Below are 72,089 nucleotides of genomic sequence, written 5' to 3'. Positions count from 1 at the left end.
AGTTAAGATTTGTCTAGAGGACATCTATTCCACAAGACTTCTCTTAACACTCTCCAATTAATTTGAAGCTTACAGGAGAAAACTCAATATCATCCCGAACAATATGCCATAAGGAGAAAGGAGACCAAATTAAGGGTGATGCTCTTGCCCTCGGGACAGTATGTATCAAGAAATATATATGAATACTGAAAAATTACTTTCTGCATCAATTTTAAAATGTATCTATGGACTAGTCACTGTGCACGTACATATGCACACACAGACAGTGAGACCAAGATGCGCTTACCTCCATAATTTATCAGTGATTTCACCTACAACAGTGTTTTCCTGTAATTCTGAGGATCAAATCTGGGCCATTTCTCCCAGGCCACCAATTTTTCTCATTCCTTAACAAGCAGACCATTAAACCATTTCCCTTCCACACTCGGTTTCATTGAAAGTGGCAATAAATGTAACCAACTAGGCAAGAAGCTTCATGAAAGCAGATTAAAACTCTCAAAGTTATTGAGGAACAACTATGGGAATCTGTTGAGGTCTTATCTGACTCTTGTGTTAACAGTTGTTGCCACTATTCTACCAGCTGCATTCATCTTTTCCACTTATGTACGTGGTTTGGGAAGGCTCTGTTGAAAGGAAAGGTGATTTTGTGAGAATGGTTCTTAGATGCATGATTGAATTCTTGAAAAGCGTTTTGTCTCGCCTTTGGCTGCCTTAATTTCTCTCAGAGCTCTCAGTAGGATTCCTATATTGCTATCCAAGAATCTCAGACAGTACTAAGAGTTTTCTGTTGTTTAATTATTCTGTGCACGTGCAATAAGTTTTTTCCTTTGGGGCCACATTAGACTACCTGTGCTTGAGTAGCTTCAGGTGTTACAGTAAAACTGGTTATTCTCATTCTAATAAATGGTAACAGAAAATAGATCCTCAAGGCCACAGAATTTCAGCTGCTATCCAGTTCCTTACATTCAAGGATGGATAACTTCAGCTTTGTTAAAAAGTACTGTTGCGATCATTTTTCTGAGGTTGCATTGTGAGAGGTGGTGAATTGAAGAAATGGAAACATTCTCATTTAAGATGAGAGAATGGCATATATTTTACAACATAAAATCAATTCTGTGATGCAGCTTCATATTAACAACTAATCAACTATTACAAGGTCAGAAAATAAAAAGAAAGTTACTCTTTATATTCAGTAAGTGTAAGTAAGGCTTAGCAATATTGCTGAGAGACACTCTCATGGTTATCTGTACTCAAACATCGAGATGTAAAAGCAATCAGATGTCATATGTGAATTGACTGTGGATACACTGTTGCCTGGAACGTGATATCACAGTTTCCAATTGTAGAAACTGGAAAATGATTAGATGATCTCTTGTTCAGACATTAGTTGAAACACAAAAACCTGTGTTTGGTTTTTTTCTGCCTTCTGGGCAGGAGGAGGTAGATCCAATTCAGCAGTAATCACTTACAATTGGGCTGGTCAAGTTTATCAAAAGTCCCTGGGTGACGGAGCTTGTGGGATGACTATATTTTGCTGCTTGCATTTTGTTTAAGTTTGTATTTTTTATGTGGTTCGGGGGGTTGGTGCAAGTCTGTAACTTAGGTGAGGGGATGTTTCTGGAGGCAGAGTCCTGGCAATCTTGTATGGCTTTGTTTATGCGAGATGCAAGATCACTGGAGTTTCTGCATAAGTGCATATTGGTGGGGATAAGAATTTTTATTTCAGTACACTCTGCCTTCTTATTTGAGAAGCAGGATAAGTTAGCGTTGTTTCTGAGGAAGAAAAAGACCTTATAAAGATGCTTTCTCTCTTATGAAAGATCACAGAAAATGTGAGAGTTCTTATGACTTCAACTGGAAATTCAACCTCACTACTGCTCTTCTTTCTCTGTTTTCACTTTCTCCTGTCTTCATCTCCTGAAGTCCTTGAATGAATAGATACAAGATAAGAAAGGGGGAAGAAAAGGCAGTGTTCTCTTTCTGTTACTTTAAGGAGTATTGATAACTGCCACCAGCCCAAAGGTCAAATGCTCTTATAAGCACAGGAAAATTAAATGCTGGAGTTGGTGTGGGAAAGGAGGTAAAAGTGCAGGAGCAGTGGAACCGTAGCTCTAGGCTAGTAGGCTCTAACATTGGTGAGTTCTGAAACACTTAAACATTTCGTATCACTGGAATAATTCCTTAGAAGAGGAGATTGAACACACCTATTGAATTGTTTTTGCATGAATAACCCTCTCTTAGAGGAGACACTGAGTTTGAGGCACAAACTGTGCCTTCATGCAGAAAAATTGAGCGATAAGTGATTGGTATTGCTTGGAAGAGTTTTTACTCCCACTAGAACTAAATCGTAAAACATTTTGCCACAGCCCTCTATGTAGGAACTGACCTAAGCAAATGGATGTCTACTGAGAGTAGCATATATCTGCTGCTCTCATTGCAGAGAGCTTAATATTTTAAGTTTTCCATAACCTGGAAAAGTCTTCTCAGGCTGCACAGCTCCAAACTCCTTTTGAAGAAACTGTTCGCTGTTGTGTTTGTTGTATTCTGTGGCATGCCTTAAGCTCAGAGATCCCATTAGAGTGAGCTTGTGCCGTGGTTGAGAGTTAAGCTTTGTGTGGCAGCCTTTGATTGAGAAATATTTCACCTCATTCATCTGTGCTAAGGTTGGCAAAAAATCAAACCCTCCCACACACCCTTTATAAATCAACCTGCCTAACACACTAGTAAATGTGCTATCAAAAATGCAACGCCTATTACTGTGAATTTCAAACAGCCAACACTGAAAGTCAGATTTGAACCTGTGGGGAAGGTATACATTGATTAGACTTTTTGAGAAGCTATAAATTACAAGAAAGCAGGAGGAGCGTCTTTAAAGGGTTGACAACAAAGAGAAGAAAGATGATTGAACACAGAAATGCTGGGCCAAATCACAAATAGCTTGTTCCTAGGAGAACAAAAGTAATGAAAACTTTGCTAGCTTTGAAAAAGGAAGGAAGAGAAAAAGATCTTATTGGATTAGAAATATAGGCAAAGAAGGAAGATAAAACCCTTGACAATATAAGGCTCTTAATGTAGCATATAAGAAAAATAATCAGGCAAAATGACTCATTATCATTAGAGAACACTTATTTGGTATAGAATGACAATTAATATCACTATGTGATGTTATTACTGTGCTGTCTGCAGCACCTCAGCATCCCCATCTTCTATATAAATTGAAATATAAATTTAATTTAAAATCTCCAAATGGAAGGTTGAAAAAAAAATCCATCTGGCTATGAGATCCACAGATATGTTTGCAATAGTTTCTATTTTAATGTCCTGATATTGTCACCTTTTATCATCTCTGCAAGCCTGTAGAACCAAGGAATGATCATGTACTATGCAATAAAAATATAAGAGAATTTGCTAAGTGTGAAAAGGTTCCAGATGGAGTGATGAAATGAGAGAGTTATAGAGGTGTGTGTACTTTACATGCTGACCCACCTTGGCTGGAAGCCCCAGGTCTCGGGGTCTCAGAGGGCATAGCTAGTTCAGAAATGATATAAAAGAGGAGGTAGACAGAGGAGGAGCTCTAGGACTGTACTAAAGGGGTGTTAGATTAACACTGACCGTACAAGCTAGAATGAAGCATGTTTTTGTACACATCCTTGTCCAGCCAACCTTGGTTTTCTTGGTACAGTACTTTGAGGATATTGGTACTATTTCTCATTTTATCTTGCAAAGAGAGAACTTTTAGCCTTTCAGAGATACTACCATTTGCCATCTTCTCTTATTTCTTTCGGGGGAGTAACTGAACACTGGGATAACCTTGACAGATCATCTAAACAAAGAGTTGCAGGGAGACATATTGTTTTATCCATGCTTTGAGCTGACCAGAAATCACCCAGAACTGGTGATTTCTGTGTGCAACAAGCCATGTTTGTGCTTGTCCTTTAAGTGTGACAGTTTGTACTCCTTCTAAAATTGATGGCAGCCTTAACTATAAATTTAATATAATGAAGTATAATACACTAGGGATCTTAAGTAAAAATGTGATTTTCTTTACCCATCCCATTTATTCCTTTGAGATCCTTTATTTATATACATTTTTGTTCTTTCCTGCATCTTTTCAATTTAAGACTCGTCCTTATTCCCAAAAGACAAGGATAATTAACCAAAAATGAAAAAATAAAAACCTTTGCTTCTGCTTCAAATATTTTTGATAAAATTTATTGGGTATTCATTAAAAAGTCTATGTTAGCATCTTGGGGAAAGAAAGACCTTTGTTTAATATACGAATGTGCTGATACAATATGTCTGAATCAACATAACCATTACTTTAAAGGATAATTTGAGAGAAATTAACTCTGTGAGCCCTTCAAGCTTGATTTTGTGCTACTATAAACATAATTGAGAAATCAAAAAGAGGCAAGAATATCTAAAAACTATGATACAAAATAACTTTTTAAATGTAGTCTTCTACTTCTACACAATTTCTGAACTAAATATGGGATTTTTTGTAAAATTGGCACTGGAATAAATGTTTCTAATCACATCCCAATACAATTTTTTTCTAAAAAAATGATGTTGCAATACAAGTGGTGTGAGAGGACAGTAAAAACAATCTAATGGTATGAAGTAGCCAAGCACCCACTTAAGAATGGAAATGAAGGATATAAATCAGCATCTTTACTGTAATCCAATTACTTAATTAAGGTCATCATCATCTTCTTGTAGCTTTAACAATCTCTGTGTGTATCTCCGTTCCATTTTAAAGAAAGTCAGAGTGTTGTGTGTAAGATAGTTACTTATTTTTTTGCAAAATCACATATCAAACCTAAATGACATAAAGAGGTAAGACTGAGAATTTGTAAGATGCAGTCCAAAGTGGAAAATGAGACATTTTACATCACTATATGGCCTTGATAGTTAAGTAGTGGTTGTGATGATCCAATATATATAGTTCAGCATTAAATATTTCATTTCTGAAATGACGCTTCAACTTTCATTTATTTGCATTTTAAATTTTTAAAGCTTACAATACAAATTAAATGTAATTAAAATAAATTTCTGTATTTTTCCCCATGTTCACTGTTTCATAAAGATTTTTGATTTCTTTTGTTCTTAACTGGACTGTTCTGTCAGGAAGGCTAGTCTCTGCATCCCATGACCCCTCTCCTGTCTCTGGATCTAGGCAATATTGATGAAATGTCTTCTAGGACTCCTTAAACTTCACCCATTAATGCATAAATCCCAAAAGATAGCCTGAAGCAGACACTAAATATCTGATCTGAATTCCAACTCTCCCTAGACATCTTCAGCCCGGCAGAACTTCATCTTTAAGCCTGGACTGAATGGTAGGCAGCATAATGGACAATTGATTTGGAAGACATCACCAGAAGGCATATTCTCTATATCCACTCTCAAAGCCAGAGAAACTACATCTAAATTATTTCTGATAGAAGCTCATTTATCTCCTAAAAAATATCCAGAGTTGAGGACTCAAGACCTTCCTCATGCAATCTGTTCCTCTGCTTCCATTTCCTTCTCATCAGAGTCCTCCTGTAACTTCACCTGGACGCTTCCTACTCCAACTGGATCTATGTTTGGGTTGAGTACAGATTCCTCAACTCACTTTAAATCTAATTCATTGAAAGCCAGCAAATGTAAATAAACTGGTGTCACCTCATACAGCTCCTTGTTCCTTCATAATATCAATTCCAGTTGCTTGTTTCAGTGATTGAAGAGCAAGACAGTGTCAGGGGAGGTAGTAGAAATAGCAGGAACCCATCTCTGCACGTAGGATGAGACTGTAATGAAAATGTTATTGAGGTAAGTCAGGCTTTAGGCTGAGACAGAGTGATCCTCTCTTGGTTGCGCTGGTGATTCTTTCAAGCACTCTGCAGGAATGTGGCACGTGTGTGCTTTAAGGTGGTGTTGCTATTTGAGCTGTCAGGAGGGGAAGGTTAATGGATCAGTATGTGGTAACTTAACTAAGCAATAAGAATTATGCTTTGCTATTTGGTATGTGGTAGCACTTAAGGACCCCTCCGGAATGTTTGTCAGGAGAAAGTCTAAAAAGACTTTCTAAATAGCAACTAAGTACATGTCATAGGCTAGAGGCTTTTTTTTAATCTCTCCTAGAAAAGTCTAGAACTTGCAGTTGTCTTTCATCTTGTCAAGCAGACAGTCCATAGGAGAGAGAGTGACAGAGTACAAGGTGAGTGGCTGCTCCTTTTGCACATATCTTTCCTTCTTGAAACAATGGAGCTAGATATTTTTCTCAATTATAGAACAGACAAGTAACAGGATAAGAAGAGTTGTATTAATCTGGTTTAAACACAGTGTGAGAAATGGAAAAAAATGGTAATTACCTCATAATTCTGAACATGATGAACCAGGAAAAATGGTCTAAGAATTTGCTTCCCATGAAGTAATTAATCTCTTAATTTTCTTTTTCATCCATCATGACTTCTTAGTGTGTCCTTCATTCTCATCTAATACCATAGGAAGGGTAAGCAGTATACCCTTCAATACGTGTATCAGTTTGGAAGTCTTTATTTGTTTATATGTTCTGCTTCTGTAAACTGCACTGCCCAATGGGTTAAAGATCTTTATTGGAGTAGAAATGCACACTACGGTTCTGAATCTGGGCAGACAGATCCAGTTTAAGGGGCTATTCTTCATTCTTCCCCTCCCAGATCATCTATTATCCTTAATTGTGTCAAATGCTAGCTTCTGCAGAATTCAAACTCAATTATGAGCATTCAAACAATCTTTCACATGTCCCTTTATCTTAGTTTCATCCATGTAGAATTGAACTTTGTGAGCCATATAGAGTTCATGGCTCTTTTCAATGCAAAAGAGGAATGAATCCACAGAGTTTTCATACTGTTTCAGAAGACACAAGAAGTTGACACATTTTATTTGGCTTCAGTCTCTTCTCAGAGAGAGTATACATTGGAAACATAGGTTACAGGTCTGAAGGACAGGTTAGGAGGCCAGATAGTTTTGCAATACAGTGGTGGCTGAAGGTTCTGCATTGCAGGTCAAGTCCTGGGTCCTTAGCAGTCCCTCTGCTTGACCCAAGGCAATTCCTTTGATCTGTCATCTTTATCTTCTGCATTAAAACACGAATAAGATCCCCTTTAACTGCGTTGTTATATCAAGTAATAAAGTCTTTGAGACAAACAAGTTGCATTTCGTTTGCATGGCTCCTTGCTCAGTTAAGAAGCCTGAACAGAAAGTAACTCCAACCTCTTTCAGGCTCTTTACCGAAATTTTGTATACGACAGATATAACTGATCAGTATCTCCATGACTTTTATTACAGACCTGACAAATAGACATATTACATCATATCTGCAATACAACTGCAGAAAAGTTTAGGGGAAGAGAGTGCTCTCCACATAAATGATATCATGAATTTGACTTTTAAGTACTTATATTCTAATGATCAACTTCACACCATGCAAATATTAGATGTGAAAAGGTGAGAAGGCTTACAGAATTTTACTCTCTATAAGCTTATGAAAATATGGCAAGAGGTATCAGTGAAGGAAATATGAAATGGAAATGAGAATAAGGGAAGAACTATCTTCCTAAAATGACCTCATTAAAAAGCTAGTTATATGTTTGCTAAACCGCCACTGAGACGACATTAAACAAAGGATCCTTTACAACTGGAAGATATTAAAGGATACAAAATAGTAATTCCACATGCCCTTTTCAACATCAGCTCAAACAAATACAATATATTCCTTTGTAAATACTGTACTTCATGGTATTAATTTCAATGACTGTTTCATACATGCCCATCTTTCACTTTGATAATGTAATTGTAGATGTACAAGGCATTTCACACAGATGCTGAGATACAATTTAATGGTCTCCATGTTTCCTGGTCAGATTGTAATTTGTATTTGACCCAAGTATTCTGCATAGTTATCCTATGGAAGTTTCAGTGATATATTAACTATGATCACATTGTCCCTATCCTGATGGTAAGGGAGAGGGAAAACCCCGTAACTTCATTGATGATACAATAAAACAGACTACAGAAACTAAAATTTTGTGCATTATCAGTGTAAATCCTTAAAGCGATGTCTATTTCTGTCACTAAAGCATTTATTTCCTTATGTCTTTCTTGACTGCAGGTGTATGTTTATGCAGGTTTCCCAGCAGGATGTAGTGGACTGGCGCTTTGCCTGGTGACAGGAATAATTAAACAGGTTTAACAGGATGCAGTCCTCCTCTGGCCAGAACAATTGGATTCAAACTTCTGTTTCAATGCATTGAGTACCATGCAATTCCAGATGCACTTAATATGCTCTATAATAAATTAAGAAAAATGACAGACTGTCCTCCCAAAAAAAAACTCAAACAAAGAAGACACACCTGAGAAGAAGGAAATTAAATTCAGTGGAAATATGCCAGAAATCAGATGGGTGGTAGTACTTTTATCTATATATTCCTCTATGCTAGTTTCTCTCATTAATGGTTTAAATTCTACCTCATGAAAAAGAGCAAATCTTGTTTAAGTGGTTCCACTGAGCAAGGGCAATTTGCATGAGCTTAGAGTTTGCAGAATGCAATGCTGAGCCTGTGGTTCAATTTTTTCTAATTAGAGATGGACAGAAATTTCTGGAAGAAATATTTTTCTGTTGAAAAATGTTGAGTCACCATGTATTGCTTCCTATCAGCTTCATATAATATTGTGGGATTTTTATACGTGTTAGGAACAATTTCTCACGTCCTGAAAATAGAAGCAGCCTATCCTAGAACAAATAGTGCTTTAGTGATTTAAAGGATGGATCTGATCACCAGCATTTCACTCACCCTCTCTCACATACATGGAAATTACCAGGTGTAGCATTAATATTCTAAGTTTAATACTACTCTTGAAGAATCCATACTATCTAACCTTCACTTTCTCTAAATTGTACTTATAGAGAATATAAGAAAACAAGATAAAAATAAAAAATAGTCTCTAGGCAGGGTTATCTTCAATTCTAGGCTGGCCTCTACTTTTCGTTTGAGGATTGATGTTTTGATTGAAAAATTGTGTCAGCCACTGTCATAAGCATTCACTAATGTAATGAGATTAAACTAGTCAAATATTGGTATTTTTAAAGAACAATAATGCAGTTGGTTCCTTCACTTCTATAGAATCTTTTGAGTACCTTAGCCTCATCCATTCCGGTTTACATTGAAGCTTTTTCTATTATTGCATTTCAGTCAACAGCACAACACTTTTCTTTTTCACTGCTGAACTCTTGATCTACTGTCTTTATTCTGTTTCCCTTTATAAATAATTTTATGGTCAAATACCCAGCTGAAATTTAAATAAAATGAAATCATGACTTCTTTCCACCATTAGCCCAAGATAACATAATAGCATTATGACAGGTGAAGGGTAACATTTCTAGTGGCAACTTTCATTTAAACCATCTCAAGCATAATTGCTTTGCACCAATAGAGGAAATAACTCCCATTAATCCAGTAGTGAAGGTCATAGAAACATTGCATGGGCTCAGAACAATCACAGAATGAAGACAGAAGAGAACGACTGGGTCCATTAATTCAGGGACCCTTAGCTACTAGCACAGACTCAGACAACTATTTACTGAGCCAATACAGGGCTTTTTTTCAGTTATAACCCACTAGCAAATGAGAATCAATTCAGAAGAAATAAAAGTGATGCAATTATTTGTCAAGAGTTGAAAAAGTCTTCCAGCAACACAGTGAACAAAATTCTGACACATGGAGAATTGGGCCTTCTATTTTTAATTATTTTTCATTTTTGCTATTATTAACATGCTCTTGTTCCTTGCAGAAATACCAAGAGACAATCTATTCTTATGGTACTTCTGGCCCAGTTTTTCAAGCCCAAGAGAATGTGTTAGTTCAGAATTCAGTGATTAAATGAACCAAATCAGGACTCCATCATTACTTTTTACTTTGCCATCACAGGTGAAGAACCTGAACTTGCACACTATGGAATTTTTAGTAATTATTACCAGGAGATTTCCTTCAGTTTTAAGGATCTTAAATTAATGCCCCACTCCTAAACCAAAAGATTTTCATACAAAACTTAGAGTTATTATGGTAAGTTAGAATTCATAGAAAGAATGCAGTATTACAGGAGGATTAATAGACACTCCGCTCATCTGTATTTTTCAAGTATTCCTCTAGGTCAGAGAATTAATCAGAGATGATTCAACTTCATCCACATCAGGGAATACAAACTGAAGTGACACACTGTGTCATTTGAGTAATAATAGCAATTGTGGGAAGCATCAGTCCCTTGGATACACAAAGCCATGGATTGTGCTTGAAAACTGCCTCATTAGGTGCTGCTGAAGGAAGGAAGGAAAAAATTCCTCTCGTATAAGCGCATATTTTTCCAGAGGAATAAGTTTGGACTTAATGATGAATTGACTAATGTCGACTTTCCATCTTCTACACACCACTTCCCCTACTTCTCAACATCCACCTTCCACTCTCTCGTTTCCACACTCACTTCCTTATCTTTTCTGAGAACTAATCCTGTCCTAGCCATATTCCATGCTGAAATGTTAGAAAAGTCTTCCTTTTCTGTGCCATTTGCCAGCCACCATTCCCTTTATTTTATTTCTGCTATTTACACATATTTATCATCTATTTAGACTGCAAGATACCCATAAAAAAAAAAAAAAAAAAAAAAAGGCTACTACTGCCTCTGTCCAGATTACTCCATCAGAAGAGTAATCTGATTGCTCTTTGTTATCACTGGCTGAGACTACTCTTACACGAGACTGTAAAACTCTCTGCAAGATCATTGATTATAAACTTTTTACATGGATAGTTTATTTTGTATATAATTTGAAGCTACATGACCAAATTGGGCACAAAAATGTACAATGGCTAAATGAGTCACCACAGGTCATTTAATCATCAGAAAACAGTGATGTGCATGGTTTTGGTCAGCCCCATTGAAAAGTAAAATGCACAAGATTAATTCAGTCCTGTTTTGCAATTATGATCCTCCAAGAACACACAGCTATCAGTATGCCGTGGCTCCATCGGCAAGTGGTAGCCTAGAAAGCCATCATAGCACTGTCTTTTTTCCCAGATAGCAACTCCTTTAAATATCTTCCCATGACCTACTTGCCATTTCTCTCACTGGGTCTTTCCCAGTATAGTTGTTATTTCATTAATGTAATGCAGAAAACAGATAGGTATGGGAAAGGCACAACCTTCATTGGTATGCCAAGCCACAAACAATATTGTGTGAAGGTCAATACCACATAAATAGAAGCTCAAGCACTTGTTTATATGTTGGGGCCGTGAAAACTGTAAATGCTATGTCAACAATTAGGGTTGATTCAATTATGTTCAGAGGCTTGTTTGTTTGTTTGTTTTCAGTTATTAAGAAATGCTGAAGTCTTTCAAAGCAAATATACACAACTTCTCAAGAAGTCTCAGCAGAAATGAAATTGCTGGATAACTTCTGATATATGATACCTATCTTTTACTAGAACTTAAGAGACTCTTTTCTGAATAAAAGTTGCTCTTTTCTCACCTGGCATGTAAAATGAAAGGGAAATTAAAGCATTTGTACCTACACAGATCAGTCCTGAAGTATTTAAAAAATGACAAGAACAACTTTATGACCACAGCTATAAATACAGGGTCATATTTCTCACTGAGTGTGTCACTGGGCATGGAATAAATAGGAATAAAGATATAACTGTACCAATAGATATCCTACCTAGCTCAGGGTAAGCATTCACATCAGTATGGCACATGGCCAAGGTAACTTCTGTCCCAAAAGTAGATGAATTGAATTGGACCGCAGAGAATCAGTCACAAAACTAGGTTGTTCCCAGTTCTTGTTGTTTATTCTTGCTCTTCCTGTGAAGACGCCAGCAACTGTAAAGTCATTCAGTGATTCAGAAAACTGATCCTGCTGCAAATTGACTTGTTGGAAACAAAGAAAGTTAAATTTCAGCCAAACCAGTGTTTGATCTGATCCACTGTGTGCCACAAAATCATTATGTCAGCATAAGCAAACCAGTAGAAATGCAGGCCCTTCACTGGAGAAGAAAAAATGTTTTCTGTTTCTGTAAGAACTGGTATTTATGTCATTTTAATTGATATAGCCATAGTACAGGACTTAACCAGGTTTCATTATTTCTACATGCTGCCACTCCACAACCATAGCTAAGACTCCTGTGCCCAGTTCTGATACTGACTCACCACAATTTGGTTTCTCCGAACTGAATTTATCTCCCTTTTGAACAGCTTTCTGTACTTCCACAGGTTCTCTTTGTCTCTGCAACAAAAACAGCTACTTCTTTCCTTGGAAGAGATTTCTGTCAATGAGAACATAATATTTCAATTGCCATGTTGGTCTTTCTACTAGAAGGGTCTACTTTTATTAACTCTGGGAACCTTCTACCAGTGAAAGTTGCAGCAGAGATGTGCTGGTGCAACACAATCTTTTAATACAACAGCAATATCATATCAGTTGAACACCATAGCTAACTACAGGACAGAAATTCCTCTCATGACCACCCACAACTTGGAAAATAATGTATGGCTTGACATGTATGTCATGACATTCTAGTGGGCTCCTCCCATGGCTAACCTTCCAGGTTTTCCTTTGGCTTTTGGTGATACAGCTACTATTTTCCTTCTGTAGTTGGGATATTGTGATATACTAGCATGAATTGCTGAAATACATGAGGAAGTATAAGCCCTGGGAATGCAAATCACTGGGGTGTTTAATCGGTGGTGTTTAACTCACATGGGACAAAATCAGAGAATTTTTACTCATGGAAGGTTAAACTGCCATAAAATAAGTAAATAATCTCTGAAGTACAAAGACCCAATTTATGTCTGGAGAGCTTTCAGAAAGAAATGGTGAAAGCAGTAGTTGAATTGAACTTGGTTCACTTCATTTATTTTCAATATTAAGGAAATCAGGCAAAATTGCAGGCCAGGCTGACATGTGGTGTATGGGATTCAGGTGAGCATCTGGCCATTCATACTCAGGATTCTGATAAACGGTTATGCTCAGAGCTGCATCAACGTAAACTAACAAATCTGAATCACATCTCACTCACCAAAATAGCTTGTTATGCAAAAATGGGATAAATATTTGGGGTTTTCTTCAACACAATTGGTTTAACACAGAGGATAAAATTGTCTCAGTTATAGTAATGCTCTGGGGAATATTTTTTTTTTACTAGATATTGCATCATTAATGTGGATATAAAATTCCAGCATGTGGAAGGCATTGTAAAAGATGATTGAAAACAGCCCCAGAATAAAAATGTACTGATGCTACCGCCTCAGACTGCCTGGATGTCTTTTCACTATTTTGATAAGTGGTGTAATAATCTGAGGTGGAATGTCCTTCAGATATGGTACTCTGAGCTTACCTTGATTATGGATTTTTTTAGGTAGAAAATCAAAATCAAAAATTATTCATCTGAAAATTTCACAAAAACTGATTTCAGGAGCCAGACTTGATACAATCAGAATTAGATTCTGTAGCAGTGGATCAAGGTCGTCATTGGCATTAATCAGGTTCCCAACAATTGTGTGTTGCAAAGAAGAGAATAAACCATTTACCTGGTCTATTCGATATTTTGTAATTGTAGCTCTTTTTTCTACAACATCCCTTGTGTTTAGCATGGTCCTATCTGCCCTGTCATTTAACAAAGATGAAAGTGGTGGTCAGCCCTTCATGTGTTTTCAGAATAGTGCCAGTGTCAAGGAGCTATTTTGGTACCTGCATTGTTACAGATATTGATAGTAATAAAGTTGGGTTTCACTGCATCACTTAGATTAGTCACATTAAAGCTGTGTTGTAGGGCAAAACATCCATATTTATGCTGTATTTAACTTTCTATTAATAATAAATTCAGGTGGAATAGTTTTGTTATTAATATTGATCACTGTTCCAATTGAAAACCCAGATGTCAAGGCTTCCTTTAGCATGCTCGGTTATATTTAATAGTCCTGTTGATGAGTGAGAGCCTAATGAAGGCTAACAGATGGTCTATTTAATATTGCTGCAGAATTTGAAGCACTTGCCAAAACAGATACACAAAAGAATTTGACAGCCGTGCAGCTGAAAACCTTTAATTACAGATACTTCAGAGGTAGTAGGGGTTTCTGTGAGGCTAACATAACAGCGCAGCCTTAGGATAGGTCAGCGTCGTGGGGAAAGGCTTTGTGGATCCAATGAATGCTGGAAAACTGTTTGCTGAAGATTAATAATCTGAGCTTGGTGTAGGATCTTTAGAAAGAGAAGCCCAGACAGAGAGAGGAAAATAAGTGATGGCACATTTTCTGCCTCTGAGAACAGTTTGCTCTTTGTCTGAAATACCATCTCTTGAAGATTGTCATCATCTGCTGAGCAGGTAGGTGGAAAGAGCGCATGTAGCCAAAGTGGAGCTTAATTATGCCTGAATTATAGCTGGCAATTCATCTTAAAATGATGTGAACTTCAGTTCACTTACTACTCTTAGTGACTGCACATTACAAGCTAAGGGGCTAAAATTCACTGAAGTTGTAAAATTCTGTCTTTGAAGGAGGGCACAGGATTATTGAGAAAAAAATAATACACACAATCCACAGAAATCTATGATTTCCAAAACCTCTGGATTTGCTGATTTGAGTTTGAGAGGAAAGAAGCTTTCTGAGTCTTTCTGTGACTTTTCTCTCACTCTACATGGAACAATTGCCCTGTGGGCTTTTTTTAGCATAAATTCACACCACTTCCAAAATGAAATAAAGCATAATTAGCAGTTGCATTCTGATTTGTCTGAATCGATTTCTAGACAATTGCTTAGAAATGGAATCAATTCCATCAGAAAGAATAGTCATTTTTACTGTCCTTCCTATCTATGGTAGATCTGTCTGTAACTAAAGGTATCGATTCTTTCTGGGTGCCAGAAGGAGTTAATCTATGGAGTTGTTCACACATAATTCCAGGTATCTGCTTAGGACTTGTTTTGTAAGGTATTTTCTAGAAACAAACAAACAAAAAAACAAACAAATATGAATACGTGCACAGACCGAAATGTAGGAAGATTTTGAGACTTCTTGATTAAGGAAGGATAATTCTGCCTCACCACCATGACCAATCACAGAGACCATCCCTGCATGCAGGAATAAATATTTTCATAGAAAAAAATGAAACAAATAAACAAAACCAAGCAGGAATTGAGATTCCCCAAACCAACCTGCAAACCAGATTGGGACAACAGAATAGGGAAGCAGATTTCCATGTGTGTAGAAGAGTAGTGCTACATGGCAAGTAAAATATTTTGCCAGTCCCCACAGCACTGGCAGCCACAGATTTCATGATTCAGTGTGGCGAGAAAATCTCTGAACCTTTCAGAAACCACGTGAACAAATGTCAAAGGTATGTGTGGAAAAGTCCACAGGGGACAATCCCTTTTTCCTCCACAGCTGGTTGGGATTGACCCCTTTTCCACATGTTGCCCTGTCTTTCGGTGGATCGTGAATTATCTTGAGTAAAATCAGCTGCTTCTCTTTATTCCATGTAATGCTGAAGCGTGACATTTTTACTGCCTTGTACATGAATCCACATTTTTGGCTTCAACAAAACAGTAACTAAAAATGAATAGACACCAAATACTAGTCTGGAGGAGAGAGCACACTGGCACCTAGCCCCAGATACACAAGAAAATGAAGGAAATGTAAAGAAACAGGCTAGAATTCACTGCAACCTTGTTCCAGCAGCTGTTGAAGTAACTAGAAAGATTCTAGCTGGATTCAAGAGACAAACCACCTCCCTAACAGGAATAGAAATGGAATGCCACAGTGGTGCAACGCTCTGGAGAGAGATACAGTCAGGATAATAGTAAGACAGGCTGCCAAATTTGAAGGTAATTGGTAGAGAATCACTAATTACAAGGGCTGTGAAATCAGACAACTCTTTCATCACTGTGTGCCGTTAAACTTGATAAGCAGTGGCTAGATGGTGGGGATGTTTAGAAGCTAAATATATTTTTAATGTGATATGCATCTTCTTTGATGTAGAAATTTTCATTAAATGTTTGTCTGCTTAATTATTATTTACTTTATACAGAACTTTGGGATTTACTAAGAAGAAAGAAACTATTGTTTCTTTATTATTTTGTGAGTGATGATGCCAGGGCTGACTCCTAGAGTAGTCCATCAGTTGTAACATAAGACCTTAAGCCATTCCAGTATAGACAATATCCTTGGAAAAATCAGCTTTGATGGTGATGCATGTACACAAAGGATATTCCATAATTAGAGAAGGTACAAAGGATTGAATTTGCCAGTAAAGTCAATTAAACACTAATTACTATTGGATTCAGATCCGCCATTGCATGATAAATTGCTCAAGTAAAAGTATATTCTCCACACAGAGCTGCCAAATTCACCCCTGCTGATGTTACAGATGTTTCCCCAACTACTCCTTTGATTCTGTTTGAGATAAAAATGCAAAACTTTTCCTCACTGTAGGCAACAGTGTGAAAAACTCATTATCTGATTTAATCTTTACAGGTAGGTTTCTTTGTGTGGTTGTACGGCAATCCCTCACTTTCCACATTTCTAGGCTGTGCTAATGATTTCACGCCCTCTTTTCTCAGAAGACAGAAGATCTTTCTGCAACTTGCCATTGACACATGGTTAGTGTCTAGCCCTTAGCTATCATTTAGGTGATGGAGAGCTTGGGAAGCCTCTTGGCTTCATATCAATCTCAATGTGTTCCATCAAGAATTCTGCAGGTGACTATGACTCAACTTTTTAAACATTTCCAGGAAGTTCATAATTCATTGCCAAATTTCTCCTTATATTTCCGTGTTAACAAGTTTCCACATGCCGTTCTCATATGCCACACGGCTTTACTAAAATCTCAGATACCTCAGATTCTCCAAAATCTCAGATACCTTTGTGGTGGTTTTGTTTAACAGCATATTCATTCAAAACATGATGACAAATTTAAAGGAATCCATTCCACTGGCTTCAATGCACCTTGGAAAGGTCTCTAATGGAGATCAATTTCACAGATTTTAAATGGGGAGACACCGGTATGTTCTCTTGGAATAATTTCTGCTTGAGCCACACAGTTTTCCTTCATACAGCATCGCTTCCTATAAAAATGATAAAAATATATTTTAGATAGAATGGAAAACTTCAGCTGATATTAGCACAAATTTCGTGTTCTTCATCTTTCAAACCTCAGCTACTTTATGCATGTTCATTCCTAATTTCAAACTTATTGACTTTTTGAAACTCCCTTAGAATTAAGACAATCTGATTACTGTATGTCTTACAGCCCTGGCACAAAATCCAGATGATGGTTCTATAGTGCAGATGTACAAAAGAAGATATTTAAATATCATTAGAGATAAAAGTCATGCGTAACTAGCCTCTCCAATCTGGTTTCGCACTGCTGTATCTGAGTACAGCAAATGAGCTCCCTTACCTCACAGAGACATCTGACTTTTTCAATCTCTTTACCTAATTTCCCCTCTTTTCCTGAAGTCATTCTTTCATTTCCCCTTTTCTTCCTTTTCAAAAGCGACTGAGATTTTTTTTTAACTGGTGATTATAGACTAAGGTAGCAAAATTTACATGTTCCTCTGCACCTTTTGCTGAGGTAAAATGCCTTCGTTTCTCCTAAGTACTCTCATTTGTAGCTGACAGTGCCCTTACCCCTCCAGTGCGTGCTGTCTCTGCTCAGTGCTGAGGTGAGGGCTGGAGAAAGTGACTGCTCAGGAGTCCTACAGAGGTAGCTTTTATTACTGCTTACCTTGAATGGCATAGAAACACATATTTTCCAACACTGCACTAAAGTGAGCACTCTCAGCCCAGCCACGAAAGCAGAATCACCTCATTTATTACATATTTAGAGAATTATCATGGCGGTGCAATGATAACTCCATGGGATGAGCAATTTAACTTCAGTTCAAGCTCATTAGTCACAGAGGAACCGTCTGCACACATTACACCCCACAGACATCTCCACCACTAACCGTTATGTAGTTCATGAGGAGACAGAACATGAATAAATAAGATTTTGTCTTCACCACACTTGTTTTTGCAAGATGGAGAGATTGAAATTTCTTCACTGTGAAGCACAGGTCTTCCGAACAACTACATGTGATACCAGCCTCTTGCTGTCCTGCTTGCTTCCACACCGTGTAAAGTGTAACCAGAACCATGCAGGCTTTCCCAGACGGGTGGGTAAAGCTGATGCTGCAGCTGCAGCTCTGGAGGAAGCCCTGGTTTGAAACATAATTCTGTGACATGTTATCAAAAGGTAGACATCCAGTTGTGCTCAAGTAGGTTTCTTTTCCTTTGCGTATTAAGAAATAAAATGTGCATAGAGCAAAGACGAGTGAGTCCTCTCCAGAAAAAGAAGCATAGTTGCATCATTTAAAATATGTGAAGGTGCTTGCTTTTTCATACCAGACCACACCAGCTAGACATCTTCGTTTGTATGGAGATAGCTTGGGTGTCTGTAGCTATGTCTACATCATCGGAGGTGAGACATGGTGGGCAAACCAGTTTGTGCTGCAGACTTGTCTCCACTATACTGCTTCTGGGATTCTATTTCACAGTAGCGCTAGTCTTGCCCTGTCCACTAATTGCTCTGTATTAGATGGATCACCTTAGGTACTCTTTTGGGATTCATCTTCCAACTTAACGGGTCATTTTGTTATGTCATCCAAGAGGAATCCAGACCATGCACTGCAAGAACACTCCAGAATGTGAATTAAAGCATAGAAATCTGGGACAATCAGGAGACTCACTTCAAAAATTTACTTATGATTTGCGATAAAACTGATGTGATATCTAACACAGAGGTCCAGTTGCAATGCACTGTATTGCGGCAGGAAGTTACGGCGTGCTTCTTTTAATGCTTGCTTACTATTTCTTCTCTAACTAGGAAAATTTGAGGTGTAGTGCTTTCGGATGAAGGTTTTTGATTATGTTAACATTAAAAGCACCAAGCAAATAGAAATGTTTTGGTCAAGATCTTACTGGAAAAGCTTTAAATGAGGACATTTATTGATACTTGTAATTTAGTTTATTATGTGTTTTCTTACTACAACTATTAATACTCCTACCTGGAAATCATCATTAGCGATTCTCAGGTATTTGGCCCTAATACCTTGGGTTTAGTCCCATTTAAGTAAATAAATACATAAATTATGCAAATTACACTCTTCCTCCTTGTTATCTCATCACAAGTAAGCAAAAGAATGGTCAATTAGCATCTATTTTACATCAATAACATCAGTTACATTGTTTTCTCATGTATGTGTTTTGCTACTTACTCTGTTCTGAGTCCAATTTGAAAGAAAATGTCAAAAAAATGACAGAATATACATATAATCCAAAATAAGTTATGGCTGAAATATGACCTTTTTTCCAACTTTCAGGTTCTTGAGGGGCTGAAGAGGAGAATGAGTAATCTATGGCTATTCTTGGTAGGGAGGAAACAGTGTCATAAAAAATCAGGAAAATAATTTACTTAAGAGCAGGAAAACAGCACCTGAAATCAAGAAAACAAAGCTTTAAAGCAAGAGCTCCAAACTGTCAACACTTTATGGAGCACTTCCCACGGTCACAGTCAAATGAATTAGTTGTTAACTCAAATTGTTTACACATTATAAACAATTTAAATTGCTTATAAATTAAAAGTGCTTGTGAAGTGCTTGCTGCACTTTTAATTTTAAGAGTATTTATAACATTTAACAAACACTGTAAGCTCAAATAGTCTATGTATTATTATATTGTTACTGTTCATATCTGCTAAATCCTTCACTAAATTTCCAAAAGCCACTAAAACAGGGACAGAAACACAAACACTTATAAAATTTAAAACCTTGTTAGCACAAAATTTATCAAAAGTCTTATACGAGGAGGAAACTCACTCATAAACCAGTCAATGCCATTTATATTAAAATAGTAAAATTTAAATTTAAAATAGTAAAATAAAAATAATAACAAAAAAATCTTGTTTTTTTCAAATGTTTACCTTACATTTCAGACCTATGAAAACCACTTTAAAGTCTTCCCAAAAATGTATTCAGAGGTCTCCAACCCATAAGACTGGTTATGTTTTTCTTCTTTTAAAAAATCTGATAACATTTTCTTAGCAAACCTGAAATTTTAAAAGTATTATTTAAAAATAAAAATTATGAATGACAGTGTATTTTCACTCTAAAAAAAACCCCAAAAATAAAAGGAATTTTCATTTTAAACACCTTTGATTTTATTTTCCTTTACACTAAATTAGTAATGTTGTGGTAACAAAATCCATTTAAAATGTAGGCTATCTAAGTGTACTTTATATGTGTTATCTGCAAAGGAAGACAGGAATTTCAGTTATGTATTAGTTAAATTACAAATGTTTTAGCCAAAGTACTTACCACCAGCTGCACAGTCCAGCTCCAGACCCTTTTCTAAGTGTGTATCCTTTGCCCAACTATTGAGAAAAAACCCTTGTTAAGTTGTTCTTGGGAATGAATGCAGTTATTTTTCTCTCCATCATTGCTGTGTCAGTAGGGCAAGACTAAGAGCAAACCTTTGTCTAAATTAGTCTTTAATCCCTCCAGGGTCATCCTCTGCCAAGTTCATTATGGTTTATTAACTGAACAAAGGAAAGTAAGTAAATAAAGCCAAATGGAAGCGTAAGAGGTTTGGTTCCATGTTCGTATTCAAACCTGTTTCAGGATTTCAGGAGATGCAAATTTATTAGAAACTGTAGGGAAAATAAATGTGCTCTACCACCTCATTTTGCCTGAAATTTATGCCCTTGCATTTGATGACTGTTTTCTATACCATCCAGGTTTATGACACATGATTAACATTCAGCTTTTCCCTGTGTGGCTGAACCATATCGAAATTCGGTCCCATTTTCCCCTGAACTGTCTCTAATCTCTGCCCTCTCCTTTCACCCTGGCAGAAGCATCCTCTGCCTTCATCTTTCCTGGTGTTACTACTGCAATCCACTCACCTCACAGCTTTTCACAGTCTAACCCCAGGCACCTTTCATCACCAGCTAGCTCAAAGTGCTCCTAACAAAACTGTCTTTTCTTAGTTTTGGCTCCTCCTCAATGCCCCTATTTGAGTGATTTATCTTTCTCACTTGCCACCTCAACCCAGTCACTGACAGACATGCGTGCTTACACACACACAAACATGCACACGCTCTCTTTGATAAATTTCTCAGACTCCCAATAGGCTTTACAGTAAATTCAGAACTGTTCCTTTGTAAAACTGACACCACCGATCACATGCAGGAGGGTAACACTTCCTCCAGGCCCAGTGGAGACACTGAGGAACAGTGAGCTCTCACACATGCACCGCCCAATTGCTGCAGTCTCTTCGACATCTCTCTAAAGTGAAAACCTCTCTCTGTTCTCTGTATCATTGTTGGAAAAGGAGGAGCGTCTAGATTGTTTTAATTTTCCCTCAAAACAGCAGCTCCTTCACTAAAGCCTTTAACTAAGCTGGGTTTTAAAAGTGAAAACCTATAGGACTCAGTCATGTGCCTCTTCAAGTAAATAGAAGAACATCTTTTGACTTTTGCTAACAGTAAAAGGACAGAATCCTGATATCCCTGGGTATATATCTCCGGTTTACCTGTGAAATACATTAGACGCCATCTGAGATATTTAGTCATTTGTGGTCTGTTTGGCTATCCGAATGTTTAATTCTCAAAAACAGGGTCAGATCCAAACACAACTTAAATCAGAGGAATATTTTTTATTACTATAATGGCTTTTGCATCAGGAGTCAGGGATAGAAATCGCATGGGAGATCATATTGCAGGAAGTTTCCAATACAATGATCACCATCTGAAAATCACTATTTAACATTAGTCACTATGAAACTGCATTTGACCTGCCGTTTACCCTAGGTCTTTATTAGAGAAATATATCTAAATTCAGAGTTTCAGAACTGCTCAATATTGGTTTAAACCTGCTGCCATTGAAACTGTTAGTAAGACTTGTTTATTTCAACAGAACAAAGTTAAACTTAATGTAAAAACTGTCATCCGTTATGTCAAAATGGCATTTCATTTCATGTTAACGATAATGGCTTAAAAAGTATTAAAAAGCAGTCATTTTACACTATTATGGAAATAAAGGAAGAAAGTACTGTGAGGTGCAGTGCAGAAGAAACGTACGAGTTTTTACCAGGGTTCAGCTAACCTTTGATCACCTTTACAAATTAAAGTGATTTTACAGCTGAAAACTGCTCATAATAAAAGGCTTAAAGAGCTCAATCTGTTAATCAAAAAAGATCAATAGTTACTTAACTGCAATGCAGAACCGCCTTCATGAAAAGAAAATACCATGTAGTAAAGGACGCTATCAAAGAAAAGCACAACAAGAACCATTGGTTTCGAGTTAAACCACATAAAATTTTCATAGACTGAAGGTTTCTTTTTTCTTCTTGTTTTTAATAAAATGTGCTGATTGATTTTTCCACATTTTAATGGCTTTGTACAAGGATTTAGCATCTTCCTAAAACTGGCATGATGGTTAAACACAAGCTATCAGTCTCAACAACATCTTAACTGAGAAAAGAAAGGCAAAAGTAAAAAAAAGAAAAATATTATTGTGCAGAACTCTGGGCATAATTACAATTTCTAATTTCATAGAATCATAGAATGATTTGGGTTGGAAGGGGCCTTAAAGATCATCTAGTTCCAACCCCCTTGTCATGGGCAGGAACACTTTCCACTGGATCAGGTTGATCAAAGCCTCAACCAGCCTGGACTTGAACACCTCCAGAGATGGGGCAGCCACGACTTCTTTGGGCAACCTGTTTCAGTGCCTTACCACGCACACAGTGAAAAATTTCTTCCTAGCATCTAATGTAAATCTCCCCTCTTTCAACTTAAAACCATTACCCTTGTCCTTCTTTGTGCCTGGGATTCCCCCAACCCAGGTGCAGGGCCTTGCCCTTGACCTTGCTGAACTTCGCAAGGTGCACACAGACTCGCTTCTCAAGCCTGTCAAGGTCTTTCTGGATGACATCCCTTCCCTCCAGTGTGTCAATCACACCACACAGTTTGGTGTCATTGGCAAATTTGCTGAGGGTGCTCTCAATCCCATTGTCCATGTCTGCAACAAAGATGTTAAAAAACACCAGCCCAAATACTGACTCCTGAGGAACACCACTTGTCACCAGTTTCCACTTGGGTATTAAGCAAACTCCAGCCAATTCCTTATCTAATTTCTGGAATTTCTTCCCAATTTTCCCACACTTCTTACAAGGAAAAAAGAGGAAAATGGAGGAGCAGGGGAAAGAGGGAAGACTACTCTCCCAGTGTGAATTAGTTGACCAACTGAGGTTCTAGGCAACAACCTGCAGGATTTGAGCAAAAGTTCAGGGTTTTATTTTATTTTGTTTTGTTTTCTGTTATTTCATTCAGAAAGACATGTTCCTTGGGACTAAGTAAAGACTCAGATCAAGTGGTACTTTAAAATGTAGATCACTGTTTACTTTGCAGAGAAAAAGTTTGTTTCATTTTCTGTTGTCCCGCTGTATTGTGTCACTGTTTCCTTAGTAGCTGTCATGTGACTTTTTTAAAACAATTTGAAAAAAATACTTGCATTATTTGTTATTCTCCAGCTTTAGTGATACTGCCAGCTGTACTTTCTACTTCATGTGAATTCGGGTCCATTCCAATTTTCCACTTCCCTGCCTTTAATCCCAGTGTTACAAATGGAATCCCATGCTACACTAATATCTCTTACTCACTGGCACAGAAGAGATCAATATTTCAAAATGCCATATGTTTTATAGATCAACTGCCTTGTGCATAAGAATCCAATGGCATCTGAACCATTACACAATATTCATAAGCTACACAAGCCAAGAATTGTGGAGTCTGTCTTTGCTCACCATATTAGATCCTAAAATGTCTGTTCCTGCCTGTGAAACGTTTTTATGTTTCTAAGAATTTTGACTAAATTACTCAAATTCTTCATCTCTTTCCTCCATGAACCACTCTCTGTGGCCTACGGGCATTGAAGAGACTGTAATAATGTGAGCATTTTGTCCTTCACAGACATGCAAATATTTCAGGAAACTTTCAGTAAGGTTTCACTGCAGTCCAGCAAAGCTCGGCTGAGCATTTGCACAAGCAGAGGTGAAGGCAACGGCTGGAAGATACACAGCTGGCACATGTTTAATTTTGCCAATCCTTCAGACAGATTCACCTGCAGGTACAGATTCAGAATTAGTCTAAGGATCAGCCACTGAACTCACATAGACCTTGGAGGAAACCACAGGGCATTTGCATTTCAAGGTGTTCTTACTACTGCTGCCTGTGTTCCAACTCAAATCCCTTGGCCGGGCAACGTATCTAAAGGTGACACCACGGTTTTGTGGAATCATTTTTATTTTCACAAGTATATCACACAATGGAGGCTCAGTTTGATTTCAAACCTGGAGCTATAGACTGGGCGCCTTGGGAATGACATTCTGTTCTACTCTTCGGGAATTTTTCCTTGCTTGCTACAAGATCATTTCTCAGGTCCCCAACAGTGCACCTGCTGATTTGCTTCATGGTTTACAACCCAATGACATTCAGAGACTAAAGTATGCCAAACCCTGTCTCTGATCCTTTCCCCAGAACATCGAGGTGTTAGGTCTCTACTCCAATAAGAAGAAAAATATAATTTTAAAAACGCCCCTCCTTTCCTCTAACTGCAATGACCTCTGTCTTTCTACGTCTGCTCCAAGCATGCGGGACACTGAGGATAGTGACAGGTCAGAAATTAAAGGAGAAAAACTTCCTTGTTTAAGACCATTTCTTGGCTTTGCCCTTCATTAATATAAAAGCACATCAGTATGTGTGAACTGCTTATTAAACAGTTGAAAACAAAAACACTTTGATTCCTTCCAAGTAATTTTAGCAAAAAGAAATAGTGAGCCAGTGAAAACTGAATTGGAAGTGAAACTCAGGTAGTAACTTCTACTCTACAGAAACATTTTTTTTCCACGTGTAGCACTGTATCTTCATGGTGCTGTTTACATGAAAATTAGTTTAAATAGAAACCTGAGGCCTTGGAGATGTCTCTGAGCTAGTAATCTGGATTTTAATAAAGCTGCTGTACTTCTTCACTATAATTTTGCAAATTTGTATAATGAGTAGTTTTCCTCTAAGGAAAGGGCCAAAATAGCAGTACTTGAGAGAAGCTCTTTAAAGGCTTTAAAATGTTGTTAAGGTATGTTTTTAGCAGCACGATAGAGGAAGACTTTACCAGTGAGAGTCTGCTTTATTCATTACTCTGAATGTCAGTGATGCGTTAAGTAATACGCCTAACATATATGTTTGTTCTATAATACTCTCTCCATTCAGAAAGTGTATTCAATACCATAAATCAGACTTCAGACTTTACATCCATCTACAATGAGTACAGAATATGTCTGGTCACACAGACTGGAGAGTAGTGTGTCTAGGTGAATTGGTTGGATTCAGCCTGTCTCTGTAAAACTCTTTTCTTCTGATGAATGCAGGAATATGTAAAAAGAGGGCTTTGATTTGGCAATAATAGTAATTACGTCCAAAAAGGATTCCTTTCTACAGGGAACAGAGAATGAAAGCAAGAGGTAAAACCACTGAAAATATTTTATTTAAGTAAACAAATTTGCTACAGATTTTCTCCACAAACAAGATATAAGTACTTTAAATTATCTCCACCTTTTCTGATTTTTTTGGCCCTGGTGGGTATTTTTATTTATTTCTCTTAATGGCTGACTGATCTAAGTATTACTGCAAATAGTACATAATAATAGCTATTCCAAAGCTCTCTCTCTGTATGTTGTTTGTGTAAAGAAGGACATTTCATTTCATACATCATTTACAACTCCCTGTTATAATTCTAGGAAGTCAGAAAGCTTTTAAAATTTAATGAACAAAAATTTTATGCTTTTTCAACATCTAGAATTGGAATATACCAAGCAGTTACATGCAGGAGATTTTCTCTTGACACTGGTTTCATTTTATTTCCACTACACCAATAAGAATTCATCTACTCTGAAGTTAATTAAGCTGAATAAGAAAAAAGACATATATGTGAATCATCTCCAACATCCTAATCTGTTTATGTATATATTTTCCTCTAAGATGCTCCTAGCTGCTATATTTCATAAACAAATTGCATGTAGAAGTTGCTATTTTCTCACCTCTTTAAAAGAACAATCCTTTAAAGGAGCTCTGAAATATCTCTGTATCCTAGAGGATAAATTTTCAGTCTCACAGAAGAACCATGCCCTTTTCAGCGTGATGCCTTGCTGACAGCATTGCACTCGAGGCACAGTAATGCTGGGTTATTGCACTGGCACAAACTAGTTAATTTATCCTAAAGTGCTTTGTGTCCATATGCAATGTATTTTCAATTATTTAGCGTGTTTGGGCACAGTAATCAATCTTATTTAGAACAAACATTTCTTAAGTTTGCAATGGCTAGGCCCACGTCAAAAGCTTTCAGTATGCTTCACTAACTAAACAGTGATCAGAAATTGACTGAGAAAGTAATGTCTCGGTGAAATACCACTTCCTTCAGGCTTAAGTTGCTTCAGAACATCATAGACTGGGCAAACATTTGTAGAGTCCATCTTGGAACTTCTGGAGTCAAAAAGAGTAAACTGGAAACTGCATGGGCACTTGTATTCCTGCGGCACAGAGCCAGCCAATAAATCTAGAGGCATGTACATGAACAAGGAGATGTTGCCCAGAAATATATGGCTTCCTTCCATATTTAGGATGAAATTTTTGGGAAACGAAACTATCAGGGCCCAGGGTACTGGGTGGCTATGGGTAGGGTTGTAGGCTAGCAGGGATTTCAGTTTACTGCCTTATCACTAGCCTGACAAGTGCCTCTGGAGAAACCATCCCTCCTTCCCCATTTGTCAAAAAGAGCTAATGCTGACCTCCTTTACAAAGCAGCTGGAGATCAATCGATGAGTAATGCTGCAGAAAAGGCTTATATTCTCATTCACAAGTGAGAACAAATCACTTGGTTTCCAGTTTTAAAATATCCACTAAGAAAAGAATCAATCACCCAAGATTTAAATCCTGGAATCCAGCTTGTCTTGCAGTCACAGCCATGTGGGGAAGCCCCTCAGCGTGGTGAATTGCAATGGATGCACTCCATCATGCACTCCCCATTTTTGAGTTTTCATCAGCAAGAAGAGAAAGACGGAAGCACTGAAGAGCAAGACATTTTAATTCTGCTTTTCTTTTAATGACACACAACATCTATCATGATATCCCTGCTCAATGCCAAGGATTCTTTATAGTAAAAGTGCAAAGGAAATTCCCTGCCTGACAAAGGGTGGCACACAATCCAGTGAGAAGTTCAGTTGTCATCATCGGTGACTGCAGGACTGTTTCTGACCGTGCCCTTGACTATTGTCCTCTGTTCTCTGAAAAAATGCTGGAAAGCTGGCACATACTCCCAGAAGTTTCTTGCAGGCATTATTCCCAGCCCTGCTGCAAAGCACCGGGACAACTACATGCTCAGCCCATCTGTGCCCTTGAGAATGAAGTCAGCTTTTCACCTCTACTGTGCAAAGTTATTTTCTTTAATTTCCACTGAGACTGTTTGAATCATGTTCAGGGTTTCAAATGACACTTGTTCAAAAAGTCTGCAGCAGTGATTGAGGTAACTGATCAGCATTATTCTCCATCTGGAAATAACCTGTGTATTTTATGCTCAGTGTTCTACCTCTTTGCAGCAATCACACTATATTTGAAATCATATACATTGGTCAGAACTAAGATATAGGAAGAAAGGGGGCAACACCACCTGATTTTGAGTTATGAAAAACACAGTTAGTGAAAGTGCAAAATTTTCAGCACACACACACAGTTCTGACATTTCAAATATGATTTGTAACAGGTCAGAAGTTCCTGTTACATAAAGCTAAAAAATTGGTCTGCATTATTTGAAATATTGATTTCAACTGTGATGTAAGAATTTAAATTAAATTATATATATTTTCTAAATATATATTTCTATATATATATTTTCTAAATATATATAATCAGTTACTACATTATTTTAGAACACTTTTAAAAACTTCGAATGTGTGAAAGAAAACTTATAGTAGAATCCTCTATTAAACAATAACTATTTAGAGATAATAAAATTTAAAACAAATCATGAAATAGTCTTTCCCAACTGGTGTAAAGTGAAACATTTTGGCCTTATTCAGATATTAAAAATACAATAATTTTGTCAAGCTGATGTGCTTCTATGAGCAATTAGCTTCTCCCAGAACAACATTCATCTTCCCAATTTATGTAGTGCACTCTTCTGCATTACCTTTTCCTTTTTGTTTCATTCTACAGAACTTATAATTGAAAAAGAAATCACACTGCAACTGTACTGGAAGGGTTTTTCGTTGCCTTCCATAGAGGCCATGCCCTGTACTTATTAATTAGCTGTAAACCAAATTAGGTCTTATCCAGGTGCAACCTCTACAACATGCACAAGTTTTTATAAAAGCAGCTTGACTGCCTCCGCGGAGGAGCCTCACAGCCTGCGCTCCCGGACTGTGAAGGACTGCCCCCCGCCCACAAGTTGACTTTCACCAAGGCAGAGCACTGACCAGATCCAGAAATCTCCAGCTGAAGTAACACTCCTTTAGAATCTTGCCAGATGACCATGAATGCCAACCGTCCTGCAGTGAGTGATTTATCCTGCTCTCAGAATAATTGCTAACATCTCTGTCCTAGCTAAGGGGAAGGAGAGGTGATCAAAGGGGATAGATTTGCTTCTTTATTGTTTGTTTGATTTCCTCAACAAAGAGCAAATTCACCAAGCAGATTTACGTTAAATAAAAAGATGTCACCATTTCAGTCCATTTCACTCCATGTCAGACAACAGCAGTGGCTTTGAGAAAGATCCAGGTGATTAGGGGTGACATTTCCAGATTAAAATATATCAACCTTCTTTTCTAAACCAGCCAGCTTTGTTTTGAATCCAATTCTGTTTTTAAAATGTTAACTCTTCCTAAATGCATGCTTAACATCATTTCTTGCTTTCCTTTAAATTTTCTATTCTAAAATTCACTTGATCTAAGATTAAAAAAAAAAAGGAAAAAGGAAAAAATAAAACAGAAAAAGCAGAACAAAGTATTTTAATTTCTCCAAAATTAAATAGAACATTATTGTTACAAGGTCAAATGACATCTTTCAGCTCACTTCCATTAAGCAATGCATAAAATTCTGTTATTTTCACACTTCTATGGATATTGTCGTACTTTCCCCCAGCTCCTTTGCGGTGGAGGTCAGCTAGACCCAGCGCCACATGTTCTTTGTTGTTACTTATAGTTCTTTTGGGCAGGAAAAGAGAATCAGATCCAACATTAATAATGCCCTTCTGCTGAATATTTGATGGAAGACACTGAGAATGGCACATATAGTCCAGAAGTGACAGAGTACATGCACCCCTATGCATTTTGTAAAGGATGTTTGTTTCTTTTCTTCTGAAGGGCTAACACTTAAAATGCTGTGCTTCATTTATTCTAATGTCCTTTAGGCAGCATCAGTTCCTTACAGACAATTTAAAATTCTTTCACACTCCAGGAATACCATAGGCAGTATCAAGTGAGATAAGTCATTCTTAAAGCTATTAGTTGATAATGATGATAGCTTCTGTTCATCTGAAAAATTATGACTCATAAAATTACTGTATCATAAGCAAACTGCACCTTTTACTGATTTGTTTATCCTTGCAACATTTTCAGCTTGGATAACACTTTTTTTTATTAATATTGTTATTATTCATTTTACTCCATCAGTTTCATAAGGTATCTCATAAAACATACCTTATACTTGCCAGCATTAACAGAATTACGAAATTCCTATACAGCTGAAGTTTGAACTCTCTTGTATTGTTAAAGGAAGGGAAAGCAAGCAAAAAGAATCCTTCAAAGCGCAAAGTGGATACGTTTGGATCTTTTTCACAGCCCAAGTGATGAATGACTTTCAACTACTCCAATGATCACCATACAGTAGACTGCTTTAGACTATATGTCCTGGGGAGGGAATAGAAAAGTCACAAAGAATTTGTATATTTTGGAAGTTAAGAGGAAAAAACACTATCACATACTCTATCAAGCAATGTTTAGAAGAACTTTAGTGCTTCCAGTCCTGGGAAACACCTGTAGCAGTAACACATCCTATGTCACAGTGTGTCTGTGGGCACTCAGATACTAGGTGCATATCAAATTTGGCTTGCAAATCTGAGCTAAGACCCTTCAAATTGACTTTATTCCAGAAATTAGCCAGCTGTGGGCTGTGTGATGGTGCCCTTACTAAGAAATCTTGTTACTCAGTTGGAATTGTTAGACTGGACAAAGTACTCGTGTTGATGTCACTGCAGATTCTGTGCACCAGGACAGTAGCAGCCCATTCCTGAACACACAGACAGAGAAAGGAAAATTGACTCTGCCTCACCTTGCTAATCCTCCTCTGATCTTTGTTGGTCCCCGCAGTAGGAGATAGGCTTCCCTTCACTGTTCAAGTGTGTTGAAAAGGTGAAATTCTCAGCTCTTACACATGCAGAACTGTTCTTGGATCAGGTACCAACCACTTCTCTCTCAGATTGGGTTTGGCCCTCTGTCCCCTCTTGCCATGGGAAGGAAAAACAGCAGTGATGATCACCAACATTTAGTAGCTGGAAGAAAATATTAGAATTAAGTGATTTTTTAACAGAGCAAGGAGCCTATATGCACATTTTGACTCCTTCAATTTTATAGTTTTCCATCAGCTGAGTGCGAAAACTTTTTAGTGGAGTGCAGTAAATACAAGAGATGCAGCTCTTCTCTTCCCAGCTCTTCAGGATTCACACATGACAACTTGTGCAACCAAGCCAAGAGGCAATGTCCTCTTTGCACCACCAGCTGCCTTTGCATCTCTCAGACCAGGGGAATGTCTGTTTGGGAGTTCACTACTGCCTCAGACACGAGGGATACAGGCAAATTCACAAGATCTTGCATTTAGAGATGTACCCCAGGTCAGCTGAACCATCATAAACTATCAAATGAGTGCTTTTAAAATCTTTTATTGATCTCCAAGCTAACTCATTTTACCTTAGATTTGTGGCAGGCTTAAGCGTGCACATCCACTCCATTATGGACAGTTGCTATGTCTCAGCCATCATCCTGTGTACCCCTATATTCATTCAGCCTTGAAGGATTGTCATCACTCATTTAGTGGCTGTATCTGCATGTGGGAGCCTGGGTTGTAATGCTCTGCTTTCCCATTGCTATAGTTCAGCACAGAAATGTAAGACATAAACCACATTTTGGGACATGGATCAATACGCATTACTGTATGGCCCATCTCCATCCCTGATGAGGTAAAAGGCTCAGCATGGACAGGCAGCTGTAAATTCTCTGAAGATGCATCTGGCCGTAACGAGAGCACTGCAGTGAGGAGCAGAGGGCAGGACAGCTGCTGTGATTCTCTATCACTTTTCTCACAGATATCACAGAGAAAATATCTTGCCCCAGCTCTGGGGACTCTCCTTCTAAATGCCAGCCTAAAACACGCTTGAAATGTATTCAGAAACTGTCATAGGAGCAGCGCTGAAATGGGGAGATTCTTGCAAGCTGTGCACTGCTAGTAAGCTGCAGGGACTTGCTTTGCTTTACACTGTTCATCTTTTCTATTGCTCTCCAGACTTCTTGTATACTAGATTTTTCAGGACTGAAGGTATTTTAGTGGCCAGAAGCAAGTACAGCCTTGCTGGGACTCTTTTGCTACAAAAGGTGGTCAAATAAATACCATCCTGTAATAACAGATCGTTTCAATTAAATGAAAGCAAGAACTGTGTGGCTGGGCAGAAGTGGCGTTTCAGAAGCTTCCAAGGACAGGATGCTATTAAAATCCATTTATTCCTGTTTCTAAAGCAGCTCTGCTTTGCAAACAAACCAGGAACCCTTCAGGTTTTCAAATCTGTAGGAATTAAAGTATCTGTCACACCTGTCATCTTTAATCTGTAATGTTAATTTGATCGCATAGAAATATCACTTTTAGTGGTAATGTGCCCATTTATTGGAGCCTGCACTAATGCAGGGAGAAAGTCAGCTAGATTTTCCACAGATAGGAGTGGCTAGAAAAATTGAGCATAAATAGATTATGAAAAGAAATCACAAATTGCTAGTCCTAATCGACTCCATTCAGACCTCCTGGTCTAAAGGAAAATTGCACTGTTTCAGTGTCTGGCAATCAACAAGATTATATGGTAAGAGTTGTTTCACTTAAACTGTGAAATATTTGGAAATAATCTTCTTCCCTTCCACCTGTTGCTTATGGTTCATATTCAACATACCTGACAGCTTTAGCTAATTTATTACCAGAGTCTGTTAAAGAGGGAGAAACAGGCAAATGGGGTGATGTCATTTGCTGAAGGAAACATGAAGGATCACAAGGCAGTTTCTGGGTACTAGGAGTCCCTTCAGTTCTTATCTTTGCCACACTCCTCTGGTGTGAACACTGATGACAAGGCAGTGATGCAAATTCAGCAGCTTTACAAATTGGGAGGAAGGCCTTGACCTCCCTCTTCTCTGCTGATCTCCACACACTTATCTCAGTACTACTTGCCAAATAAGATTTGCTCTTTCTTCCTTTGAAGTTCACTTGCAGTTTCTTTCTCTTATTCTTTCAAGATCTGGTCCAATCCTCCTCATTATGAACTCTGCTTCCTGCTCCAAGTCCTCGAAGTAAATTGCCTTTCTCAAGACTACTTAACGTATTTAAAATGACAAGGAAGTTTCAACACTAAAACCTACCTAAGCTTTCTGTGCAGCCAGTGCAGGGAAAGCCAAGACTGCAAATCTCTTTCACCAAGCTGCTCTGAGAATTCGAAGGTGGAAATAAATGCATGAAAGCAGCAACCTAGACTAGAACTGTAGAGAGAAATCAATTTAAATGTAGACCACGAAGAAGTTGGATAACACAGACTTCATCTGCTCAATGCCACTTATGCAACAGCTGCTCTCAAGTCTCAAAAAGTCATTCTTCTAGAGCTTTAACATGAAGGGTAACTCCATCAAATATTTCACTAAAAGTGGCAACAGCAGTGAGCTCATTCAAGCACAGCCCTTCCACACTGTCACATAAACCCTTTATGCCGAATTGCTGCAACTACCTCACTGCCTTGACACTGCATAAATAGAGTCCCTCCAATACTCATGCCTGGTTTCAAACAGTCACTTCAAATTCCCAGTAAAATTGAAGGTTTCATGATGTATGCTACTGGGAATGGAAAGGGAAAGGTCTGGTAATAAAGTGACTTGTGAATGAGCTTGGTGACAACTTTAAGGGGTTTTATTTCAAACTCCTAGTGCTTTTATTTGAGAGAGTAAACTTTGATGCTGGGAATTATCAATTATAAAAGATGTCATCGTGTCCTGTCTAGAGAACATATAATTACTGATGTTTGTGGGCTGAGTGACCAAGTACAGAGCTACAGCTGATACAAACAGGCCAAGTTGATGCCTTCTAACTCAAAAAAAACAAGCTATTTTCCCTGCATTTTTTCTAAATATATCTGGATGCACTTGATTCAGCATTTTAAATTTCATGTGTTCACAATCATATCCCACTCCATATTACTGCATCTAAAGAACATGTTCATTGTTCATTTTGTCTCCTCTTTATGGATCTCCTACCTATTCTGAAAAGTTACAGACCTCTTCTGCATTCACAGTTCACTCTCTCACCCTGGAGTTTGCAGAGAATTACTCTCCCCCAAAGCTACATCATTGAGCCTGCAGCCTTCGGCACATGCTGAGCTTCTCAGCTTGTGTGATTCTGAGTTGGAGGAATGGGCCCTCAAGCAGAACACACAGCACCAGACTCACAGCCCAGGCAGAATGCAATGAAGAAGTGTTGAACTTGCACTCCACTGCTCACAAACCCTCTCTGTCACTTGTCAATCCATTCACAAACCTACCCATAGGCCTTGGCTAAAGCTGTGAGAAAATGTCAATGGGATGTTGCACAATGCACGTTTACAGTTAAAAATTTCTTCCTAATATCTAATCTAAATCTACCCTATTTCAGTTTCCGTGTTAATCAATAGGATAATTATGTTAATTATAAGTTTTGAGAAGTCCTATGATCTTCTTGCCTCTAGGTGACTGACGTTTTACTATCTTGTTGTTGTTTCCTTCCCCGACTTCTTGTGTTGTAGTACACAACATTTAGAACAACTCAGTGAAACACATGAAGCCATTTTTCAGCCACCTTGGTTTTTCCAAACTCTCAGCCTTGTATTAACTTCACTCTTCATGATTAAGTAAATACCTCTTTATGAGAGAAAAATTAACTAAAGCAAAGATATAATTGTTTTTCTTCATGTGGTTATTCAGTTAAAATACTCACTTTCTGCTCATTTAAACTTGAAAGGAAATATATTTCAGGCAGAGTTCTGACTGAGATGAAAATATTATAAATTAGGCTGCTATAATGGGTCTAATTGTGTGGTTTAATTATTAGATTATACAGGAGAATAAAATGTGGGCATCTTTGTTAGATGAAGACGGTGTCATCCGTCTACCCAAGGTCTTCGGGTAAAACTGTAGGCTTTAAAAAGACTTCTGTTTTTCTGGCATATATAATTTTTCAAGGCTGGACAACTACTAAAGCCACTAATTATATACATTAATAATCATAACTACCCAAGCAAGCCATCACTTTACTAGTAAGGACAGCAAACATCCTACTTAAAAGGCATAAGACCAAATATCCAACATATAATTTTACCCTTTGCAGTACTTCTCATTCATTGTCCCAGTTAATAGAGGAGCTGCTGCCAGACAGTGTGTGTTCAAACAGTGCTAACAAACCTTCATGAATAAAAGCTGCCTCCGGATCTGACACACTGGCTATGCTGGTACTTCTCTTCCTACAGACACTCACCTGATCAAACCATCTCACCAGCCTGTTCAGAAACTAATAGAGGGTAATCAATATTGCATAAACGTGAAAGGACAACTCTGAGAGCATTTTAGAGAGAAAAAAATTGATACATTTTTATTTTACAAGTAATTTTTTTTTTTATAACTCATTTTCCCAGTGAATAAGCAACTCTTCAGCCTTTGAGATTCATTTTTTTCCTTAATAGCATCCCACTGCCTAGAGATTTTTAGCCATTCAGTTTTGCTGGCCTAGAGAATGCACTTTTATCCTCCTGTTTCTTCAAAGGTTTAGCCATTTAAAACTTGCAAAGATTTAGAGGTAGTCCAGATGTACCCATTTTTAATCCTGTTATGTCTCTCTAGTTCTAACTATTCTGAAATGCAGCCGTAGAGTTTTCTTCTCCATCTTTCACGTGACAGCTGTATTCTCAGAGGCCTGATATGTGAGGTGCTGAGGAGCTCCAGAAAGGCTCAAAACATTGCTTTTAATAACGCCATTCTTTCTAATGAATAAAAATCTAAACAGACTTGATATATGTGATAATTTTTCTACCTATGAAATATGAATTTGTGCATATGTTAATATTTTTCTTCTTGAAAAGACACTAGCCTTCTGCTGACTCTGAGTGGAGTTTCATTCAAGCAGCACAAATAGGGTCAAAGACAATCTCTTCTTAATTAAAGGGAGCACATAATATTGATTTAATAAAATTTTAACATTACTTAATGACAGCTAGATATTATGTTCAGAGCAGAAAGACTGACATTTCACTGTAATCAATATGTATTTTATTAAAATCAATGTGCTCCATGAACTATTCTACAGAGCCTTAATAACATCTAATCCACCACATTGCAGAAACGGAGAGTTTGTCATTTGAAGTTAAGGTTGTTTGACAGAAGAATTGTTATGTCTATAATTCACAAGTTTCGATTTTTCTTTGAGGCCAATGGATGTGATTTGTATCATTAAAAATGGTAATTGTTTAACCACTGCTAAGGTAGCCAAGAGGAGTGAGGACCTGAAGAAAACCAAACTAATAGTATGGCCAGGATTTGCCTGCCAGGTTTAAATTCAGCCCTGCTCAAACCTGTGCATAGCAAGAGAGAGGTTTCCATCTAGGATAGTCTTCAGTCTTTTGGTAAGACAATTCCTACACATTTCCTCAAAACACATTCCTGCCAAAGAGTTGCCCCTGTGGCTGATTCTTGATATCAATGTGTGGACCAAGACCTGAAGGATGTTCCAGTTCTGCCAATGTTCTCTCAAGGCCAAGGCTACAGTATGTAAAAATATTCATGTGTTTGCACTCCTACCAGATTTAATGCTGTAAAATAAAGCAATAGCTGCATTCTTTGCTCCCACTTTAGTGCCTGGAACACAAAGAAATACTTCACAACCTACTACAAGTTACTAACAGACACTGCATTATCTCAAGTGAAGGGAGGATGTGCTTTGGACCTGAAGGATCCGGTTCCGTCTTTTTGACAATATGTAGAGATAAAGTCATCACACCTGCAGCTGTTAGAGAACTTGCCTTTCACTGATCACATTCGAGACCACACTAGCATCTATGCTTACCTTTGTAGTCCCCTGAATTACCCCAGCATTTTAGCAGAAGTGTATGTGATTCTCCTTTATTTCTTAATTTTTTTTCTTTAAAATGTCACACCATTATTTTAAAGAGCTTATCTTAGCCTAAAAGCTAAATGTGCAAATGACCCAAATATGATTTTGTGAATAATTTTGTTTATTTATTTTTGTGCGGTTTTATTCAGAGAATAAAATGAGTGAAATCTGGCAATCTTGTTAACCACTGCTTTAACTGTCTTCTTTCAACCTTCTTCTTCAGTTCTTTTCTTCATCCTGTGCACAGCATCAAGACAGAAGTAAAGTGTTCTAACTTTGAGAGATCCCTTCAAGTATTATTTTACATCGTGCACATTAGACATACAGTGATACCGAACTCTCTTACCAAGTCCTACAGAGAGAGAAACAGTAGTGGCACAATTGATAACATTAGACAGTGGCCATAGCTCACTGTTCCTTGGCTACCATATCTTCAGTGGTGCTATTTAAGAGAAAAGCAGAAAGGTTTGGTACGTTGCAATGGACAACTGTCCAGTTCACCTAGTTTGGGTGTGGTTGTGAACAAGGTTTGAGTGAATAGAGAACAATTTCAGCACATATTGACCAGAATGACAAAACGCGATATGTGAGGCCCTGAAAAAATGCTTTCATTTTCTTCCTTTAAAGTGGATTTTGTTTGATCATCGATGTGTGCACAAAGGGGAGGATAGATCAGAACCTGCAGCCACGAGGAGAGTTCTGCAGAAAACTCCTTTCTCACAGCTCTAGCTGAATCTATGGACACAACACCCCTTGGTTTACAGGTTGTGCTCTGAGTTTTAACAGAATTTATATTCATCACATCCTGATTCACCTTGAAGGTTTCCTTGTAATTACTCGACACAGAAATAAGCAGTTCGTCTGTGTCTGCCATGATCATAAAACATGGTGAGAATTTAATTGAGTTTTCCTACATCCACAAAGGAGAATTTAATGGTACAGAGTTTTCAGCACAGGGCTGTACAAAATGCTGAAGTAAAAATATTAATGCAAATTAAGAAACAGGAGAAAGGTGTTTCCATTAACAACCAATATTCAGAATAAAAGTCAAGAAAAACTACCAGCGGCAGTAAATTAAAGCTAGAATTGTGTCCCAGCTTATATAAGGTTGTTTTAGGTGTGAAGCCTGCCTATCTGTACACATTTTATGCCTCATTTACCCACAACCTTTCACACTTTGACAAGAGTGGATAAAAAACAGGCTTAGACCAGGGACCTGAGACAACTTCCATTAAAGAATTCCACTCAAAACCACTGTAGTGTATGGTTCCCTTGTGTTTACAATATCCACTTGTACATACATCTTGTAAAGAACATATTTACCCTTTAGACTAAGTGCTTTCTGATTCTGGTCTAGCTTGTAACTGAAATTCTAGTTTATATATCTTCATTTCTAAACAAATATTTTTCATTCATTATAAAGCAAAGGAAAGGAAAATAAAAATTGGCACAATAAAGACAGAATGGCAAAAAATAAATATAATCCATGCATATAATTTGCTTTCTAGAAGGAATCTTAGAAGATGTAGCCCAAAAGACTATTATAGAAGAGTTATAAAATGAGTAACACGGGAAAGCCTTTAACCTAATTGCGGTTTTCTTATTATTTTATTGGCACTATCAGATTTTCATGGCTGAGCCAGCGCAACTGCTGTAGCCTTGCCTGCTGTCATGACTCAATGCTATCTTTTATTTATATGAAATTGTAAATGTGTGTGTGACACTGCAGACAAACAAAGGATGCAGCCTGTGCTTCATGGCTAAATTTTATCAGTGTTGTACTTTATACGGAGCTTAGATGGCATTTTCTCCAAGGTCATCCCATTGTTGAGGCCTCCTCAGACCAACAGAGGTCATCATAAATTTGTACCAATGAGAAACAAATTGTTCAGCTTCAATTACTAAACCTTATCCTGTAGATAACTAATCATTGAGGAGTTGCTCGACCTTTCAATAGTTAAGCTTTGCAGGCATATAGGGTAGCTGGTTTGTGCCTTTCTACTGAGAGCAAAACCCATAAAATTGGGCTCCTGTTTCACGTTTTCCTGGAAAAAAATCTACTTGCCTCTTGTTTGCAAGTCGGCAAAAAATCAAAGTGCCGTACAGCAGTTTGGCAGCAAGTTTTCAGCTGCCCTGTTCTGTCACAGAGTAGGATTCAACACACATTGCTCAGTCACTTGAGCTATACCTTGATGAAGAAGCCACACGCAGAAACAAAATGCTCTTAGAGAGCTTATCCCTTTAACCTCAGTGTACATATTACAATTGAGTAATTCAGAACTTGCATCTTGTAAGAGAAGATACCTTAAAGTGCTTCTAAACATCTGCATTAGTGGACACCCAGAACCACCTTCATCTTTGCAAAGCTAAACCCTTGCCACCAAGTTCAATGCAAACACAAGACAACCCTTTGCCTGCCACCCAGATAGATGCTCCCAGCTACCTCCAGCAAGGATAGGCCCTACACAAATCTGAAGGAAAAAGAAAAAGGAGGTAGTTTCCTCTTTTATTCAAATATCAGCCAATATGTGGAAGAGCACTGAGCTATTCTATACCAGCTAGTTAGAACAGGATATGATGGGAAAGTTGTATTACTGTCTCTAACCCGAGTGCTCCAACCATAGTCATGTCCAATCAATCTCTCTTTCTCTAGATCAGTGAATGGAGAATTACGCCAAAAAAAATGGAACAGATTCAGCAGGAGTGATTAAAAGTACCTCCACGAGCCCTGAGATCCAAGGAACATATTCTAGTAGAAGTCATATCATCAATATTTCAACTCAGCTGGAGCTTGTGCAGCCAGCATCATCTAGAACTTGGGACTAAGCAAAAGCAGGATATGATAAGGGGTGGTAAGAGACATTATATGTGATGGGATATGATTTACTGAATTCAGCATTTATGGTTGCTTTGCTTAGCAACACACCCCCGCACGGCTCCATATATTAGTTTTTATAAAAATACTGGGTTTACTGCATACCTGGAAACCCAGGATTTATGGCGGATCATGTCAAATGACAGAAATAAAATATAAAGCACATTCTTTAATGTTGTTTGGGGGGAACAAAAGGGCTAAACTCAGTATAACGTGAACATAACACTTGGAAATTGATAAGTAACAAATGCTTGTGAAAAAATGTCCACATCTCCACAACTTAAAATATACTTCTCAATTTCATCATTATTTGACACATATCACCTACTATTCATTATTTCCCAGTCCTTTCAAAGAGTTACAGAAGGAAATCTATCCATAGAATTACATTCTCTCTATGGATACAATTAAACGTATTTAATTTAACAATACAAAATATAGGTGTTTCTTCTACACTGGATGTCTTATTTTCCTCTATAGTCACTGAAAGGAAAAGGGACTAGCTCCATACCAGGATGAGAGACTAGGGTGGAATTGTTTTATAGAGATAGAATAATATCTCTGTGTTGATGATAGAGAAGAACTGGGTAACTGACTTATGGAATTTCTAATTTTACATATTTGGATCACATGAATCACATGTGATTGATTGAGACTGATTCTCTGCATAAAAAATGACACTTGCATGAAAAATATCTCATCTCAGGCATGTGTTTTTTAAAGCTTGGAAAAAATATGCATAAGGGAATGGAATAAATGCAGATTAACCAACCATACTAATCAAAATCTTTAAAATACCTGTTATTCATAATGCGTAGCCCAGTCTTTTCCACAGAGAAGGAATATTTAGTCTTCTTTATTTTTATGACATTACTGAGCTATATTTTAAAATGCAACATTTTAGATATCTAGACAATGATCTTAGTAACTTACAGCAAAATTTGCAAGATGGTGAGAACTCCTGTGAAATGACTGGAATCAGCCAATTTAACTGAATCTGAAAGTATTCACACCCCAAATCCTCTGAGTCATGATTCCCTTTAATTTCAATGCAAGATAAATATCTAAGTAGTATTTTGCAGGTATTTGAGTGCTTTGTGATCTTGAAGGAAAAAGATATTATTGCTTTTCCTTTAGGATCCAAGGTCCTGACTAATGAAAGTTTCTGAGGAAATCCTTACATCTCAGTTTGTTATGATCAGACACTGATTTTTTCTGAAGGAAAGGATATTTTCTTTCATCAGTGCATCAAAAATTAATCCTGTTCATTTCAAAAAATAACCAAAAACTCTAAAGAAACTGAAATTTATCCTAAAACTGAGAATTTCTTGTATGGTATACTAGATATACCCAACAAATACATTGGCTTTCAGCACAGTCATCCTTGAGTAATCTTATTTTCTAATTATATTGATGTTCCTTCACAACTTCTCCTGTGTGCATATGTAGCCAGTCAAGCTCTTATGAAAGGACAAAGTGAGTTTTTTAATAAGAAAATGTCTCACAGAAAACAATGCTCCTTTTTCTTTTTTTAACATAAAAGCTGAATAAAACACTTTTCAATAATACAAAGTAATGAACTACAAGCTTACCAAAATCCACTTATTAATCTGATATTCAGATATTTATTTCATTCCTTTTAAGAATTCCACAATATCAGCTCAGATTAATTGCACTCTCTGGGAGGCTCCCATGCTAGTCCTCATTTAAAAGAGCATTCCTTAAAACAAAATTTCACAATACTATGAGGATAAAAGTGCGTTTAACGAACATTCAATAACTGTCTGCATGAATGAAAGGAAAAAGCATTGAGTCGTATTTAATGAATGGGATACTGTCAAAGGGGTCCTATTTTCAACATTCAGGTGTGCTATGAAGTCTATTTAATTTAACAAAACAAACCATGATGCCAAATACAACATGAGAATTGGGTACATTGACATTAAATTCTGTTTTTCATAATTAGAAAACAGCTTCCATAGAATCTTATTGCTATACTGCCATTCCACAAACAGTCGAGTCTCATAGAAGTCAGCTGCATTGGTCAGAAGGTTTATAAGGTTTTTGCTCCACAATCTGACACTTGTTTCCCCCCACTTCCCTGCTTTCTCTTCTGCCACATGGGTAACTTTGGTTCAAGAAATACCATGGCAACAAACATATAAAAATCGTTTTCAAATTCATTGTTTTCCCACTAGCATCCCCTGTGTGTTCATATAAATGTTATTATCAGTGAAAAGAGAGGGGAAAAGGCGAGACGGGACCATCCTTTTTGACAGTGTTCCTAAGATATAATATGCTGGATTGATTGTGAAAATATGACGGACATATCAATGCAGAAGAGAGTTTCCATGATAAAACCACTTGCTTACAAAGTACTGTACTTCCCAAAGGTTGTCTCACTTACTTTCACACATTTCTATTTTTAAATTATTTAGAACCTGACATGTAAGGAAAGCTTTAATGTCTAAATATTTAGTGCTTGTTAACACAGTATGAAATTTATTATGACTGCAATTTCTAAATACACAGGAAACAGAAACAGAAAGGAAAAGTTTGCTCATTAAGAGCCAATCTCAATTCTAGCAGATATTTTGTCATGTTAACTCCTTGGTCAAGTTTTCCATAGTTCTGCTTTGTAAATGAGTTAAAAATCTTTACTGTTTTTCTCCCTTGGCTTTACTGGTGGATGATGGACTGTGGATGTAATGTTTGCGGAGAAATCAAACACTTACCTTTTCCTCCTTTCTGAGTTTGAGATCAGCTAAATGTCATGGGGTAATGGGGAATCACACACAGTGTATGTACATTGTCACTCCCACCAAGTTCCAGAAAAACTGGTACCGCATTAGTCGTGATGTTGCTGACAGCTGTGTTGCAGCAGGAACTGCTGCAAGAACAATGTCATTTTGTACCCTTTGTGCTGGTCTTTACTGGAAATCCTACCTAGGAGCTAAGAAAAAGGGGTTTTTTTCTGTCTAGAGTTTACTGAAATCTAGGAATCTGAAGACTAGAGTTTTAAGGGGAGGACTAGGACAAATATAAAGGAGAACACTAGAATAAAACACCAAGCCTTCTATTCCTTAAAATGTATGAGCCATTCACCTGTGTCACTGTAGGAGCTTTTGAGATGCAAAAGGAAGGTTCTGATTTTCTCCTGCAGCAGGCAAAGGTTAACCAGCATAATACATGCTATTTAAAGTCATTACACAATCTGGGGTGTGTAGTAAATAAGTAATAAAAAAATGTTGTATTGCTTTCTGCTGTACAACTGCTTTCAGTATAATTCATCCCTCAAGCAAAATGAAACAATCACCTACAAAAGCTATTCAGATACTATGAATAATTGAAATGACCACCAAATCTGTAATCCGAACCCATCCTAACAATTTCATAGAGGAAAGAAAGTTTTAAAGGCCTGCATTGTATAAATCAATGAAACTTGTTGTTCTGATTCTATACATAGGTAATTCAGACACTTATTCCAGCTAGCTTGTGTTATAGGAGCTCTTTTGGTTTTTTTTTTTAACCAGGTGTTATTCCACAGGCTTTAATATTAATGTAAAGGCAGTCTCTAGAAGGCTGAGAGATGGAGAAACAAAACCAGTAAAGTCAGGTCAAACAGAATCAGCCTTGCTGTCTGGGTTGATACATTTGATGTGATTTGAGGAACTCATACTTGATGAACAGAACTAGTTATCAAAATATTATTCCTCTGAGGAATTCAAGTAGACTCCTTCAAAGAGCAATTCTGATGTACTTCAAAAAGAGTTGCTCCTGAGAGGCGTTTCCAACAGGTGGGGATTCATCCTATATGACAAAAAGTATTCAACATGAGTGTTGATTTGAAAGGAACAGTGGAGAAACTGTGATTGTGTATGGAGGCCATACTGTGCAAATATGAAAACAGAAATCCACTCCATGTTGTAAACTTTGTCATATTTTACAGCACTTATTTACTGACATTATCTGTTCCACTATTAACTAGGGTTTATGATCATTATAATGAGCACATTATATTAATGATAGCTAATAAAGTTTTTCTCTCCCTTCTATCATATCGCCAATTTTTGCTCTAGTAGAGTAAAGGGCAAAAGCGTGAGGGAGATAAAATCAGTATCCCATCTCCTTAAACGTATAAACATGTGGCTGGCCAGCTCCCTGGTCTGCCCTTAACTTAAACTGGGATGGGGAGTCTGGCTATTGAGAGGTGCAGAGCCTGTGATGGTACAAAGTCTTGCCAGGTAACCTGAAAACCTGGCTCAGGAAAGTGCATCACCAAACAGACTGGTTGTGAAGAGCATTGCACAGTCAGCTTGTAACATAAATGAAAAAAACAAAGCAGGGACCTGGGAGCTCTATTACTTGCAACTGTTTCAGGACCTGTCTTTTCCTTTGTTTCTTGGAGGTATGTGATGTATTTCTAATTAATATACACACGACTTGCAGAGTCAAAATTGCTGGTCATGCCTGGTCTGTCATGCTTAACACCTTCTTTGCTGCACTTGTTTTGGGTGGATGCAGAAGGAGGCAAGGATCCAAGGCTGGCATATTTGCAATGTCCAGGATCTGTTTTCTGCAAAAAGATTTATTTTGTAACCATTTGAGACTAACTTCTTATCCCTTCTGCTGTTTGACTAGTGAAGAAGGCTGTATGCCAACAGGCAATGCAGCCATATGGTTTTCCTTACCCTGGAAATGTCAGCCAGAAAGATTTTGAGGATACTTATGCCTACTGTGTAAGCATTCATCATGGCTATAGTGATAGGAAAGGACAAATTAGATTGTGCCCATGCTTGTACCCAAGCATGACCAAGTTGGCCTTTAGGGACTGCAGTAACCTGTGCTGTTTTACTCTGAACTGGAGGTATTCTCCTCTAACACACCTGTTTAAGAATACTGCTTTGCTTCCTTTGGCTGATTCATGGCGACAATTTCAGAAAAAAGTCCTAGTCAAGAAATTACAAGGCTTTCCTTACAGCTCTAGGGCAATCCTGAGTTCTCGAGCCTATCTGTGGTAGAAAATAAATGGAGAACTTAGTTTATGAACTCTTTGGTGAAAAGTGTATAATTTTCTCACTGCATAACTATCTGGAGCAATGGGGCCTTGTTCAGGGTCATACAACCAGCATAAAAATTCTTTCCTCCGCTTTTTCCCTGGCGAAACCCATCCCCAGAGCATGAGGAAGTGCAATTTGCATTCATATTAGATAAGCTTTACATTATAATGAAAATTAGAAAAGGGTCTGACCTCACTCAGCCTTCCCAATCTCTTTGCAGTTCCCCTGATTCCCATTTGTGTTCCCACAGAGGCTGGGATCTATCCAGGCAGGGGGCTTAGGTGCATAACTATAGTTACTTCAACGGTTAAGTACACTTTCTGCATGCCGAAGAGACCCTAAAATAGGAAAGCTTTCATTGCCAGAAGTTAAAGTGCCTTTAATATTTATTATACAGTTAATATGCCTCTTCAGAAAATCCTTTGAGGGAAATAACAAAGATCAATAGAGGCCTGATGAATCCTAAATGGAGAAACTAAAAGAAGTATTTATTTTTCTGTCTATGTATCTCCCAGGGATGACAGCAAATCTGCAGGCATCTAATAACAATGGCCCAGGGTATTCTGTGGAATTAAGAGAAGGGAAAGACATTCTCATACACAAGAGCAAAGACTACCACGATGTTAATTGCCATGCAAAGCATCAAAGCAAACATCTGAGCTTCCAGAAACAATACGCTTATGGAAAAAAAGAATAAAATAAATACTAGATTATTTATCATAATGCTATCCATAAAATTCACACAAAACATGACATCTTTAAGAAAAGATTAACCTCTATTACTTAAAAAGAATTATCTATGTATTTTTGACTGTGTCAATACTAAGCTGAGTATATTTCTTGGGGTGACATTTAATTTTGAAAAAGAACAAGAAGAAAAAACGTTAAATCCTGGGGAAATTACCAAATTGTTAATAAAAAGGCACACAGTGTTTGACAATCATTTGTCATAAATGCCATTGAAATTACAGTTCATGCAAAATTTCAATTATATCAGTACCATGAAGTAGGCAGGGAGTAAGAACAAATAAGGTGGTATTTGGCTGAGAATCATAAATATTAGTGTCCCAAATGGACCCTATAGTACTGATGCATACAGATCTCACTGATAAATGCTCCTTGTTATGCCTGTATGATGAAACTTGTCATCTGCACAATGCAAGATCCATTTAGCATTTAGAATTAGAACTCCCTTAGAGACTATGCCTGCACGAGGCTTTTCTGTACAATTTTACTGTTACCCTCGTATTATGTCACACTGAATGTGCAAGGCAAATAGAATACATTACCCATATTACTGGAGGATTTTTCTCATGGCTTGATTCTTCCATGAAATGAAGTCTTTCAAATGTGCTTCCTCCCAATTTACTCAAATTCATCGATATTGTAGTAAAACTCTTCAAGCTTCCCCTGCCTTACATCATTTCCAGAAATAAACTCTCTAGACTTTTTAAGGCGAAACCCTACTTAAGCTTCAGAAGGATCTGAGGCAATAGTTTGATATCTTTAGCTGGCAGCTTGAATCAGAGTATGTATATGCCACCAGGCTGTTTGTTCCCTCTCTATGCTTGACTGGAAACAGAAAAGTCTTCAACTTGATAGAAAATCTTTACTAAGTTTGGTATTGACTAGAGTTGTTCCACTAGGTATCCAGCTGGATCCTGAATGCTTCCCAACACCACCCACTTCTATCTTATGATCTGAAGTTAAATGTTAAATTAAATAAGCTGAAGCCTGGAGGAAGAAATGCCATCTCATTCCTCGAGGCTATTCACCACAGTTTATATAGTCTGTATGTTTCAATAAATACAATGTGAGCAAAAATTCTCATCTAGAGTTTATGATTTTGGCATCTAACAGACTAAGATGTTTATTTGGGAAAGGTTCACCTGTCTAGGAGTTCCAGGGAACCTTCTCCCAAACCCTATAATTACTGGGTTAACATGAACATTTCAGCATTCAGCAGAAATGTTGGCCAAGATATTTCATGTGCCCATTTCTGGAAAAGCCGGAAGCCTAAATATTTCTTATAATAGAAATATTTTTGTGATGAATATGTCTTGTTAGAATAGTCTATTGACCAAAGGCAGTATCACTAAAAGAACTGTTAAATTGGCTACAAACATGACAAGAAATACGTATTTGTTTACTGTCTACCTAGTTGTTTAAAAGAGTAATGGTTTGTTAAAATCATTTTAAAAATTGACTGCAAATACAAAATGAAACTACAGTAATTTGTTCATAGAGGATGTTTGGCACCACAGTGAGACTTAATCTTTCAAAACTCTGGCTTCAAATAGCTTTTTGAAAACCTATCCTTCAGTCACTGATTGAGATTTTCAATTTTTTGCCATTTTGTAAAAACTTAATGTGTTTCAATACCTACCTCTGTATTATATCTTTCATTCAAAACACCCTGTTTATATTAGGAAAAATCAACAGATTATTATCTGCCCATTAAATTAAATCACTTGGCACCGAGAAATTCTAGCTTCCTGGCAGCAGGTTATTTATACAGAAGTAAGCTGACAATAAAGAATAGCCAACCATTACAGTTTTAGCATCTGAAATACCTGTAATAACTCTTGATATGAAAAATTAAGAGAATGGATGTTGGACTTATCTTTTGAAGTGCCCCCTCGCTGAGGAAATAGTATTGAAAATTATTATTTAACACTATATATTAATGAAGTTCTATCTAAAAATCCTTTATTCTAGATTCCATGATTTATTTATTTCAGTTGTAAGATATATTGTAGTAATCCAATACAGTTGGATGCCTTTCCTTCTCATTTCACCCCAACAGTTCTTTTATTGTATTCTTCTTTCAGTATGCAAATCTGTAAAGCAGTCCCTGTTGATTTAAAGACAATGGTAGACCTATGGTTGTTCATAAAAAAAAATTGCTTCTTTAAGAAAAACAAAATGATAAATGGTTTTGTTTGGAGTATTTGTTCTATGAATATATAAAGTTTTAATGTAAAAGTGAAGTTAATAGAATTCTGCTAGGTTTCAAAAGATTTTGGAAACTCACAGACACAGTACCAAGCTGGACTGCAACATCCTGTGCCGGCATGCCTTGCAGTTATGTCCTCTAATTAACAAGTTACCCAGCTACTCTTTAAAGCACAAAATAAATAGTAGGCATCGCAAAAACAACTAGAAATTAAGCAAACTGCTTCATGATCAGGGAGAACTGTAATAAAAAAAAGGTGGAAGGAAGAAAGCTATGTGAAGATAAGGAAATTCTCAAAAAAGACAGCTATTAAAATACAGTATTGCAGAGCCAAGTGAGAAAAGCGGAGGAGGAAACATGTCCGATGCAGCTGCTGTTAATACAAATACATTCTTTTTTTTTTTTCAGTGTGCAAAAAGTGATTCAGAATTGTCAGAAAAGTAGTTAGGAAGCAGTGCTGTCTTAGAGGATGGCTGGAAAAAGAGGCCTGTCTTGTCTTCATGCAGAACTGTCAGGACAACCTTTGATCTTCAGAATTCTTTTTTCCAACAAAGCCATGGTTCAAAAGGAAAGGGCAGGAAGTAGGAAAAAAAAGTAAAAGCAACAGCTTCATTCTAGTGAAATAATGGAGCAGTCAGGTGCAAGGTGTGAAAGAGACAGGGGAAGAAGAGAAGAGAAGAGAAGAGAAGAGAAGAGAAGAGAAGAGAAGAGAAGAGAAGAGAAGAGAAGAGAAGAGAAGAGAAGAGAAGAGAAGAGAAGAGAAGAGAAGAGAAGAGCAAGACTTCTTTTCCCAGATAAAAAAAAGAAAGGTTCTTAGTGGCTCAACTAGTACCAAGTACTAATGGATCATAATAGAACAGATATACCTCCCCATCTTCAGAATAAGAGATAAAATGGCCTAACTGAAGTAACAAATCCATCATCTTACAGGAATGATGTAAGATAAATTACTGAGCTTACAACTTGCTGGTTTAGGTTTCTCTGGAAAAGGGTATTTGCATAATACAAGAAAAAAAATGCAGTGTCTCGCTAGTCTTACATCTCCAAGCTCCAAACTTCCTACTTCAACAAGTTTTAAGTTTAAATAGATATGACCCACCAAGAAATATTACACTGAAGTTAGGAATCACTAGAGTGAGTCACACAGGCATTTTAAGGAAGTTTTAAAAAAGCAATAATAGAAAGATATGAAATCCTCTGTCCACATAGATATGTTTATGCACTAAAAATAAACTAAGATCTCTATAAATTCTTCTATTACTTTCCTCATTAATATTAGCTTACATAGCTCTGAACAGTTTTATTTTGTTGCCACAGCTTCAGTGGCATTCGCATTTTAATATTTTACAGCTGATAAATATTTACAACAGATTCACAGAGTGACCATGCATAGTTGCTATTACTTAAAAACAAAAACTACATTTTAATTGAAGCATAGATTGAAGGGTAGAAATATTTTACAGCATAAAATGTGTCTTTTCATCAAATATTTTCAACACATTTCAAAACATAAAAATTACTATTATTTATAGTGAGAGAAACATTTTTGTTACCTGTTCTTTTCCATTTTACGTGAAAGACTACATTTAAAATTTAGAAATTTTACTGAAAGACTACATAGAAATATTAAGCATTGTTGATTAAAATTATATAAAATTAGTTATAAAAGATAGGATTACATGGATATATATGTTTGTATCCACTTCCTAATTAAGGAGAGAGAAATTAGATTATATTGATCCAATTAGTAGCATTTTCCAGTCTTTTTCAGTTGTTTGTATGATGCAATGAAGATTGCCATTTGCTAAACTGCCTTTCATGGAAAGGCAGATTTCACCATTTATCTGACTGAAAGAGAATGAAAGATTAGTGCCATGGATGTCTCCCTTTGAGCACTGATCACTGCTTCATGTTTGATCAGAAAGTGACAGAAAGATTTTAGCGAGTCCCTGTTCACGCTCCTACAAGTTATCGAAGGACTGAAGACCTAAAAGACCTTAGAAATCTGACTTCTCCAGAGCATAGCCAAGTGAGTACTAGTCTGAGAATCTGTCATAATAAATTTTCAAAGCTGACCTTCAAGTCCTCTTAAGTTTTGAATGCCAGTCTCTGAAATATTTTTAGGGAGAATGCTTTCCAGATGATGTCTCATCAAAATTTCAGAAAATCAGGGACTTTAAAAGAATTCTCAAGACACACTCCAGAACAAAGAATACCCCAAATAATTATGGCCTCCTTGAAAATCTTAGCCACTCCACTTTCATTGAAACTATTTTGGATTGTAAATATTTGCCTAGCCAAGACACATTGACATCTTTAGTCCTCTAACATAATGTCAGCTATTTCAATGTGATGTTGGGAATATTTGCTAAGCAGACCATCACAGTTAGTTGCAAAGAGAAAATATACCCTCCGTAGTTAAGTAATAGTAAACTGCAACATACTCAGAAAGCACAAGATTTGAATTATTTTGACTTGGACTTTGGGACAGGAAATTTACTAGATCTGAAGTCTTTAAGGAAAAACATTGTTTTACCCATTCCGCTTCCACAGTGAGACACTGACATTAATGGATTTTTTTAATAAAAAAACCATCTTTAGATAAAAACGCAACTTTAACAGAGTTCAATGGCAAGGTCACACTACTACGTACTGCATGGAGAAAGTATATGGAAAGAGAATCAGGTCATAAATGATATGAAGTGATTGTCACAGGGTCTGAGGATGCAAAAAGTTAAGGGAGACCCTCCCATCAAGTCACGAATTTTAGAATGGACCTCGTTGCTTTCTAAACTACTTCTCAAAGTGGAGCATAGGTGTGGCTGGATCCACTCTTAGTCCCAGTCTTGGTCAGTGATTTATGGTTTAGAATGATAGAATCTCAGAATCATAGAATCATTAGGTTGGAAAAAACCTTAGAGATCATCAACTCCAACTATACCTGTCCACTACTAAATCACGTCCCCAAGCACCTCATCTACCTGTCTTTTAAACTCCTCCAGGGATGGTGACTCAACCGCCTCCCAGGGCAGCCAGAGAAGCAGAGGGTAAGGTTTATATATGTTTACAGCTAAAGGATTACATATGCAAACCAAATTCCCAATGTCACTTAGCTAAGGTTTCAAAGTTTCATCATGCTTTCCCCCAAGTCGGGCTTTGGCTTAAAAGGAGGAAAGCTTTGAGATCTAAATCCTGTTTGAAGTTCAAACCTTCTAAAGCTACTATAATTCTGGCCAAAGGAGAGTAGTGGAAACAAGGCAGAATGGGAAAGTGATAGCTGGGTTTTGCACCTATATTCACAGGTCCTTGGATGTAGTGTTTGAGATTGAGATCAAAATTAAGTCTTAAGAATGAACAATGTCTATCTTGAGCAAGACCCATGTATTATCTGAAGAGAGAGAAATCAAGATTAGTATAATTAGATGTTAAACTGATGGAGGTCATGTCAGTAGCAGTGCAAATAGTTTCCTTAGACTTGCAGTCAGATTAATATCACTCTATGTATCAGATTGATTGCATATATTACTGAGGAGATAGAAAACCAATATACTTCACTCTAAATATGAGCCTGTTGTCATAAGCCCAAGTATATCACAGAATTTTTATGGGTACCATTAGAAAAGTCAGTCTGAAAAGTAGAAGAAAATAACCCTAAATTAAAAATGCGAAGAAGGAATAGTTAGCATAAAATCAACAGGTGTACTGTCTCTTCAGATGTGATAAGGAGATATCAACTACATCAGTGAACAATTTGAGACACTTGAATGGAAAAACAGTAACATAGATGGAGATGCTCAATGCAGAGAAAGAGAACTCACCAAATACTGGAGGCAAGAATGGATATGTAAAGCCAAGCACTGCTGAAAAAATATTCTAACAGCATGTGAAAGATATTCCAATTGCCACATCTAATTGGAAAGAGGAATAAAGCTCTAAAATTACTCAAACATCTCATGTAAAAGGAGAATAATTAACAATCAAAATGAAAGCTGCTACCCTGACAGATGATACATTAGGACAATGAAAATGCAGTCCATTTGAATGCTGAAGAGAATTTCAGATTATTTTAAGTGAGTATTCTTTTTGTGAAACTTCAATTGATTTTAAATTAAAATTGGTTTAACAAAGTTTTCTTAAAAGGTCATAACTCGCCTTGTATTCTCTTTCTGTCTTCAGCTCAGGTCAGCTCCTACCTGAATTTAAAGAATGGATTTTCAGAAGCAACCTTATCTAAGTTTGGGTTACCAAAACCAAGATGTCCTCAGTCAGGAGTGGTCTACTTTGTTTGAAATTAGGCAATCTGTGGTTTTTGCAAAAGGCTGCAGGAAGCAACTTTTAAACACTGAGGTTAATGGAATTGAGTTTAAAAACAGTAATCGGAGAGTATGTCTAAATGAACAAGTAATTTTACGCAAGAGCAACTTGTCCATAGAGCAAAACAGTTGGTGTTCAAGGCTCTGCATCCAGACTGTGTATTTCGGGATGAGCTGTCAAACCAGTTTTAGTGCTATGTCTTAGAGAAAATGTTCCCACTGTGCGCATGCCATTCAAATACCTCCAAAACATGCTTGTTTGGACTTTTCTCCACTGGAGTTGAAGAAAATATATGGGGCTAGTTTCCTTTGAAAGCAATCGAGTTTGCATGCACCAAAACCATTCTGGAAACCGAGTCAGTGCACAATAATACATTAAAGGAATTCGCTTCAAAATCATATTATTCTCAAATAGAATATCCCTCATCTAGATATAGTGATATCTCTGGATATCAGGACAAGATTTACAGCAGATACGCCTCAGAACAATTGAAATACTGAATGAAAGTACCGTCAATCACAGCTACAAGCCATTAATGAAAAGATACATATCTCAAATATATTTAGATGATTGGTTAAGTACATTAATTGTAAATGTAGTACATTGCTTTAAGCCCCTCTGTAATTTTCAAATATTGTTGCCAGCAACCAGGACATTTAGAGAAAATTACAACTGTAAAGTGTAAAACATGAAATGTTATGATATTCAACAAAAAAAATATTTACTATTAAGTAAGGAAAATTTAAATGAAGGGAAGCATAAAGTGTAATTTTCTTATTCATCAAAATTTCCGATAGTGCAAATCTGAATCTTCCACTGATGCAGAAATGAATATTGCCAATGCTGATTTCTGGAATGGAAATATCCATTTATGGGAGGCACTTCAGTCTGTACTACAGTTCTCTTTGAGGCCTGGTTTGGTTGTCATTTCTTTCCTCAAAAGTTATGTGTGAAACTCACTAGCAGATTATAATAATGAAAACAGATGGAAGACTCCTCAGCTTTTAAAAACATTAATGTACACAAGTTAGTCTCATGAGCAACTCAAGTCATGAAATTTGCAGTAATCTTTGCTCTGTATTTATATGTCTGACATGTAATATGTCCTTAAATATATTTTTAATTTTATCTCATATGTGTAGAGTACACTGATTCTGCTGTTAATTATTTCCCACAGCTGCTCATCATCCTTACTGTGGAAAATGCACACTTCATTTCTCAGACTGAATCTTTTTATTTTTCAGCCAGTCAATGCCCTTCTCTGATCTGTTCAAGATTCCTACATTTTCTTTTGCTTCCTCTCTGTCAAAGTACTTACAGATTGCTATTAGGTTATATCTGAACCTTTTCTTTGATAAGTGTAAATTGAATGACTTTTTTAAAATACGCTGGGCAAGTGGGAAGGCTGAGACACTTAAATTTGTCATTGACGATAGTCCGGGAGATTGCCAGTCTCACCGTGCAGATTCTGGCTGAACATATCAAGAGTGTGCAGAGCTGAAGAACTGTGTAATAAGGAAACTGGTGTGTCAGCCTTCAGAATGTGGGAAGAAATCTGAATTACAGCTAGGCAGCTATCACAATGCCCACACTAAATTCCTCTAAAATAAACTGCTTTTAGAGAAGGAACATTATCACCAGGATGAGATGTCCGGTGGGCAGACCAATGAGACACAATGACCAGAAAAAATGATGATTGAGAATCATAATATTTTTAGGAAGGCTTATTGGTCTGTTTTTAGAAAGCAGGCAATGGAGAAAGAGGCTAGAAGAAACTGCTTACTTACCGTTAACCCTAGAAGTCCTATTCATTTGTCCTGCAAGAAAAGTACCCCTATGAGTCAGAAAAGAACAATCCTGGCTGGTGAAATGGTACCAGAACACAGTGGGTTAAGCAATATAGTATGGAACCTTTCAGCTCAAAAACAATTATAAAATTGACAGAGGACCCAAACCAGAGACATTAAATATACCATATCGACTGCATGAAAGCTTTTGACTCGGCAGGTCAGCTGAGATCACTCAACTCATGGAGCAATAAATAGTTCCTTCTGAAAGCTGGAAAAAGCTGTAATCAATACCTATTCTATTAAGGACTTTTAAAAAAAAGGTCTATAGGAGAAGTATTTCTGTTCTCTCACATGCCGTTATAATTATAACTCATCAAAAAAGCACCACAGCGCTGCAGCTCAGTAGGCTACTTCAGGTAAGCACAATAAAGGCTAACAAAACTCTCTGTTACCATCCGCAGACTTCTGAGTGTTGCTGGATGAGTTGTTCATTGTTCTAGGGTAATAATTACCTACTGAATGATTGCAGGATAAAGCTGACAAATATACTACCCTGGAGACAGACTAAAATGTGCGAGAATGCATTAGAGACAGAATAAAAAGCAAGTCTTTTGGTGTTGCACAGACTATTTGTCATGGAAATCACTAGGGCTCTGATGCAAAGTTGACAGCTGCAATGTAAGAAACAAATAGAACAGAACAGAGTAGCTAATCATTTTTTAAAAGATGGCCTTGTGGTCACAAACCTGCTCTGCATCACTAGCTGTGTCGCTTGATTACATTCCATTTGCAACCATCTCATTGCTGTGTTGCCACTACTTCTCTATGGCTAAGAGAGATTTTTAAGACATTGAAATCACGAGGATTTCTCTGCCTGGCTTGAAGAAGCAGGGTAATCAGCTTAAAAACAGATCACTTCTTACAAGAGAGGAGTGGAGACATGCAAAGGCTACACACAAAACCCGAGCTATAACTTCTGTGAGTCCACAGATATAAAATGTCTCTCAGTTTTGTGTGAGTTTGTGACACGACTGCTGACAGTGATACGAGAGGCATCCCTTCTGCATTTTTATGCTGTGTATTTAAAACATAATTGCTAAGCTCAGTCTTTCCACACTATAACCCAGGAACAATAGGGTCCTAGGCAACATGAAAAACGCTTGTCCCAACAGGATGTTCATTCTGGTAATGACATGTTAAATAGCAATAAAGTTGGTTCCCATGTTTCTGAATATTTTTCAGAAACCTGTCTATAGCATTGTGGATATATTTTTATTAGCTATTTCTTAATATCTATGTCTTATTAGATTTCTTCTCCTTGTATCTGATTTGTTTTCTTTGTTTATTTATTTATGACTTAATTTTGATAGAATTCCGCCTGCTCTCCTGCTCATGTAAACTGAGAACAACTCCAAAACTTAGATTAATACTGATTCCTCTGAGAGGAAAATTTAGCAATTTCTATGTAATTTAACTAAGTTTAATTGATTTACAGCTGTAGCATGAACACACTAGGAATAGATTTTCAATACAGTTTTGCTATCTAAATATAAATATCTCGCCCTAGATTCTTACTCTGTAAGCACAATAGAACGACTTTGCAAGGCTCGAGCTCTGAACTGGATGTGTTCCTATTTGACAAAAAGAACATTGCATAGAGATGTGTTTCTGGCTGGAACAGCCAACCAACCTTAGCTCTTGTCATACGGGGAAGCTCAATGTACAGTGATGTACCCCCAAGAGGAGTCTTTAAAACAATGCAGTCTACTGCCCCGCTCTGCTGCAGGTGGAGTTTCATCTCCATGACTATGAGCAGGACAAAAAGCATAGGGCAAAATCATGTTTTCAAGCCTGCAATTCTCGAGCAGATTTTGTGACATGAATTTTAATATCAGAAAGTAAAAAAATGGACTTATATTCCACATACTACAATGAATTAATGTCTTCTCACATCCCAGTTTGCCCACTGACGCTGAACAGCAAGGGCTGTTGTCCCCAGGAGCTACAATCCTTCAGGTCAGGACTTCCTCATATTTTGCTTCTGCAAACATCTTTCTTTGTAACCTTCAAAGCCTCAAAATGTTCCATCATTAGAAAAGGTTCCTAAAGGGTTCTTCCTCACTCCCACATCTTCACAATGCTTTTATTTCAGTGCTGTGACAGGATTTCAGCTTTATCAGCTCTAGCTTTATTCCAGCGGTAACTTTTAAAGAGTTATAACTAGGCTGCGTTTCCCCAGCTCCTGTAATCTTATACCACAAAAGAAGTGATATAAATGAGGTACATTATTATTAAATATTACCATAAGAACCAACATTATAATTAGGTACTATATCCACTTTGTAATCACTATGGCTTTAATTTCCAATGAAAAGCATCAAAGTCTGAAGAGAATGACCCCACTATTGAACAATTCCTTTTCATTTTCCTTGACAATGAATTTTCAAAGGTAAAGGGGGGGCAGGGAGGAACAATGTTTTATTCTAAAACTTCTACATAATTATAGCAATTATAGAAACCTTTAATGTGCTTGATCAGCTTTTACTGCTCACATTTAGCTGCTGGTTAGAAGTGTCTTCAAAAGTTATAATGCATTTGGTGCTCCAGAGTCTGTTCCACCATTATAAATATCAACTAGACAGACTAACGATTGCAGAGCTTAGTGGAAAAGGTTACTTACAAATATGGAGGATGTTAGTACAGGTAACATAAAAGGAATTTATAAATCTACTTCAGCAAATTGCTTTGTACCCTTTTACCTGTTTCTTACTCTCTGTTGCTACTAGTGGTATTAAAGCAGCAACCAACTGCCACAGTAAAGGCTCAGGCTCCATTGGGGTAGATATCCAAGAATCACAAAAGGAAGCCTTGTCCTGGTAAGGCTTGCTGCCATGCTATACCCGAAAGCACTAGAGCAGAGAAACTATTTAAGTGGGAAAGGATCTTTTGCCTTAAACTACTTCTTTGAGTGGAAGGAATTCTGTTAAAAAAATGACATTATTTTTTCAATAGTATAACAATGTGTCCCCCACCCCAGGGCTTTTCCCAATGCACCTATGTTAACAAGAGCTGAAGAAAAAGGGTCAGATATCCAAGTGGCTGAGAAGTGCCCAGATTTCTGCATAAATACATCAAGCAGCCAGAGAGAATATCACAGCAAGAAGCTGAGTAGATCAGATCTGCCACAGGCCATGGAGCAGAGGCTTCTCAATCCCGAGAGCAACAAAAATGCTGAGACTCATTGAAACTCTTCAGAGGGATTTTTCCTTAAATGAAAAAATGCAAGATATTTTCTTAAAGACTGAAAGCAAAGCTGAAAGAGAGATTTCAGCCTACTTTTCTCCTTGGAGATGATAGCAGCTGAATGGAAAGTATTATATGACTAGAAAAACTGCAGCCAAAGAAGCATCAGTTGGGAACTGTGAATTGGTCCAATTTGTTCAATAAGCAGCAGGGTTCACTGATCAGTTTGAATGGCTAAGTTTTGGAGCTGTCTATCTGGGCTCTTTTGGTATTTTAAACGCACAAAGGGGTTTTTGTTGTCATTATCAATATATTTTACTTCTGAAACGTATTTAAAAATTAGTTAAAAGTTAAATGTCAAAATGTTATGTATTGACATTTTCAAACCATTTCCACTGTTTTCAGTTCGGTTTCGTTTTCCTCTGATTCATCTGTTTATTGATATTCTTAAGATTTTGATTTTTCAGTCTCTTTTGAGATTATTATTTTTTTCCTCTGCATGTTTTCACAGGAGATGAAAATCATTGCTCTCTAACACTACTCAGAGTTTTTGTTTGCTTAAAGACAACATTCTGCAAGTAAAATTAAAACATGATTTTTTCATATTCTAACCTGATAATTTTACTCACATTGGTTATTTTTTAATTCCTGCAGAAGTCTGTGATCAACATGAAAGAAATAGTCATATTTTTTCCTTCATAACATTTTCTCTATCACTGTTTCTCCCTCTTGGGCTTAGTTAATTTTCTTAGCCTTAAAAATGAGAACATCTTTAATAAGAAGCTGCCATTGGGGAGGAATGGAAAGAGGAAAAAAGGAAAAGGAAATACAAGTTCCAAATCCTGTCTTTACCCTTTTTCTCCTTTTTTCTATCTGCTTGCTTTCTGAGTGCAAATCCTTCAGTTATACAATCTACTTTCCACATTAATTCCTTATTGATTATCTCCTCCCCTGGCTATTTATTGTTTAAGTAGAATCATACAACCTGCTTGTCACACTTCTTTTGAAGTAGTTCAGGATACAGTTGGCTTTCTCACGTGCAGGCGCACATCGCCGGCTCATGTTGAGCTCCCCATTCACCAGCAGCTCAAGTCCTTCTCTTCAGGGCTGTTCTCAATCCATTCTTTGGACACTTCTGTTTGTTCTTGGGAATTCCCTGACCCAGATGCAGGACCTTGCATTTTGTCTTAATGAACTTCATAAGGTTAACACAGGCCCACCTCTCAAGCCTGTCAAGGTCTCTCCAGATGGAATTCCTTCCCTCCAGCACGTCGGCCATGGCACACGGCTTGGTGTCATTTGCAAACATGCTGAGGGTGCCCTCAATCCCACTGTCCATGTCTGCAACAAAGATGTTAAACAGCACTGGTCCCAATACCAACCCCTGTGGAACACCACTCATCACCATTCTCCACGTGAATATTGAGATGTTTGCCACAACTCTTTAAGTGCAACCATCCAGCCATTTCCTTATCCCTCAAGCAATTCATCCATCAAATCTATCTCTCTGCAATTTAGAAACAAGAAAATGTCATGTGGAACAGTGTTGACGCTTTGCACAAGTCCAAGTTACTCTTCCCTTATACACCAATGCTGTAGGCCTATCGTAGAAGAGCACAAAATTTGTCAGGCACAATCTGTTCTTAGTAAAGCCATGTTGGCTGTCACTGACCATCTCCTTATTTTCCATGTGCTTTAGCAGAGTGATCAGGAGGATCTTCTCCTTGATGTTTCTGGGCACAGAGGAGATACTGACCTACCTGTAGTTCCCCGAGTCTTCCTTTCTTCCTTTTTTAAAAATGGGGGTTATGTTTTCCCTTTTTCAGTCAGTGGAGACTTCACCAGGCAGCTTCCCAGGTATGATGGATGGTGGCTTAGCAACTTCATCTGCCAGTTCTCTTAGGATCTCATCAGCACCTATGGATTAGTGCACTTCTATGTTCCTTATGGACCTAATAGTCTCACACTGGATCTTCTCGTACAGCGGGCAGTTCAATCTCCCAGTCCCTGCCTTTGCCTTCTGTAGTTTGGGCAGTGTGGCTTAAGCCCTTACAGGTGAAGACTGAGGAAAAAAAGTCATTAAGTACCTCACTCTTCTCCATATCCCAGGCAACCAGATCTATTGTTTCCTTCTAGAGAGGGCTCACTTTCTCCCTAGACTTCCTTTATCACCGATGTGCCTACAGAATCTTTTCTTGTTGCCCTTGGCACCCTTGGCCAGATTTATTTCTATTAAGGCTTTAGCTTTCCAAATCTGATCTCTGGCTGCTTGGACAATTTGTCTGTATTACTCCCAGGCTACCTGTCCTTGCTTCCACCCTCTGTAAGTTTCTTTTTTAAGGTTGCTTTAGTATAGGCAGAACTGCCTTCACCCTGGTTTTAAAACCCACATCTTTAAACATGGAAGAATTCTATGGCTCTGTGATTTCTGTGCTATCACTATAATCAGTGGCATAATGATTAGTGTGACACTACTATGTACATAAATTTCCAAAGGCAGCATGCATATTGACTAACTTGTGCAGCCCCATAACATTTCTCAATATTAAAAATTAGACAACAATTTAACAGCAAGGAAAGTAAAATGCAGGCAATAGCTAAAGATTATTTCTTGTAAGAGCTTTTCTCAGATGTAAAGAAAATGCCTGTAGACCTTCCCATATAATAAAGAGTATTGCCTCGGTGTGTCCCATACTATCCATACTTGTGGCACCTCACCAGAGCACAGTATGCACTGTTGGGGCTGTGGAAGTGAGTTGTTTGATACATTTTGTTCTGCACATTTTCAATCAAAATCTAGTTCAGAAAAGACCCCTCTAAATCCATCTAGAGTGTCTCAGGTTTTTCTTAATAAGTCCCAAAGCTTTCAAATCTGCTACATTCTACTAATAAATCTATAAAATCTTGGATGAATTAGCATTTTATTCTCCTTTCTCATTACAAGAATATATGTGTTATTATCCATGCTGTTTAAAGAGCTTTTTACCACTTTATGATTTTTTTTCCTATAGTAGTGTTTTGGGCTTGATCCAGATGCCTTCACAACTTAGCCTTTCTCATATAGGGAGAGATTTACTTTCCTAAATCCAGGTACTAAATCTTTAAAATATGATTTAAGTGGACATTTACTATCATGTTAGATGGCTATTAGAACCACCATTCTCATTGAAAGTATCCAGGAAAGTACAACTTTAGAAATAAACCATGCCATTGACTAGAATTATGGACTAGTTTTGTCCTGCTATATATAGCTGGGCAGGCTCCTAAAGTCAGACAGTTCTTCTTTATGAAATGTTTCTTTCTAAGAATTTCAGAAGTGCTCATCTCTCTGTGCAAATTATCTCTATCTCTAAGCATATGATATGAGTGTGTGGGAAAAGGTGCTTCTCTCAGCTCTTTGTTAGATACCTTAGAGGTCATCATTTACTGAACATTAGCATCATCCCTAATGCTATGCAGATCCACGACTTATAGAAGTGTGGATCATTAGGGTTGTTTAGCCAAACCTTTTTGAAGGCACTCCAGAGATTCACTAAGCCCATTATTTATCTTCTGTTGTCTTAAAAGGTCAAGCTATAGCTAATTAGTAAGTGCAAGTTATGTTGCAGAAGCAATAATGAATGCATACTACCCCAGAGACCCAATGCAACAGAGAGCATCGAGAATCATAAAGCACAGTTGTGACACTGGTCTGGATCTCAATATCATTGGACTAATACATGAATTTAATTTTCCCATGTGATGGGATTTTACCAGAGGTATTTACCTATATGGGTAGGGGCACCAATATCTATTACAGAAGATGATAAACGTTTTGAGCCAGGACTCCCACACCTCCTCCCCAAGTCGTTAGCATTTCGTTTCAAATTCAAATGCTGGTTTTTTCAAGCCTCAAGACTAGAGTCGAACCACTCCTTTGAAGCAAAAATACCCCATGTTATTAGTCATTGGGACCAAAATGTTTTATATTCACTTGCTTTCCAACATTATAGCTTTTCTTTCCAATACACCCTGTTTTCGCTCAGCTATTTCTCTCTCTTTTTACCAAATTCATTCCTTCATACTCCACAAATAGTCTAAAAACAGAAATAGAGGTGGTTCTGTCAGTATTCCTGTCGTCAAGTGAAAGTCGTGCCTCCCCAGCAAAAGACCTACACATATAGTACCCTCATCGCCCCAGGAAGAGCATATAAATTTCACAATTACCGATCATTTTGTCTTTTTAGCTGCTGGACAGGAACTGCTAAAAAAAGAGCAATCATTTCATCTCCACATGCATAGAAAAGGCAGTCTATTCTGACTGTAAATTAATAAGCAAGACTGATTTTTTTTAAGTAGTTTACAGTAGAAAAATACAGTTAATCAGCATATATTGTATACCACTATAAAACCTAGTTTTATTGCAAGAAAAATCATGTATACCACTGTCAAGTTGCCTGGTGCTGAGGCACTACGTAAAACTGATGCTGATTCATGCTGGTTGACAGCCAGACCAGGTGGGTCTTACCAGCTTTAACTCAAGCGTGCAGAACTGGAGAGAATCCCTCTAAGGCAGGTGAAATCAGGGAGTAAGTGCAAGCTCTGCAGGCAATTGGAGCAAAACAACAAAACCTAGCTCAGAGCCAGGTTGTGCCAGAACCAGAAGTCATGGGGTGTATGGATGTGATGCAGTCCCACAACCTGCACTCCACTGTTCAGTAGACCTTTACTGGGCTGAAACTTCTCTGCAAGTAGAAGGGCTGGCTGGGTAAAACTCAACCCTGAGTGGAATACCGACTGCACAGCTCCTCATCTGAACAAAATGTTTTTGGTGAAGAGTAACCACATCTTCTTTGCCCAGATCAATATGAACAACCGAGTGCGTGATTGGAGGCAGGGGGAGGGGAGCTTTTCTGGTGAAGTTTCTGCTGGAAAATGAAGGAGATATGTTCTTTTCTACTCTTCACCTTTAGCACTGCCTCCTATAACAGTATTTCAAATTCTTTCCCAAAGTTGTCCCATCAGTATTGCTCTCATCATTCCACTAATTGTATATTTTCCTTCTGAATATCCAGCCCATTTTTTATTATTCCTCTGATAATCAGCAGGCTGTGAACAACATTTTTCAATATCCAGGTATGTCCCTCCAGATTTTAACACTGCAATATAAGATCGGGGTCAATGGCATGGGACACTGAAAATTCACAGTAGGGGACTGTCTATTTAGCTACAAAATCTTTCGGATCAGACTAAGGGAAGCAGTTGTAGAAAGTCAGTTGCACAGCCAAGGTCACAGCCAAAAAACCTGGCAACTGAAAACTTGATTTTTGGATCCTGAGATAAAATCCTGATCAATTTTCACTAATTTAGTGCTCTGTAAAACCACTCTGAGGTGATTTTAGCAATCTGTTCTTATTGGTGATCTCCTGAAGCCTGGTGCTATGAAGTCTCACCATTTTATTGCCAGTTATAACATTTTTTTTAACGTGCTTTCTTAGAAGCCCTCATCTTCTGAGGATGTTGATGATCTTTGATAATTCCAGCAGATATTTACAAAATAATAGAGTTTCTTACCTCTGGTGGACATGAGATGTTAAAAAAAAGATGAGTTTTACGGAATCCAACTTTGAATGAGAAATAAACATAGATTTATTCAAAAAGTTGCTCATATTACTATTTCATAACAATTTTAATGGCCAAGATCTGTTTTCAAGTGTTTAGGCTGCTAATATCACAGCATCTTTAAAAAGCTCTGTAAGCTAAGAAAGAACTGAGTGTAAATCAACAAAATCAAGCTATTATAACCCCCCCCCAAGTTTTACTATGAGATAGATTGTAACCAGAAAAACATATGAATTTTTTTCCCACACAGTGCTGGTACAGATTCACCTGGAAGACTGTGTCATGTTTTAGGAGCATTGAGTCTAGAAATATGTGGAGAAAGTTCAAGGGATGCCAATTCTCTGAGAGAAATGGGATTGCTTAGCTTAAGGAAACCAGAAAAGGGGCACCAATAAATGGGCCATCATACAAAAGAATGATAAAAATAATGTATTTTTCATACCCACGGTCTGTGGGATAACAAGCAATGGACCTTAAACTGCAGCAACATGTAGGTTAAATATTAAGGAAGCAAACGCTAGAAAGATTAGCAAAATCCTTGACTAGATTGCCTGGAAAAGCTGTGGGAGTCTTTAAGAACAAATCAGACAGTCATCAGCAATTATATGAATAGGCCTGTCCTACCTTGAAAAATGGGGATAGATCATGTGGTGTCCTTACTATTACTAGTCTGCCTTTTTCTAGAATATGAATTTATTCTATGCTTCACCTGGAAGACTTACAAACTGATTAAACTATGTAGAAAGAGCCAATGGAGAGAAGAAATTTCAAGAGATCTTGGCCTTGTAAGAGAAGGAAGGAGAATGCCTCTAATGCTCTAAACAGGACTGGACAGAGTAGCATTCATCAGATAAGGACACAAGTACCTCATGGGAAGATGTTAGCAGCACCCTTCATTCTCCACTCACCGATAAAGTTCTAATGTTTTCTTTTTCCTGTTATCTCTGTTTACTTTGTCTCATAACAACTTTCAATTCTGTCTGTTTATTCATTATTCACTATTCCCTTTGAAATTCTTTGAAACACTGAACACAACTTGCTGTGCATTCTCCTGGTGTGCTGATCAGAAGACCAAAAGGAAGGCAAAGAAAAATCCTGTTTTCAGACATGTCCTACTCTCCTTGACTTTAATGGGAACTGTACATGCATTTGAAATTAAGCTGCCTTATTTAAATAGCAATAGTGTGTGCAGCTGCTGGTTTTCTAAGCAAAGAACCTGGCACCAGAAGCTGCCTGACCTCACGTCCTCTGTGAGTTTATTGTAAGAGCAGTTTTAAAAGCTAAGCGCTAGGGCCTGTCATGTACCACGCATTTCAGCCGTTAAAGGAAATTTGTCTCCTTCGCACCAAAGGATGGTGAAGGAAGAAAGCTGCAAAAAACCCATGTACTATTAGCTGCTCTCTTGAACGTTCCCCCTTCTTGAGATGAAACAGTCTGCCTGTGCTTTATAACAAGAGATAAATGATAACTTCTTCAAGTGTTATCATGAAAAACTACGTGTTCTTTCAGCATCTGTATAGACATGTTACATCATAGCACTTCCACTGGAACATATCATGACTTGATTTCCTAAGAGGAAACAGGTATCCAAGGCACATTTCAATTAGAACTTGGATAAATCTGTGTTAAGAGCAACACAATCATCCTTCTTCAGTTCATGCATGAAAATCAGATCCATATTGACCTATAAATCTCTATACTGTCCACTTCAGGTGGGTACATTGCAACATGAAAATAATTGGACTGCAATTGTTGATACAATTGTTGATAGCAAGGAAGATAATGTTGCTTTTCAGTGCTGCTTTGAGTATCTTCTGAATAATTTGATTCACCAAATGTAAACCTTACAGTAAATAAATCAACATTACAAAGGCATTGTTAACCACTCCTTATGAATGAAGGCTTAAGACTTTTATTTAGGCCCCCACTGATACTTCACAAATTTAATTCTAATTATTATTTTTTCTCTTTGTTTAACATAAAATACCGACACAGTTTTATACCATTAAAATATATACCAACTTTATTATAAAATATTTACAATTCTACCACTGAAAGATATACCAACTTTCCCAAAAGAAACATCTTTAAATTATTTTCATTTGGAAAGTTCTTCCTAATGATGTAATTGTTCTGTGATTTTCTCCAGCTATCTTATCTCCCAACAAATAAACGTTATGTCGATGCTCAAGCTCACTTCTCAAATTCTAAAAATAATGATTTTTAACTTCCATTATGTCTTTAACCAAATTTTTCTTTTGCAATAGCATTGCCCATATTCTGCGAAAAGAAGAAAGCAAAATCTTTTTCTAGCAACCACATATTGTTAGTATAGCATTGAGATCTTCCCCCACTTTTCTAACATGACTTTTTCTGCTTTCTGCACATGCCTTCCTTCCTTATCCACAAACATTCCTAAAATAACTTATTTCACCTCTTCAATTCTTTATTTTTTTGCATTATCTGAACACCAATATTTTATTTCTGCACTGAGACCACATTATAGAGAGGAAAATACTGAATAAGTTATACTAAGGGAGGAAGCATGCATTTTCAAAGATGAATATTCATAGGAATGGCTTTACTTTGTTTGAACCTCAATAGCTGTTCATACCCTGTGACCTTTATACAATTTGCAAATAACAAAGACAGTCTTGAATATTTTCAATTATATTTATTCCAACAGAGCTAAGAAGTTCACTTTTAGAAACAAGACAAAGACTGTTAAGTCCAGTGCTTTTGGAAGTTTTAGCCCAGGCCTCTTCTGGGAAAAATAAGCCATATGCAAAGAAGATATGCTGGAAAGTTTAATGCACAGCACTGATGGTTCGATCAGTAGGCTTCATCATCCCAAGTGAAACAGTGCTACAGATCTTCACTACTTGGAGTATTTACTAAAACAATAGCCCTTTGTTTATTATATCACTGCAACTGAACAGACACATATTCCATTATCTGATAAACATAATTCTATTTTTGTGTTTTTTTCCGTTCTAGCATTATACCATCTCAACAGCAACATAAACAAAATAAGAAAGAATCATTGTCGCAGAATAAACACATGGGGGTTCATATTAGTATTGTAATCTGCAGAGGAATAATTATGCCCATATATTTCTCAATGGATAGAAGCCTTCACAATGATTTCTCACTAGAAATTTGCTTACAGGATGATTTGAAGGAGAGAAAAAATTTTGGGAGAGATGAGGAATTCTATAACTATTACCTTGAATTTTGTAAGCATATAAAATCTGTCAGTTTGGCCTATGGAAAAGCTACTCACTTGACAACACTCCTCATCTGCACTGAGTAACACAAAATGTGAATACTAATTAAGGAGTATAAAGGAGTATTAATTAGCAAAAATGGAGGCAAAGATAATCTTATTTTATCAGACAACAAAAATTTTGTTTAGACTTGACCGTAAAAGTAAATCCATTGCAAGAACCGATAACGCTAACAAGGTGAAAGAAGGAAATTCCTAGAAGGAACCTTTTTGTAGAACTGAAGCCAGAAACTGTCTCCCAAAATGAAAGATAACAATGTGACACAAAAATACACAACAAAAAATACAAAAATATTACATTATACAACCATAAATTGCAGATGCTGAATGATCTGTTTCTGCTTTGAATTCTCTCCTCATCAATGGGATGCCTTTGAATAGAGATTTAAAGAGAAAAAATTACTTATTAGAATGTGAAGGTTTGAAGATATTGTCCTAAGCAGTATTTTCATAATTCACTTAGTCTTATAGTATTGATGTGTTTTTTTGAAACGGAGACAGGACTATATCGATTTTTTAAACAAATATAGATCTTAGAATAACACATCTTGAAAAAAAAAACGATCACTTCTTAGAAAGAAAAGCAGTCAAATTTATCTGAGTAACACATTGCTACCCTTTTCTAAAGGAGGCAGTAGACAGGAAGAACCAGTGCTAGGGGCTAAAGGAGCTGTAGAATCAACCTTGTTCTGTCAGTTTTGATCTAGCATCACGGTACCTTGTTTTCCCTTTCCTAAAATTTTAACAAACTTTCAGCTCTGAGAAATAAATGCTGCTGGCTCCATTACTGATCTGTTAGTTTGGTGAGGGGTAGGTCGTGTAAATGGCTGGGGCCCTATTTCCCCCTCAGGAACTAAAAGGCAGCAGTGGTCTGCTTGTCTTACACGGGTTCCTCTTCTCAGAAAATATTTAGCACGTGGATGGTCTCACAAAGGTTTGGCACAACTCATTGTGGGCACAGATACTGTGATATTGTCCTTGATGCCCTTTCCTTTGTGCTGCAGAGAACTTTGGGTTGTATCAGCAGTGCTGTTGCCACAGAGGTGAATGAAACTCTCAGACAAAGTCACTCCCCGGTGACCCTAGTCTGAGGCTATGGATATTCTCCAAACATGCCAACCAGATATGCTTTTGCACAAAAGCCAAAAAAGTCAATTGAGTTTCTCTATTGTACTTGTCTAAGGATGAGAGTTCAACTCCCTGCTCCTCTGAATAGTTCCAAGCAATCAACAGGCTCCCAGGCGAGTGCCTGGGCTGGCCTCACAACCATTCTTGGGGCAGTCATTTTATGTTTTAAAAAAATACTAGTCATTGGAACAGAGAGAGATGCTCAGATGTTAACAGCTCCATAAATAAATATTTTTTTTAACATAGTGAATCTCCAGTGCTAGGCAACAGCTCATCGAGATTTTCTTTAGATTACTGTTTTTGATTTAGACAGCTCATCTACACCAATACTGCAATAGGTACTTCAGTGTTCTCCGTGCATGTAGTCTGTTACATTAAGGTGAAAACACTTCTGATGAGGAGGTGAGTCAATGATGCTATTTTCACAGACAATGCCCTACAAAACTGATACCTTGATAGTCACTGATGAATAAAAGTTGTCACCTCTAAGTCATTGTGTATGCCAATCAACCAGAATGAAAAGCGTTTTTTCACAGAAAAGATTCCTTAGTGTAAGTCTCAGTTATCGATGTGGCATTTCATTTATTTTATCAGCTTGTTTTTAAAAAAAAGACATTGTCAGTTCAAATTTGACATCATAATTAGAATATTTTTAGTCAAGATTCCGAGGATGCTTGAAGGCTAAATTAAATGTGTCTATAAAGATTTAAATATTTATATTAAATTTACATTCATTGTCCAAGGGATATTTTAATGATAATAGAAATAGTTCATTTAAGGACATAAGTATAATAGTAGCCGTATTTTCAAACCAAAGGACTTGAAAGGAGCACTGATGTTTTCTCATTATACTAGTCTAGTTTTATGAAACAACAGGAAAATGCAAATCTCTTAATGTGAAATTTCAAAAGTTATGGAATATTAATTGAAATTATTTGTCTATTTTCCCTGTTATTGCTCCTCCTCTCCTAGATGGCATCATTTGGAACAGCCAAATAACAAAAAAGAGCATGCTCTATATTATCTATATTATATAGGCATGTATCACATATGAATAAGTAGAAATATTTTATCCCAATTAGATTGTTAAAAAGTTCAGACCAAACAAGCACATCCAGTGACAAGAGCTACAAGTAAATCTAGCAGAGAGAATTAACTTCTGTATTTTTCCTCTCCCTTAACAGAGTTAGGACTAAGCTTGGTAAAATGAACAGGAATCTGTGCCTACGGTCACTCAAAGTCATCCTGGGCAGTTTTGGGTGACTGCAGTTTGGGCAGTTGGACCTGAGACTAAAATCAAGTACAGGAAGCACTACTGACTATGAACATGTAACAAAGTTCCTTATGACTTTCTTGGAGATTGAAACATCAGTACATCCTTGTTAGCACACCTTTCCTCCTCCAAAAGGACACCGCTCTACTGTGTACTCTGTTCCATTTTTGAATGCCAACACATGTCCTCACTTCCTTACTACTACAGCATCTAAGCACCTTCAATGTGTTTATCAAATATTCTTTTGTCTGAAACCTATTTGCTTCCTAATCTTTCTCCAAGAATAGACAAGCAGGCACTGAAATATTACATGGTGTTTGTTTATAGTTTTATTCCATTATGTCACATTAAGGTACTCATATTTTTAACATAGAGTGGCACCTCACAGTGCATCAAAGTTTTGTTCCTTGTTTCCATCCTAAAACTGCAAGCCCCGTAAATGTATTCTCAAGCTGAGTGAAGGATATTTTTTACAGAAAAGAGCAAGATTTAAACTAAAATGAGAGTCTACTTTCCTCTTCTATCAGCAGAGGGAAAAGTTTAACTTTCACACAGCAAGCGAGGAGAGAACTTTCCCCAGCCAGTTGCTAAACATGCACAACCACAGGTCCTTAATTTCCACCCAGTAACCACACACTTTTCTCTCCCTGGAAAGCTGCAGGACATATAAGCCCATTCCATCCATGTTTGCAGCTGACCAAAAGCTTCAGGACTATCCTAGTGTTAGAAGATAAATTATCTCCTGTGAAGAAGTGAAACGTATTAGCTCAGATTCAGAACAACATTGAAACAGCCCTGTTATTTTTTACCTGCCTGAGATCTGGTCAGTCTCTGGGCTCCGGACTGGAGCGCGTTCTGTACCCTGTGTGACCATGCAGCTATCAGGCTGAGAAAGGGTATTGCACTTGGATATTAATTCCAGAATTTACAAGGTTTTGATTACCTTTTCTAGTCAAGTTATTTTTCGTCCTCCTTTATGGGTCTCCTGATCTAGTGCTGCAAAAACCTGAAACTGTCAACCTGTTTTAATTAATTGCAGTTTTATCGACCCATTATTTCCAACAACTGGCTAGTAATGCAGAGCAATAACCATTAGGTAATAACATCAGTTCCTGATTAGAAAAGCTAATATTGTACTAGCCATAAACTTTGCTCGCACTGCAGCAAAGATGCATCAGATGAGATATGGGAAGGACTCTACAGTACTGAAAATAAACAAGCTATGGAAAACAATAGCAATAACAAAGGTGGGTTAAAAATAAAACTCAAACAAAACAGAAACCAAACAGAAAATTTCTGTTTCCAAAATCTTCACAGCACATAATCAGCTCCTACCACATTATCCCATGTGGTGACAGGCTCAGTGGGAATGAATTTAACTGCTTTCAGAGAAAGATGATTTTACCCTGGAATAAACATTCAAATTCAGTCCTGTCTTTGTCATTCAGCATGTTTTCACTGTTCTTCAGTTTTGCCCTCCTCTTCCACTTCTGACTTCCAATGTTGAAGACATTTTCAGGTGAAAGCTGTCTGCAGGAGATTCAAGCCTGAAAGGTTTTCCAGATCCCTGCAAAATCAAATGGCTTCTTCTGTCAAATGGCCTTCTGAAGAGTGAAGGCTTCTCATTTCTTATCCCAGACCTAGGAGGAATTATTCAATTTTATAACCAATTTTTCCTCTGGCAGCTACTGGTGTTAGAAATAAAAGCAGCTTAAAATTAATTAAGGGCATCTGGTCGTTTTCCATTTTGCTCTCTTTGGTCACACTCGGAACACCACTGTGCAAAGCAATGCCACTGAAATGATTCATTTACTCCAACTGAGGTATAAACTGAAAGCTCCCCTAAATGACAGAAATTCATTGCACCAGGTCCACAAACTCAGTGCCTCTTCAGGATCAGAGGAGACAATGAAAAACAACAGGGAACTACAACTGAGAAACAGTGCTGGAAAATTAAGGGTAGCAAAAGAAGCCCATGGGAAGATGCTTCTGCAAAGACTAGATGTCCTTAGATGGGCCTCCTTGACCAGACCACTATGAGGCACTGAGAACAGGAGTGTCTTAAGCACTTTTCAAGACTGCAGAGACTAACAAATCTGTCTTTTGAAAGGGCTGCACATATTTATTGTTCAGCTCATGGGAAATATTTCTGGCAGTAAAAGATCTGCTGGATGGATTTGTCAATTTGGAGGTGGTTTCTTTAAAAGAAATGACTGCAGTTAAATGCCCAGTAAAAGAATTTTCAGAATGTAGTCAGGCACAACACTGGTCCCGATAAATCAGGCTGATAAGCCAAAGGTTTGTTCTGTGTGACTGACCTGAGATCATCAACTGCCTTGTAGAGCATGGCTGAGCTGCTCAGATATTCTGTAGCACCTGCACATCTTCTGTCTCCAGTACACGTTTGCCAGCTCCCTCCTGATCTCTTTTCCCTCTGCTTTCAGTTTCCCAGTGGGTGGGGTTCTTTTCACATAATGCTTCTTTAGTTTTGGTTGAGGACCTCCAAAGACCTTGCTCTGCTTCTCCTGAGGATTTAGTGTTGGTGAGGCTGACTTGAGGTCTCTGAGTTTCAAGTTTCTCTTAGGATTACTCCCAGATACAAAGTACAGAAAGCTTTTGAAATCCTGTTTGGAAAAATACAGGTGAAGAGGAGACTTTGGCCACATTTAGGCCGCTGCTTTGAACATACTGATAACACTCAAGCAGGCACATTACAGGTACTTCAGAAAGGCAGACCCTGAGATATTGCCTGGTACATTTTCTTAGACTGAAGAAAATATTTCACCTACAAGAAACTGCTTGCAAGAAGGAGGGTGACAGAAAAGCAGGAAAAAAAAATCAGGAAACTAAATTAATTAAAATGCAATCAGAAAAAAAAAGAGCTATACATAGCTATCTTCTTGAATGCCTTCTCCCTGGAAAAACATTGACAAATATGCTCAGTGTTAAATATAGAGTCTTGAAAATGCTCAGATAAGTGACTGATTTAACACTTATTTTTAACGTGGAAAAGAGATATAAAAATAAATAACATTATATTTAAGGCCTTATCCCACACCTGCACCTTCCTCTACAGGGAATGAGTCAGAGTAACTTTCAAATTGAAGTGTCAGTTCAAAAGTTTTTGAAAGAGGTGGTAAAATAAATAGTAACAAATGTGTGGAACCAGATGCTACTCATGCAAAATCTCTAAAGGAAATCAAATGTAAAATCTGTAGTATATTGCCTTATGTTAAATCAGCTGTAGTACCAAAGGAATAAAAGGCAGAAAATGCAACCTAAGTTTTAAAAAGAATCCTACGGGGATTCAAAGAGCTACACTCCAGTAAACCAAACTGGGAGACAGAAAATTAGTTGAAATTACACAAAGAATAGAGTTTATAGACATCTGAATAAATGTGATATACAGGAATGGTTGCCAGTTTGCCAGTCATGAACAAGGACATGGATCAGCATAGCCCAGAGAGTACCATGGGGCATCTGAATTTCCAAAACCTTTATCAGGAACAACAAAAGTGGGTGAGGAAAAGAAGCTGCCATGGAATACAAGAGCAGGTCTGACTGTAAATTAATAGCTGTGTGAAAGATTAGAAGCAAAAGGTAGGGATAAGCAGATAGTCCGCAGAAGAATGGTAGATACCCAAGGAGTCTGGGCCATTTATCTTATCCACAAATGTTATGGAAATGAAATGAATAGTGAGGGGACAAAATTTTCCAGTATAAAACTATTTGTTTGTAAGATGCAGAAGGATCTCACAAGAGTGTGTGACTGTCTACTAAAACGTCAGGTGAAATGTAGTACTAATACATCCAAAACAAGGCACTTTAAAAAAAACAGTAAGAATACATAGAAATGGATAACCACTAAATTATCTCAGAAAAGGACTTTGAAATCACTGAGGACAGTGCTATGAAAATATCTGCTTGTTGCTTAGGTATCAAATCAAAAGAATATTAGTGATTATGAAGAAAGTAATAGAG

The 72,089-nt window shown here is 37.4% G+C and overlaps 1 long non-coding RNA gene across 1 annotated transcript; it reads right to left on the bottom strand.

Moving 5' to 3' along the window:
* Positions 1-29,344: 29,344 nt before the first annotated feature.
* On the bottom strand, positions 29,345-45,932 carry LOC128852559 (uncharacterized). Its single transcript, XR_008450511.1, has 3 exons — positions 45,807-45,932; positions 30,481-30,700; positions 29,345-30,059 (listed from the first exon to the last, which is right to left on the bottom strand). It is a non-coding gene; the product is annotated as an uncharacterized LOC128852559 (long non-coding RNA).
* Positions 45,933-72,089: the final 26,157 nt, after the last annotated feature.

Source organism: Cuculus canorus, chromosome 6 (genome assembly GCF_017976375.1).
Source record: "Cuculus canorus isolate bCucCan1 chromosome 6, bCucCan1.pri, whole genome shotgun sequence".
Lineage (NCBI taxonomy): Eukaryota > Metazoa > Chordata > Aves > Cuculiformes > Cuculidae > Cuculus > Cuculus canorus.
Note: the sequence above shows the minus strand (reverse complement) of the source record. Positions and strands in the feature narration are given on the sequence as shown.